This window comes from Bufo gargarizans, chromosome 2, assembly GCF_014858855.1.
Source record: "Bufo gargarizans isolate SCDJY-AF-19 chromosome 2, ASM1485885v1, whole genome shotgun sequence".
NCBI classification, from domain to species: domain Eukaryota; kingdom Metazoa; phylum Chordata; class Amphibia; order Anura; family Bufonidae; genus Bufo; species Bufo gargarizans.
Window position 1 is genome coordinate 689,681,021 of NC_058081.1, and position 72,089 is coordinate 689,753,109.

The window sequence follows — 72,089 nt, forward strand, 5'->3', positions numbered from 1 at the left end:
GGGTGCTGCGCCAGATGACCTGGCCTCCACAGTCACCGGACCTGAACCCAATCGAGATGGTTTGGGGTGAGCTGGACCGCAGAGTGAAGGCAAAAGGGCCAACAAGTGCTAAGCATCTCTAGGAACTCCTTCAAGACTGTTGGAAGAACATTTCAGGTGATTACCTCTTGAAGCTCATCAAGAGAATGCCAAGAGTGTGCAAAGCAGTAATCAAAGCAAAAGGTGGCTACTTTGAAGAACCTAGAATATGACATATTTTCAGTTGTTTCACACTTTTTTGTTATGTATATAATTCCACATGTGTTAATTCATAGTTTTGATGCCTTCAGTGTGAATCTACAATTTTCATAGTCATGAAAATTAAGAAAACTCTTTGAATGAGAAGGTGTGTCCAAACTTTTGGTCTGTACTGTATATATATATATATATTCATATATACATAAACTGCAATCATCATTCTGTATTCCAATAAAAGGCCTAGTTCATCATTACATCCCCCACTTAATTTGCATTTGTTAGGCGTTCTGAGTTGTTTGTCTAAATTCTGTACATTGTGTGATTACAGGTGTTCCCGTTCCCTCTGTCCGCCGCAGGTTGTCGACGGACGAAATGGAGGTAGTGGTCATGTCCGCCGAGGAGGAGGAGGAAGAGCAGGCCGGACCCTCCCAGCCGCAGCAGGATGCACCACCCCCACCTGATGTGAGCAAAGAAGTGGAGGTGGAGGAGGCCAGACCCTCCCTGCAGCCGGATTCCCCCCCCCCCCCGCCCGGCTCCAGATGAGGAAGAAGAGGAGGAGGAGGATGTCACTAGCCTCCACCAGGAGGGTAAAAATGTGCACACAGCAATATAATTCTGTATCCATAACATGTACATAAACATTAACCCCTTAAGGACCGGGCATTTTTCACCTTTCTGCCCAGGCAATTTTTAGCAAATCCAACATGTGTCCCTTTATGTGGTAATAACTTTAAAAATGTTTTTACTTCTCCAGGCCATTCTGATATAGTTTTCTCGTCACATATTGTACTTAATGTCAGTGGTCAAATTGAGTAAAAAAATATCATTTTTATTTATAATTTCCAAATTTTTCTACTTTTATACTAGATAGTGATACCTCCAAAAATAGTTACTACTTTACATTCCCCATATGTCTACTTCATGTTTGGATTTTGAAAATTACATTTTATTTTTTGGAATGTTAGAAGGCTTAGAAGTTTAGAAGCAAATCTTACAATTTTTAAGAACATTTCAGAAAACCCAATTTTTTCAGGACCTGTTCAGTTATAAAGTCACTTTCTGGGGCTTAAATATTAGAAACCACCCATAAATCACCCTGTTTTAGAAATGACACCCCTCAAGCTATTCAAAACTGATTTTTCAAACGTTATTAACCCTTTAGGTGCCCCACGAGAATTAAATGAAAATGGGAATGAAGTTTCAGAATTTCAATATTTTTTTGCAGATTTTAAATTTTTATAATTTTTTTCTGCAAAAGGGTTAACAGCCAAACAAAATTCAAAATCTATTACCTTGAATTTTGTAGTTTACAGAAACACCCCATGTGTGCTCAAAAACTGATATATGGGCGCACAGCATGCTTCAGAGTGGAAGGAGCACCATATGGCTTTTGGAGAGTGGATTTAGCTGTAATGGTAATCTGGATTTATGTCGCATATAAAGACACCATAGAGTGGAAACCCCCAAAAAGTGACTCCATTCCAGAAACTACACCCCTCAAGGAATATTTCAAGGTGTGTATAGAGCACTTTAACCCATCAAGTGTTTTACGGATTTAGGAAACGCTTGGCTGTATTAATGAAAGATTTAAAACTTTTTATAGACAAAGTTGCTTTACACCCACATTTTAAAATTTCACAAGGGGTAACAGGACAAAATGCACCCACATTTTGTTTCCCATTTCGCCTCCAATATGCCAACACCCCATATATGCTCAAAAAATTATGTATGGGCGCATGGCAGGGCTCTATAGTCAAACAGCTAAGTATAGATTTTGCTCACCTGAATTGTCAGACATGGATTTTAGATGCCATGTCACATTAAGAGCAGGCATAGTGCCACGATTCCCCCCAGATCCTTTCCAAGAGCCCCGCAGATATTGAGCCGTACATGTACAGCGCTGGGGGTTAAGTCACGTCCGGTTGCGCTGTACATGTATGGCGCTGGGTGTTAAGGGGTTAAAAGGGTCAACAAAGATGGAGAAAAACCGCACACTACGATAATAGAAAACGACAACATTGAACACTAACTCTGTAATCTATATAAAAACAATTAACTAACCAACTAAATAACATTATACTCTACTGAACTATCACAAACTAACCGACTAAATAACATTATACGCTACATAAATATCATTAACTGACGAATTGAGATGTAAATCAGCAATGCTTAAACAAATGCTCCACACAATGCACTAATTGTTTCTTAATCTGAATTGCAAGCAATTTTCTTTTTTTTAATCCTAATAGCACTCGTTAATTAAAAAATAATAATAATCAAGCTGAAGCAGGACACCAAAAAAGCTGTGCAGGAGATCAGGGAGCAGCAGCGGCATCTGGATAGGAAGGTGCAGCAATTGGAGGAGCTACACCGTAATGGAATGCAGGAGTTGCTGGACCTCCATAAGCAACTCGAACAGTTGCCTTAGAGCCATATTCTTTTAGCAAAATTGTAAATAAATAGTTTTTCCGTTCTAACGTTTGCTTTTGTTTTTTGATATTGTTATGTTTATTATTAATTTTAACCTATAAGGTTTCAGTAAGGCCCCTTTAGTCCAGGGGCAAACTCATCAGGACAGACCGCAGCAGCAGGTAAAGGCAACGGTGGAGTATAAAGCCTACACATAACTCAGCAATATCAGGACAGACAGCATCAGCAGCAGGACCATGGTAACAGTTGAGTCTAAGGCCTACACATAGCTCGGCCTAAAACATCAGGATCAGGAAAGACAGCAGCAGCAGGTACATGGTAACGGTTGAGTATAAGGCCTATACATAGCTCGGCCAATCTCAGCCAGAACAGACAGCAGCAGGTTCTTTGTTTGCAGCAGGAATGTGTTCCAAGGCATGGGCCCCCACCAGACTGGGGCAACACCAAAAATAAACATAGACACCTCTTACAGCAGCAGGTTCTTTGTTTGTAGCAGGAATGGGCCCCCACCATACTGGTGCAACACTGAAAATAAACTTAGACACCTCTGACAGCAGCAGTTTCTTTGTTTTTAGCAGGAATGTGTTCCCAGGAATGGGCCCCCACCAGACTCGGGCAACACCAAAAATAAACTTAGACACTTCGGACAGCAGCAGGTTCTTCATCTAGAGCAGGAATGTACTCCCATGCATACAAAATGCTATATTTTCTTTCAACAATTTTTTTTCAAAGGTATTTTAAGTTTGTAAAGCCCACAATAAATTAGTACAAGATTAGATCCACATGCTGCCCGCATCGGTCTGCTCTCAGTTTCCATATCTGGCACATTGAGTCTGGAGAAGAACACTGCGGTAACGTAGCCTGCCACGTCATGTGCTAATTCCTCCAAGCCAGAGGGCAGCAGGACTGGTGGGGTTTAGCATCGACTCTCTCATCCTCCTTTTGTCTGTGAGGAGGCATGGGTACCGCCGCTCGCCCCACCCACACATGATCAACGCCGAACACACACTGGGCTCCATCGGTAGCACCAGCCATCCTCTGCCCGTCTGAGAACAGAAGCAAGTGAGGAGCCAGCTTGCCTCTGCCCGGGTCTGGAAGTGTCCCCGGCTCTGAGGGGTGCTCGGCTTCTGCCTCCAGTGCATAGCCTGGATCATCGGTCGCAGGTCAGGCTGCTGAATAAGCCTTTAGCTGTGATGCTTGGCTACACATGGAGGGTAGTGTCACACAGCCCGGGCCAGATATTACCAGGAAGGGGCAGACAGGCACCAGGGAGCACATACACTGTCATCCAGCAGAGCAGAGTTTGTAGTCTGTTTTGAAGCCACCATGTGTTCTCAAGTTACATAGAACTGCAGGTAAACTTACCCCACAAAATGAATGCAGCTCCCCTTCATCTTTATGGACATGACATTGTGGGGGATTAGCTCTGGTAGGCAGGATAAGCGGACGCAGTACAGAGGCAAAAACAAGGTTGTAAATCAAAGTTCATTGTTTATTCACACAGAGCAAGAAAACAAGCCAAAAGTAAGTGTTCATTTTTGGTGCCTGTTCACACCACACAAGGTTCACAGTGCAAAAAGACTTCACCTGGTCAGCAGATGATTTTCACCCACAGTCCGCAGCAGGCTTTAGTGGCCTGTTTCCCCAGCCTATGGCTCTTACAAATAGATGCCTCAGTGTTTCAAACCACAGACTCCTCAGCTCCTCGGTCATGGAGGACAATCCACCCAGCTGAACGTGCTGGCTGGGTTTTTATATCCCAGCCAAAACCCGGCCTGGAACCGTGGGGAACAGCCACCCACCCTGCTCTTTGGCTGCTCCCAATAAGTACCGGCCCGGATTGGCTTTACAGCCATTCTGACAGCTGAAGTGTCAGACTGCACTACAGAACTGAAACTTCAGGAAAAAATCTGGTTCTTACCTCACCGAGGCCAGGAACCTCGGTGACACGTATCTTCTGTCAATGACAGCTCCTTGTTCCTTCTTACAACATAGAAAATCATATCCTTTAGGTTCATGAAAAACGTACAGTAATCCGGTCCTATGCAATGCAGATGTCTGGAGGGGAGAAGAATACAGCGCTTCCAGGGATAGATAGGGTATATATATATATATATATATATATATATATATATACAGGGAGTGCAGAATTATTAGGCAAGTTGTATTTTTGAGGATTAATTTTATTATTGAACAACAACCATGTTCTCAATGAACCCAAAAAACTCATTAATATCAAAGCTGAATATTTCTGGAAGTAGTTTTTAGTTTGTTTTTAGTTTTAGCTATTTTAGGGGGATATCTGTGTGTGCAGGTGACTATTACTGTACATAATTATTAGGCAACTTAACAAAAAACAAATATATACCCATTTCAATTATTTATTTTTACCAGTGAAACCAATATAACATCTCAACATTCACAAATATACATTTCTGACATTCAAAAACAAAACAAAAACAAATCAATGACCAATATAGCCACCTTTCTTTGCAAGGACACTCAAAAGCCTGCCATCCATGGATTCTGTGAGTGTTTTGATCTGTTCACCATCAACATTGCGTGCAGCAGCAACCACAGCCTCCCAGACACTGTTCAGAGAGGTGGACTGTTTTCCCTCCTTGTAAATCTCACATTTGATGATGGACCACAGGTTCTCAATGGGGTTCAGATCAGGTGAACAAGGAGGCCATGTCATTAGATTTTCTTCTTTTATACCCTTTCTTGCCAGCCACGTTGTGGAGTACTTGGACGCGTGTGATGGAGCATTGTCCTGCATGAAAATCATGTTTTTCTTACCTTTCAGACTTCTTCCTGTACCACTGCTTGAAGAAGGTGTCTTCCAGAAACTGGCAGTAGGACTGGGAGTTGAGCTTGACTCCATCCTCAACCCAAAAAGGCCCCACAAGCTCATCTTTGATGATATCAGCCTAAACCAGTACTCCACCTCCACCTTGCTGGCGTCTGAGTCGGACTGGAGCTCTCTGCCCTTTACCAATCCAGCCATCTGGCCCATCAAGACTCACTCTCATTTCATCAGTCCATAAAACCTTAGAAAAATCAGTCTTGAGATATTTCTTGGCCCAGTCTTGACATTTCAGCTTGTGTGTCTTGTTCAGTGGTGGTCGTCTTTCAGCCTTTCTTACCTTGGCCATGTCTCTGAGTATTGCACACCTTGTGCTTTTGGGCACTCCAGTGATGTTGCAGCTCTGAAATATGGCCAAACTGGTGGCAAGTGGCATCTTGGCAGCTGCACGCCTGACTTTTCTCAGTTCATGGGCAGTTATTTTGCGCCTTGGTTTTTCCACACGCTTCTTGCGACCCTGTTGACTATTTTGAATGAAACGCTTGATTGTTCGATGATCACGCTTCAGAAGCTTTGCAATTTTAAGAGTGCTGCATCCCTCTGCAAGATATCTCACTATTTTTGACTTTTCTGAGCCTGTCAAGTCCTTCTTTTGACCCATTTTGCCAAAGGAAAGGAAGTTGCGTAATAATTATGCACACCTGATATAGGGTGTTGATGTCATTAGACCGCACCCCTTCTCATTACAGAGATGCACATCACCTAATATGCTTAATTGGTAGTAGGCTTTCGAGCCTATACAGCTTGGAGTAAGACAACATGCATAAAGAGGATGATGTGGTCAAAATACTCATTTGCCTAATAATTCTGCACATAGTGTATATATACATGTGGTCCATCCTGCTAGAATCTATCTATCTACCCTATCTCTCCCTGGAAGCCCTTAAATCTTCTCCCCCTCCAGACATCTGCATTGTATAGGACCCCTTTACTGTATGTTTTTCTTGAACCTACAGGATATGATTTTCTATGTCAAGTCCACAAAGATAAAGCAGAGCTGCATTCGTTTTGTGGGTTAAGTTTACCGGCAGTTCTATGTAACTCAAGAACACATGTTTCCTTCAAAACAGACTACAAACTCCGCTCTGCTGGATGACAGTGTAGGTGCTCTCCGATGCCTATCAGACCCTTCCTGGTGAAGTCTGGCCCGACTGTGCGACACTACCCCCCGTGTGTTAATAGCCTCGCCGCTAAAGGCTTATTTAGCAGCCTGACCTGTGATAGATGATCCAGTCTGTGCACTGGAGGCAGCCGCCTATGACCCTGCCAGCAGCCGGCGACCGTGACTGTGTAATAACTGAGGGGAGGGGAACTTGCAAATTGAATTGTTCAGTCGCAATGATGTTTTCTTCATTTGGCATAAAAAAGGAGAAGCCTTCAACCCAAAGAACACCATCCCCACTGTCAAACATGGTGGTGGGAACCTAATGCTTTGAGGGTGTTTTTCAGCCAATGGACCAGGGAACCTAATCACAGTAAATGGCACCATGAAAAAAGAGCAATACATGAGGATTCTCAACGACAACATCAGGCAGTCCGCAGAGAAACTTGGCCTTGGGCACCAGTGGACATTTCAGCATGACAATGACCCAAAACACACAGCAAAAGTGGTGAAGAAATGGTAAGCAGACAACAACATTAACGTTTTGGAGTGGCCCAGACAGAGTCCAGACTTGAATCCAATTGAGAATCTGTGGAGGGAGCTAAAGATCAGGGTGATGGCAAGAAGACCCTCCATCCTGGAATATTTGGAGCTCATTGCTAAAGATGATTGGGGAAAAATACCTGTGGAGACATGCAAAAAGCTGGTCTGCAATTATAGGAGGCGTTTGGTTGCTGTAATAGCCAATAAAGGCTTTTCTATTAATTATTGAGAAGGGTATGAACAGGGTGGATTTGATTTAAATCAAACTAATTTAAATCACAATTTAAATCACTAGTCAGCAAGGCTTGATTTAAATCATAGTTTTCTACATAAAGACTAATTCTTGCTGTTATAACTAGAGTTGAGCGGACACCTGGATGTTCGGGTTCGAGAAGTTCGTCCCGAACCCGAACCCCATTGAAGTCAATGGAGACCCAAACTTTTCGGCACTAAAAAGGCTGTAAAACAGCCCAGGAAAGGGCTAGAGGGCTGCAAAAGGCAGCAACATGTAGGTAAATCCCCTGCAAACAAATGTGGATAGGGAAATGAATTAAAATAAAAATTAAATAAATAAAAATCAATTGGAGAGAGGTCCCATAGCAGAGAATCTGGCTTCACGTCACCCACCACTGGAACAGTCCATTCTCAGATATTTAGGCCCCGGCACCCAGGCAGAGGAGAGAGGTCCCGTAACAGAGAATCTGGCTTCATGTCAGCAGAGAATCAGTCTTCATATCATAGCAGAGAATCAGGCTTCACATCAGCCACCAATGCAACAGTCCATTGTCAGATATTTAGCACCCAGGTAGAGGAGAGAGGTCCCGTAACAGACAATCTGGCTTCATGTCAGCAGAGAATCAGTCTTCATATCATAGCAGAGAATCAGGCTTCACGTCAGCCACCAATGCAACAGTCCATTGTCAGATATTTAGGCCCAGCACCCAGGCAGAGGAGAGAGGTCCTATAACAGACAATCTGGCTTCATGTCAGCAGAGAATCAGTCTTCATATCATAGCAGAGAATCAAGCTTCACGTCAGCCACCAATGCAACAGTCCATTTTCATAAATTTAGGCCCAGCACCCAGGCAGAGGAGAGAGGTCCCGTAACAGACAATCTGGCTTCATGTCAGCAGAGAATCAGTCTTCATGTCATAGCAGAGAATCAGGCTTCACGTCACCCACCACTGTAACAGTCCATTTTCATAAATTTAGGCCCAGCACCCAGGCAGAGGAGAGAGGTCCCGTAACAGACAATCTGGCTTCATGTCAGCAGAGAATCAGTCTTCATATCATAGCAGAGAATCAGGTTTCACGTCAGCCACCAATGCAAAAGTCCATTTTCATAAATTTAGGTCCAGCACCCAGGCAGAGGAGAGAGGTCCCGTAACAGACAATCTGGCTTCATGTCAGCAGAGAATCAATCTTCATGTCATAGCAGAGAATCAGGCTTCACGTCACCCACCACTGTAACAGTCCATTTTCATAAATTTAGGCCCAGCACCCAGGCAGAGGAGAGAGGTCCCGTAACAGACAATCTGGCTTCATGTCAGCAGAGAATTAGTCTTCATGTCATAGCAGAGAATCAGGCTTCACGTCACCCACCACTGCAATAGTCCATTTTCATAAATTTAGGCCAAGCACCCAGGCAGAGGAGAGAAGTCCCGTAACAGACAATCTGGCTTCATGTCAGCAGAGAATCAGTCTTTATATCATAGCAGAGAATCAGGCTTCACGTCAGCCACCACTGTAACAGTCCATTTTCATAAATTTAGGCCCAGCACCCAGGCAGAGGAGAGAGGTCCCGTAACAGACAATCTGGCTTCATGTCAGCAGAGAATCAGTCTTCATGTCATAGCAGAGAATCAGGCTTCACGTCACCCACCACTGCAACAGTCCATTTTCATAAATTTAGGCCCAGCACCCAGGCAGAGGAGAGAGGTCCCGTAACAGACAATCTGGCTTCATGTCAGCAGAGAATCAATCTTCATGTCATAGCAGAGAATCAGGCTTCACGTCACCCACCACTGCAACAGTCCATTTTCATAAATTTAGGCCCAGCACCCAGGCAGAGGAGAGAGGTCCCGTAACAGACAATCTGGCTTCATGTCAGCAGAGAATCAGTCTTCATATCATAGCAGAGAATCAGGCTTCACGTCAGCCACCAATGCAACAGTCCATTGTCAGATATTTAGGCCCAGCACCCAGGCAGAGGAGAGAGGTCCCGTAACAGAGGATCTGGCTTCATGTCAGCAGAGAATTAGTCTGCATGTCATAGCAGAAAATCAGGCTTCATGTCAGCCACCACTGCAACAGTCCATTGTCAGATATTTAGGCCCAGCACCCAGGCAGAGGAGAGAGGTCCCGTAACAGAGGATCTGGCTTCATGTCAGCAGAGAATCAGTCTGCATGTCATAGCAGAGAATCAGGCTTCACGTCACCCAACATTGGAACAGTCCATTGGCATATATTTAGGCCCCGGCACCCAGACAGAGGAGAGGTTCATTCAACTTTGGGTAGCCTCGCAATATAATGGTAAAATTAAAATTAAAATAGGATTGAATGAGGAAGTGCCCTGGAGTACAATAATATATGGTTGAGGGGAGGTAGTTAATGTCTAATCTGGACAAGGGACGGACAGGTCCAGTGGGATCCATGCCAGGTTCATTTTTATGAACGTCAGCTTGTCCACATTGGCTGTAGACAGGCGGCTGCGTTTGTCTGTAATGACGCCCCCTGCCGTGCTGAATACACGTTCAGACAAAATGCTGGCCGCCGGGCAGGCCAGCACCTCCAAGGCATAAAAGGCTAGCTTTGGCAACGTGGACAATTTAGAGACCCAGAAGTTGAATGGGGCCGAACCATCAGTCAGTACGTGGAGGGGTGTGCACACGTACTGTTCCACCATGTTAGTGAAATGTTGCCTCCTGCTAACACGTTGCATATCAGGTGGTGGTGCAGTTAGCTGTGGCGTGTTGACAAAACTTTTCCACATCTCTGCCATGCTAACCCTGCCCTCAGAGGAGATGGCCGTGACACAGCTGCCTTGGCAACCTCTTGCTCCTCCTCTGCCTTGGCCTTGGGCTTCCACTTGTTCCCCTGTGACATTTGGGAATGCTCTAAGTAGCGCGTCTACCAACGTGCGCTTGTACTCGCGCATCTTCCTATCACGCTCCAGTGCAGGAAGTAAGGTGGGCACATTGTCTTTGTAGCGTGGATCCAGCAGGGTGGCAACCCAGTAGTCCGCACACGTTAAAATGTGGGCAACTCTGCTGTCGTTGCGCAGGCACTGCAGCATGTAGTCGCTCATGTGTGCCAGGCTGCCCAAGGGGTAAGGACAAGCTGTCCTCTGTGGGAGGCGTATCGTCATCGTCCTGCCTTTCCCCCCAGCCACGCACCAGTGATGGGCCCGAGCTGCGTTGGGTGCCACCCCGCTGTGACCATGCTTCATGCTCATCCTCCTCCACCTCCTCCTCATCCTCGTCCTCCTCGTCCTCCAGTAGTGGGCCCTGGCTGGCCACATTTGTACCTGGCCTCTGCTGTTGCCAAAAACCTCCCTCTGAGTCACTTCGAAGAGACTGGCCTGAAAGTGCTAAAAATGACCCCTCTTCCTCCTCCTCCTCCTCCTCCTGGGCCACCTCCTCTTCCATCATCACCCTAAGTGTTTTCTCAAGGAGACATAGAAGTGGTATTGTAACTCTGATAACGGCGTCATCGCCACTGGCCATGTTGGTGGAGTACTCGAAACAGCGCAACAGGGCACACAGGTCTCGCATGGAGGCCCAGTCATTGGTGGTGAAGTGGTGCTGTTCCGCAGTGCGACTGACCCGTGCGTGCTGCAGCTGAAACTCCACTATGGCCTGCTGCTGCTCGCACAGTCTGTCCAGCATGTGCAAGGTGGAGTTCCACCTGGTGGGCACGTCGCATATGAGGCGGTGAGCGGGAAGGCCGAAGTTACGCTGTAGCGCAGACAGGCGAGCAGCGGCAGAATGTGAACGCCGGAAGCGCGAACAGACGGCCCGCACTTTATGCAGCAGCTCTGACATGTCGGGGTAGTTGTGAATGAACTTCTGCACCACCAAATTCAGCACATGCGCCAGGCAAGGGATGTGTGTCAAACCGGCTACTCCCAGAGCTGCAACGAGATTTCGCCCATTATCGCACACCACCAGGCCGGGCTTGAGGCTCACCGGCAGCAACCACTCGTTGGTCTGTTGTTCTATACCCCGCCACAACTCCTGTGCGGTGTGGGGCCTGTCCCCCAAACATATGAGTTTCAGAATGGCCTGCTGACGTTTACCCCGGGCTGTGCTGAAGTTGGTGGTGAAGGTGTGTAGCTGACTGGATGAGCAGGTGGAAGAAGAGCAGGAGGAAGCCGAGAAGGAGGAGGTGGCAACAGGAGGCAAAGAATGTTGCCCTGCGATCCTTGGCGGCGGAAGGACGTGCGCCAAACAGCTCTCCGCCTGGGGCCCAGCTGCCAATACATTTACCCAGTGTGCAGTTAGGGAGATATAGCGTCCCTGGCCGTGCTTACTGGTCCACGTATCTGTGGTTAGGTGGACCTTGCTACAGATGGCGTTGCGCAGTGCACACTTGATTTTATCGGATACTTGGTTGTGCAGGGAAGGCACGGCTCTCTTGGAGAAGTAGTGGCGGCTGGGAACAACATACTGTGGGACAGCAAGCGACATGAGCTGTTTGAAGCTGTCTGTGTCCACCAGCCTAAATGACAGCATTTCATAGGCCAGTAGTTTAGAAATGCTGGCATTCAGGGCCAGGGATCGAGGGTGGCTAGGTGGGAATTTACGCTTTCTCTCAAATGTTTGTGAGATGGAGAGCTGAACGCTGCCGTGTGACATGGTTGAGACGCTTGGTGACGGAGGTGGTGGTGGTGTTGGTGGTACATCCCCTGTTTGCTGGGCGGCAGGTGCTAACGTTCCTCCAGAGGCGGAGGAAGAGGCCGAGGCGGCAGCAGCAGAAGAGGCCGAGGCGGCAGCAGCAGAAGAGGTAGCAGGGGAAGCCTGTGCGACTTCCTTGTTTTTAAGGTGTTTACTCCACTGCAGTTCATGCTTTGCATGCAGGTGCCTGGTCATGCAGGTTGTGCTAAGGTTCAGAACGTTAATGCCTCGCTTCAGGCTCTGATGGCACAGCGTGCAAACCACTCGGGTCTTGTCGTCAGCACATTGTTTGAAGAAGTGCCATGCCAGGGAACTCCTTGAAGCTGCCTTTGGGGTGCTCGGTCCAAGATGGCGGCGGTCAGTAGCAGGCGGAGTCTCTTGGCGGCGGGTGTTCTGCTTTTGCCCACTGCTCCCTCTTTTGCTACGCTGTTGGCTCGGTCTCACCACTGCCTCTTCCTCCGAACTGTGAAAGTCAGTGGCACGACCTTCATTCCATGTGGGGTCTAGGACCTCATCGTCCCCTGCATCGTCTTCCACCCAGTCTTGATCCCTGACCTCCTGTTCAGTCTGCACACTGCAGAAAGACGCAGCAGTTGGCACCTGTGTTTTTTCATCATCAGAGACATGCTGAGGTGGTATTCCCATGTCCTCATCATCAGGAAACATAAGTGGTTGTGCGTCAGTGCAGTCTATGTCTTCCACCGCTGGGGAAGTGCTAGGTGGATGCCCTTGGGAAACCCTGCCAGCAGAGTCTTCAAACAGCATAAGAGACTGCTGCATAACTTGAGGCTCAGACAGTTTCCCTGATATGCATGGGGGTGATGTGACAGACTGATGGGGTTGGTTTTCAGGCGCCATCTGTGCGCTTTCTGCAGAAGACTGGGTGGGAGATAATGTGAACGTGCTGGATCCACTGTCGGCCACCCAATTGACTAATGCCTGTACCTGCTCAGGCCTTACCATCCTTAGAACAGCATTGGGCACCACCATATATCGCTGTAAATTCTGGCGGCTACTGGGACCTGAGGTAGTTGGTACACTAGGACGTGTGGATGTGGCAGAACGGCCACGTCCTCTCCCAGCACCAGAGGATCCAGTAACACCACCACGACCATGTCCACGTCCGCGTCCCTTACTAGATGTTTTCCTCATTGTTATCGTTCACCAGAACAACAAAAATATTATTTGGCCCAATGTATTGTATTCAAATTCAGCTGAATATAAATTTGAGGCCTAGTATTTAGGCGCTGGGTGACAGGTATAGATTTACTGACAGAATTAGACTTGGAAATGCACAGTAGCGTGTGTGTGAAGATATTCTGAATGACCCTATGTGCACCTTGATTATTATATACCCTTTTAGGGATGTATTTAAAGTAGGCCTGATACAGCAGAAACCACTAAATTAAGAAATTGCTAAATTGGGAATTGTATTTCAACCCAGAACAAAAAATCTGCTTTGACGGACACTAAATAACTTGCCCAGCCAGAACAGTACACCAGTAACGACAGATTTAGCGGGATATAAATTTGAGGCCTAGTATTTAGGCGCTGGGTGACAGGTATAGATTTAATGACAGAATTACAATTGGAAATGCACAGTAGAGTGTGTGTGAAGTTATTCTGAATGACCCTATGTGCACCTTGAATATTACATACCCTTTTAGGGATAGATTTTAAATAGCTCTGATACAGCAGAAACCACTAAATTAGGAAATTGCTAAATTGGGAATTGTATTTCAACCCAGAACAAAAAACGTGCTTTGACGGACACTAAATAACTTGCCCAGCCAGAACAGTACAGCAGTAACGACAGATTTAGCGGGATATAAATTTGAGGCCTAGTATTTAGGCGCTGGGTGACAGGTATAGATTTACTGACGGAATTAGACTTGGAAATGCACAATAGCGTGTGTGTGAAGTTATTCTGAATAACCCTATGTGCACCTTGAATATTATATACCCTTTTAGGGATAGATTTCAAATAGCTCTGATAAAGCAGAAACCACTAAATTAGGAAATTGCTAAATTGGGAATTGTATTTCAACCCAGAACAAAAAATGTGCTTTGACGGACACTAAATAACTTGCCCAGCCAGAACAGTACAGCGGTAACGACAGATTTAGCGGGATATAAATTTGAGGCCTAGTATTTAGGCGCTGGGTGACAGGTATAGATTTACTGACGGAATTAGACTTGGAAATGCACAGTAGCGTGTGTGTGAAGTTATTCTGAATGACCCTATGTGCACCTTGAATATTATATACCCTTTTAGGGATAGATTTCAAATAGCTCTGATACAGCAGAAACCACTAAATTAGGAAATTGCTAAATTAGGAATTGTATTTCAACCAAGAACAAAAAATGTGCTTTGACGGACACTAAATAACTTGCCCAGCCAGAACAGTACAGCAGTAACGACAGATTTAGCGGGATATAAATTTGAGGCCTAGTATTTAGGCGCTGGGTGACAGGTATAGATTTACTGACGGAATTAGACTTGGAAATGCACAGTAGCGTGTGTGTGAAGTTATTCTGAATGACCCTATGTGCACCTTGAATATTATATACCTTTTAGGGATAGATTTCAAATAGCTCTGATACAGCAGAAACCACTAAATTAGGAAATTGCTAAATTGGGAATTGTATTTCAACCCAGAACAAAAAACGTGGTTTGACGGACACTAAATAACTTGCCCAGCCAGAACAGTACAGCAGTAACGACAGATTTAGCGGGAAATAAATTTGAGGCCTAGTATTTAGGCGCTGGGTGACAGGTATAGATTTTCTGACAGAATAAGACTTGGAAATGCACAGTAGCGTTGTGTGAAGTTATTCTGAATGACCCTATGTGCACCTTGAAAATTATATACCCTTTTAGGGATAGATTTCAAATAGCTCTGATACAGCAGAAACCACTAAATTAGGAAATTGCTAAATTGGGAATTGTATTTCAACCCAGAACAAAAAATTTGCTTTGACGGACACTAAATAACTTGCCCAGCCAGAACAGTACAGCAGTAATGACAGATTTAGCGGGATATAAATTTTAGGCCTAGTATTTAGGCGCTGGGTGACAGGTATAGATTTACTGACGGAATTAGACTTGGAAATGCACAGTAGCATGTGTGTGAAGTTATTCTGAATGACCCTATGTGCACCTTGAATATTATATACCCTTTTAGAGATAGATTTCAAATAGCTCTGATACAGCAGAAACCACTAAATTAGGAAATTGCTAAATTGGGAATTGTATTTCAACCCAGAACAAAAAATGTGCTTTGACGGACACTAAATGACTTGCCCAGCCAGAACAGTACAGCGGTAACGACAGATTTAGCGGGATATAAATTTGAGGCCTAGTATTTAGGCGCTGGGTGACAGGTATAGATTTACTGACAGAATTAGACTTGGAAATGCACAGTAGCGTGTGTGTGAAGTTATTCTGAATGACCCTATGTGCACCTTTAATATCATATACCCTTTTAGGGATAGATTTCAAATAGCTCTGGTACAGCAGAAACCACTAAATTAGGAAATTGCTAAATTGGGAATTGTATTTCAACCCAGAACAAAAAATGTGCTTTGACGGACACTAAATAACTTGCCCAGCCACAACAGTACAGCAGTAACGACAGATTTAGCGGGATATAAATTTGAGGCCTAGTATTTAGGCGCTGGGTGACAGGTATAGATTTACTGACAGAATTAGACTTGGAAATGCACAGTAGCGTGTGTGTGAAGTTATTCTGAATGACCCTATGTGCACCTTGAATATTATGTACCCTTTTAGGGATAGATTTCAAATAGCTCTGATACAGCAGTAACCACTAAATTAGGAAATTGCTAAATTGGGAATTGTATTTCAACCCAGAACAAAAAATGTGCTTTGACGGACACTAAATAACTTGCCCAGCCAGAACAGTACAGCAGTAACGACAGATTTAGCGGGATATAAATTTGAGGCCTAGTATTTTAGGCGCTGGGTGACAGGTATAGATTTACTGACAGAATTAGACTTGGAAATGCACAGTAGTGTGTGTGTGAAGTTATTCTGAATGACCCTATGTGCACCTTGAATATTATATACCATTTTAGGGATAGATTTCAAATAGCTCTGATACAGCAGAAACCACTAAATTAGGAAATTGCTAAATTCGGAATTGTATTTCAACCCAGAACAAAAAATGTGCTTTGACGGACACTAAATAACTTGCCCAGCCACAACAGTACAGCAGTAACGACAGATTTAGCGGGATATAAATTTGAGGCCTAGTATTTAGGCGCTGGGTGACAGGTATAGATTTACTGACAGAATTAGACTTAGAAATGCACAGTAGCGGGTGTGTGAAGTTATTCTGAATGACCCTATGTGGACCTTGAATATTATATACCCTTTTAGGGATAGATTTCAAATAGCTCTGATACATATCACGATCGGCGTAATTGTCACATACGTGACACGGAGGGAGGAAAAGAGGGAGGCCCTGCCCTAGTGAGAGGGAAGGTGGTGACCCCTGACTCACCTTGCGACTGGCGCCTGGCTGCCCTGTCGTCCCTAGACGGGTTCCTCACCCGTACGCCGATCACGTGCCTAAAACCCTGGCTTTCCCTAGGATGAGCCCTAGATAGTGAACAGGGCGGTGGGAACACTAGTCCGCACCACTAGCGCTAAAGGAAAACACCATGGGGAGGACAGACAATACAAACTAAACATATAATCCCAGGGGGGCAACAACAGGAGACAACAAAAGCCCAACAGGGATCCGGAGGGTAGCACTCTGGAACAACAACCAGATTCTCAGCTCCAGTGGGTCAGCATAGATGTCCAGGCAGGAAGCTCTATAACTGGCAACAAGAGAAGTGTGAGAGGAGAATATAAGGAGTTTGGGAGTGGCAGACAATAAACAGCTGAGGAGGAGAAGCTACGGATCCCTGAGTGAGACAAAAAGGATAGCAAGGCAAACACAGAAAACAAACACTAAGAAACACCGTGATCTTTAGACATAGAGCGCGCAGCCACCCGCTGCGACTTCCTGACCCCGGGTATAACGGAATCAGACGTGGCTTTTGACACCCTCGTGACAATACAGCAGTAACCACTAAATTAGGAAATTGCTAAATTGGGAATTGTAATTCAACCCAGAACAAAAAATGTGCTTTGACGGACACTAAATAACTTGCCCAGCCAGAACAATACAGCAGTAACGACAGATTTAGCGGGATATAAATTTGAGGCCTAGTATTTAGGCGCTGGGTGACAGGTATAGATTTACTGACAGAATTAGACTTGGAAATGCACAGTAGCGTGTGTGTGAAGTTATTCTGAATGACCCTATGTGCACCTTGAATATTATATACCCTTTTAGGGATAGATTTCAAATAGCTCTGATACAGCAGAAACCACTAAATTAGGAAATTGCTAAATTGGGAATTGTATTTCAACCCAGAACAAAAAATGTGCTTTGACGGACACTAAATAACTTGCCCAGCCAGAACAGTACAGCGGTAACGACAGATTTAGCGGGATATAAATTTGAGGCCTAGTATTTAGGCGCTGGGTGACAGGTATAGATTTACTGACAGAATTAGACTGGGATATGGCCAAAAAATAACCACACTATTGCTGGTTAAATGCACTTGGTGTGACAGCTTGACCAACCACACTACTGAGGGTTAAATGCACTTGGTGACAGGCGCAGCTTGCCCCTGATGTAGTATATGGCCAAAAAATGAACAGACTATTGCTGGTTAAATGCACTTTGTGTGACAGCTTGACCAACCACACTACTGAGGGTTAAATGCACTTGGTGACGGGCGCAGCTTGCCCCTGATGTAGTATATGGCCAAAAAATAAACAGACTATTGCTGGTTAAATGCACTTGGTGTGACAGCTTCACCCTGATGTAGGCTTTAGCCAAAAAACAACCACACCATTGAGGGTTAAATGCACTTGGTGACAGGCGCAGCTTGCCCCTGATGTAGTATATGGCCAAAAAATAAACAGACTATTGCTGGTTAAATGCACTTGGTGTGACAGCTTCACCCTGATGTAGACTTTAGCCAAAAAACAACCACACCATTGAGGGTTAAATGCACTTGTTGACAGGCGCAGCTTGCCCCTGATGTAGTATATGGCCAAAAAATAAACAGACTATTGCTGGTTAAATGCACTTGGTGTGATAGCTTCACCCTGATGTAGACTTTAGCCAAAAAACAACCACACCATTGAGGGTTAAATGCACTTGGTCGCAGCTTGTGCTAGCGCACCACAAGACACAAAATGGCCGCCGATCACCCCAGAAAAAAGTGACTGACAAACGGTCTGGGCAGCCTAAAAACAGTGAGCAATTGAGTATCAGCAGCTCAATGATGCACAGCTGCAGATCGATCAATAATCAAGTCCTTTGGAGGAGTTAATCTGCCTAATCTCGCCCTACTGTCGCAGCCGCAACCTCTCCCTACGCTAATCAGAGCAGAGTGACGGGCGGCGCTATGTGACTCCAGCTTAAAGAGAGGCTGGGTCACATGGTGCTCTGGCCAATCACAGCCATGCCAATAGTAGGCATGGCTGTGATGGCCTCTTGGGGCAAATAGTATGACGCTTGTTGATTGGCTTTCAAAAAGCGCCAAGAAAGCGTCAAAAAGCGCCAAGAAAGCGACGAACACCGAACCCGAACCCGGAATTTTACGAAAATGTCCGGGTTCGGGTCCGTGTCACGGACACCCCAAAATTCGGTACGAACCCAAACTATACTTTTCGAGTTCGCTCATCCCTAGTTATAACTTATAATATGCAAGTAGATGAAGAATTTTAGAATAACAACTTTTCATATTAGTTTGATTAGGTTGATTCTGTATTCATAGGTTTGTAGAATTTAGAATTAAGGTATTTTTCTCAACTCTGTTCATGTTATAAATTTTTTGCTGTGAAGAAGAGGCATGTGAATTCTGCTGAGTCAAATACAGTTTTGAGAACTGCAAAAGTAAACCAAGCATCTGTTATAATATCTTGTAGGCAGAGAAACTGCCCAATAATCTTACAAAAACCTCTGGAAGAGCATGACATTGTGAATGGAATTTATTTACCCAAAAAACATATACAGCCTTATTCTATATAATTAAAAAACTAATTTTTATTTAATGATGTAATAACCTTTGGATGGTGAAATATTTTCCTCAAAAAGCATTTTATATAAAAAAAATCCAATTTAAATTTTAAAAAAGTCTGATTTAAAAAAAAATCTGATTCTTAAACATTTTTTTAAAAAATCATTGATTTTATCCACCCTGGATATGAATGATTTTGGACTGGACACTTTTTGCTAAAAATGTAAATAAAAGCTGATAAATGTTTTGTTTTTTCCCCACAATAATGCCTCTTGTGCATCGTCTTATTATCTTTTGGGAGACACCTATGTCATTTCCCGTCAAAAAATTACTTGCTGGTTGAATAAAAGTAACTTTAAGTCAAAATTTGCTAGGGGTATGAATAATTATGGGCAGCACTGTATATATATACAGTACAGACCAAAAGTTTGGACACACCTTCTCATTCAAAGAGTTTTCTTTATTTTCATGACTATGAAAATTGTAGATTCACACTGAAGGCATCAAAACTATGAATTAACACATGTGGAATTATATACATAACAAAAAAGTGTGAAACAACTGAAAATATGTCATATTCTAGGTTCTTCAAAGTAGCCACCTTTTGCTTTGATTACTGCTTTGCACACTCTTGGCATTCTCTTGATAAGCTTCAAGAGGAAGTCACCTGAAATGGTCTTCCAACAGTCTTGAAGGAGTTCCTAGAGATGTTTAGCACTTTTTGCCTTTTGCCTTCACTCTGCGGTCCAGCTCACCCCAAACCATCTCTATAGGGTTCAGGTCGGTGACTGTGGAGGCCAGGTCATCTGGCGCAGCACCCCATCACTCTCCTTCATGGTCAAATAGCCCTTACACAGCCTGGAGGTGTGTTTGGGGTCATTGTCCTGTTGAAAAATAAATGATGGTCCAACTAAACGCAAACCGGATGGAATAGCATGCCGCTGCAAGATGCTGTGGTAGCCATGCTGGTTCAGTATGCCTTCAATTTTGAATAAATCCCCAACAGTGTCACTAGCAAAGCACCCCCACACCATCACACCTCCTCCTCCATGCTTCACGGTGGGAACCAGGCATGTAGAGTCCATCCGTTCACCTTTTCTGCGTTGCACAAAGACACGGTGGTTGGAACCAAAGATCTCAAATTTGGACTCATCAGACCAAAGCACAGATTTCCACTGGTCTAATGTCCATTCCTTGTGTTCTTTAGCCCAAACAAGTCTCTTCTGCTTGTTGCCTGTCCTTAGCAGTGGTTTACTAGCAGATATTCTACCATGAAGGCCTGATTCACACAGTCTCCTCTTAACAGTTGTTCTAGAGATGTGTCTGCTGCTAGAACTCTGTGTGGCATTGACCTGGTCTCTAATCTGAGCTGCTGTTAACCTGCGATTTCTGAGGCTGGTGACTCGGATGAACTTATCAGTAGAGGTGACTCTTGGTCTTCCTTTCCTGGGAGGGTCCGCATGTGAGACAGTTTCTTTGTAGAGCTTGATGGTTTTTGTGACTGCACTTGGGGACACTTTTCCCAATTTTTCGGACTGACTGACCTTCATTTCTTAAAGTAATGATGGCCACTCGTTTTTCTTTACTTAGCTGCTTTTTTCTTGCCATAATACAAATGTCTATTCAGTAAGACTATCAGCTGTGTATTCACCTGACTTCTCCACAACGCAACTGATGGTCCCAACCCCATTTATAAGGCAAGAAATCCCACTTATTAAACCTGACAGGGCACACCTGTGAAATGAAAACCATTTCAGGTGACTACCTCTTGAAGCTCATCAAGAGAATGCCAAGAGTGTGCAAAGAAGTAATCAAAGCAAAAGGTGGCTACTTTGAAGAACCTAGAATATGACATATTTTCAGTTGTTTTACACTTTTTTGTCATGTATATAATTCCACATGTGTTAATTTATAGTTTTGATGCCTTCGGTGTGAATCTACAATTTTCATAGTCATAGTCATGAAAATAAAGTAAACTCTTTGAATGAGAAGGTGTGTCCAAACTTTTGGTCTGTACTATATATATATCAATAATAAGAGAATTAAATGAATGAATAAATAAATAAGAGGTTTAATAAATTAATAAATACATAAAGGAATTATTCCATATATAAATATATAAATAAAGTCATCAATAAATAAATACATAAATAAATTAATCTATACAGAAAATATAAATAAAGTTATCAATAAATAAATATATAAAAAAAAAATAAAATCATCCAGAAATATAAGCAGAAGTTAAAAAACAATGATGATTTGGAGGGAGAGTCAAGGAGAGGGATTGACAAGGGACCCTTCAGCGCCCTGAACCGACGGCGCGAACCAAGAAGTCACCGCAGATCCAGGACATTTATCAAATTCATTTTGATAAATGTCAGTCTATTCATGGAGTCTGTGGACAGACAGGTCCGCTTGTTGGTGACCACTAGGGTTTAGCGAGCCCGAACTGTAAAGTTCGGGTTCGTACCGAACCATAGGATTTTTGGACCCCGGACCCGAACCCAAACTTATCAGCGAGTTAATGGCGCTTTTTGAAAGGCTGCATAGCAGCCAATCAACAAGCGTTTAAATCGTGCACCCTTAGAAGCCATCACAGCCATGCCTACTAATGGCATGGCTGTGATTGGCCATAAGCTGGAGTCACGTAGCGCTGCACGTCACTTTGCTCTGATTAGTGTAGGGATAGGATGCTGCTGCTGTGAGAGAGAGAATAGGACAGAATCTTTAACCACTTGCCGTCACTGTAATGCCGATAGGGGTCCGGACGGCAGCTCTCTCAGGTCTCAGTGACACCTATTGGCATCATCTTGTGAGACCTGAGATTTCCTGCTCACAGGATTGCGCAGTATTCAAGTTCAACTACAGCCTGCCAGCGCTGATCATTGGCTGGCAGGCTGCAGATTTTTAAAATAACCAATCAAATAGGTATATCATACGCTATTTTGTAAATAGCATCTGATATACCTGCTACCTGGTCCCTTTTGCTTGGACGACCACCAGAGGACACAGGCAGCTCTGTAAGTAGCACCAAGCACCACACACACATTACATCCCACCCCCTGTCACTTATTAACCCCTTATTAACCCCTGATCACCCCATATAGACTCCCTGATCACCCCCCTGTCATTGCTCATCCCCCTGTAAGGGTCCCTTATCACCGCCAGTTAGTTAGCTACTTGTTAGGTAGTTAGCACCCAGCCACCCGCACCGCAGTCACTGATTAGTCGCTGATTAGCATCATCGCTGTCGCTAATCAGCACTAGTACTATATAGTATCTGTAAGTGATCAAGACTGATTGCAATCAGATCTATATTAGTACATTAGGGTCACCTTAGGCTCTACAGAAAAAGCAGTGTTCGCCCGATCAGGCCTGATCTTGTGCCCACACTTGCGTTCAGTCCGCCCCGCCGCAGTAACAGAATAATTTTTTTCTTCTGATCACTACAAAAACACTGTAAAATCGCTGCGGCGCTATAAAGATCACTTTTGAGGGGCATGGCGAGTTCATAGAACAGGCATGTCCAAACTGCGGCCCTCCAGCTGTTGCAAAACTACAACTCCCAGCATGCCTGGATAGCTTACAGCTATTAGGGCATGCTGGGAGTTGTAGTTTTGCACCAGCTGGAGGGCCGCAGTTTGGACATGCCTGTCATAGAAGATTATATTAGTGGAAATAGATTTTTTTTTGTTTTTTTCTTACAAAGTCTCATATTCCACTAACTTGTGACAAAAAAGAAAATCTTACATGAACTCACCATACCCCTCACGGAATCCAAATGCGTAAAAATGCCCTGTGAAATCCTATAGGTACTCATTGGAATTTGGGCCCCTTTGTGCACCTAGGCTGCAAAAAAGTGTCACACATGTGGTATCGCCGTACTCAGAAGAAGTAGGGAAATGTGTTTTGGGGTGTATTTTTACATATACCCATACTGTAAGAAATATCTCTGTAAATGACAACTTTTTTTAATTTTTTTATACACCCAGCATGGGTATATGTAAAAATACACCCCAAAACACATTGCCCTACTTCTTCTGAGTACGACAATAACACATGTGTGACCCTTATTTGCAGCCTAGGTGCGTAAAGGGTCCGAAAGTCCAACGAGTACCTTTAGGCTTTACAGGGTTGCTCACAATTTAGCCCCGCCCAAAATGCCAGAACAGTAAACACACCCCACAAATGACCCCATTTCGGAAAGTAAACACCCCAAGGTATTCACTGAGGGGCATAGTGAGTCCGTGGGAGATTTTTTATTTTTTTTGCCAGAAGTGTCATTTTCCGCTAACTTGTGAAGAAAAATTAATTCATACATGAACTCACCATGCCCCTCCGCGAATACTTTTGGTGTCTTCTTTCTAAAATGGGGTCATTTGGGCGGTATTTATACTATCCTGGCATTCTAGCACCTTAAGAAACATGACAGGTGCTCAGAAAGTCAGAGCTGCTTCAAAATGCGGAAATTCAAATTTTTGTACCATAGTTTGTAAATGCTATAACTTTTGCGCAAACCAATAAATATACACATATTGGATTTTTTTTTTATCAAAGACACGTCGCACAATAAATTCTGACACAAACTTGTATAGAAATGTAATTATATTTGAACAATTTTACCAGAAAAAGTTAAAAATACACTTTTTTTGAGAAAATTGCGTTCTTTTTTGATTAATATCTGAAAAACGAAAAATCTCAGCAGAAATCAAATGCCACTAAAAGAAAGCTGTATTTGTGAGAAGAAAAGGAGGTAAAATTCATTTGGGTGCCAAGTTGCATGATCGAGCAATAAACCGTTAAAGTTGTGAAGTGCCGATTTGTAAAAAAAGGGCCTGGTCACTAGGGGGGTATAAACCTGTGGTCCTTAAGTTGTTAATCTGAAATAGTTGTTAACTCAGCGATCTACCTAGATTTTGTTTTGTGGGTGCAGTGCACAATCTTTTTACCCTGCCCTGAGCCCAGTGACCCAGAAAAATTACTTTTATCCGTCAGTTAGTTAGGTGGGCAGGGGCGGCCATTTTATGAACATATGTGCATTTGTTATAGTCAAATAGAAGTTTGAAATACTGCAATTATATTCTAGGTTTAAAAAAAAATCACCCATTTTTGGCAAGAGCCTACATCTGTGGCCTTTGCAGCATTTGTCTGTGTGCAATTTAAGCTTGAAATACTGCAATAATTTTCTGGGTTTTAAATAACACCCTTTTTGGGCAAAATACTAAATTTTATAGCCCTTGTTGCATTTAACAGTATGAAATACAAGCGTTAGATACTGCAGTCATATTCTGTTTAAAAAACCCCACCTATTTAGCGCAAAATCCTAATTTTTGCAGCGTTTGCTGCATCGGTCATTGTTAAATACAGGCTTGAAATACAGCAATAATGTTCTGGTTTTAAAAAAGCACCCATTTTTGGCAATACCCTCCATCTGGAGCCTATGCCGCATTAGTCAGTGTGCAATTTAAGCTTGAAATACAGCAATAATTTTCTGGGTTTTAAAAAACACCCTTTTTGTGCAAAAAAGACATTTTACAGCCCTTGTTACATCTGTCAGTGTGAAATACAAGCATTAGATACTATTGTCATATTCTGTTATTAAAAAAAACACCCATTTAGGGCAAAATATTAAGTAGCGGCCTTGCCTGCATCTGTCATTGTTAAATACAAGCTTGAAATACAGCAATAATTTTTTGGGTTTAAAAAAGCACCCCTTTTTGGCAATACCCTCCATCTGGGGCCTATACAGCAATATTCAGTGTGAAGTTTAAGCTGGAAATACTGCAATGATTTTCTGGGTTTTAAAAAACACCCTTTTTGGGCAAAATATAAAATTTTGCCACCCTTGTTGCATCTGTCAGTGTGAAATACAAGCGTTAGATACTGCTGTCATATTCTGTTATTAAAAAAATACACATTTTGGGCAAAATACAAAATTTGCAGCCTTTGCTGCATCTGTCAGTGTGAGATACATGCGTTAGATACTGTTGTTCTATTCTGTTATAAAAAAGACACCCATTTTGGGCAAAATACTAAATTTTCAGCCTTTGCTGCATCTGTCAGTGTGAGATACAAGCTTGAAATACTGCAATAATATTCTGGGTTTTAAAAAACACCCTTTTTGGGCAAAATAATACATTTTACAGCCCTTGTTGCATCTTTCAGTGTGAATTACAAGCGTTAGATACTGCTGTCATATTCTGTTATTTAAAAAAAACATCCTTTTTGGGCAAAATACTAAATTTTACAGCCCGTGTTGCATAATTCAGTGGGAAATACAAGCGTTAGATACTGCTGTCATATTTTGTTATTTTTTAAAAAAAAAACACCCTTTTTGGGCAAAATACAACATTTTTCAGCCCTTGTTGCATCTTTCAGTGTGAAATACAAGCGTTAGATACTGCTGTCATATTCTGTGATTTAAAAAAAATAAAAAAATTGGGGCAAAATACAAAATTTGCGGCCTTGGCTGCATGTCTGTGTGAAATACACGAGTTAGATACTGTTGTTCTATTCTGTTATTAAAAAAACACCCACTTCGGGCAAAATACTAAATTTGCAGCCGATATTCGCGATAAAAATTCGCTATGCGAATATTAGCACTTAACACTATTTAAGAGGTGCATCCCAATACTTTTCTCCATATAGTGCAGTTATAGACATTTAGATAGAATATGATATATAGCACATAATAAAGTGTACGCACAATCAGTCACAACATTAAAACCACCAGCCTAATATTGTATCCACTACATGCTGCTCATGCCATCAAAATAGGTCTGACATGTTGAGGCATAAACTCCACAAGACTTTTGAAGGTATCCTGTTGTATTTAGTATCAACATTAGTAGCAAATCCTTTAATTCTTGCAAATTGCAAGGTAAAGCCTCCATGTATCAAGCCAAGTCATCATCTTGAACTCTTGGTAATGTTCTTTTTAAAAAAATCCTGAAAACAATTGATGCTGCGTGGCCAGGGTATTATCCAGCTGAAAGAAAGCTATACCATTCAAGAATACTGCTGCCTTGAAGAGTGTACTTGGTCTGTACAATGTTTAGGTAGATGGTACATATTAGACCCACATGAATGCCAGGCCCCAAAGATTCCAAGTGAAACATTGTCCAGAGCATCACACTACCTCATTTGGCTTGTCTTCTACTTTCCGTAGTGCATCCTGGTAACATTTGTTTCCCTGGAACGTATATAGAAATCATTGTGCCCCATAGCAAGCATCTAAATGGGGACCCTATGCACTGTTTGTAGCTAATCCAACTAACCACCATCGTCCTTCCCACTACCTGCCCTGGCTTCTCCCCTGCCCCACCCTTTTTCACTAGCAAAAAAAGAGAAAATGTACCTTAAGTAACCTTCAAACCATCAAACTGCTGTGGATAAAAAAACAAAAAAACATTGTTTTCCAGTACAAGATTAAATAAAACGGAGTAATTAAAAATACAACTTGTATTGTACTTTTGTTGTAAAAGTCTTGATATGGCTGTGTGAATAGAAAAGTAAAAATGTTATGCGTCTTGGAAGGTGGGGTGGATGGAAAAAAACAAAAACGCAAAAGCAAGAATTGGCAGGGGTTCTTCACCTCTCTAGACGTTTTCTACAAACCACACAGCATGGCCAGATCCATGGTGATCAAAACTACCTCATCGGTGCCACATTGGCTCTGCAGAACCCGGCTTTCCCCGCGCAAACATCCGTTTTGATGCATGGCACGTGACCGCTGCAGTCAGTGACTGGCCATTTACATTATATTAATGTCTACAAAACCCACAACCACCTAATGTTTATTAGGGTGACCCATAACTGCCCCAACTGCAGAGTTCAATTGAAAGAAGGATCAAGCATACAGGATTTATACATGGAGGCCCATTTGTTCTCAAGGAAGATGAAATGTCTGCTAGCAGTTTAGTTTCCTTTACCAAACTAGGCCAAGCAAGCATGTATCTGTGGAGAAATGAGGAATAGCTGTCCACTGAGTGAGTGTTGTCTGATAGCTATCTGAAGTGTATGGCTAGCTAAACAGTTTTACAGATCTTATTATGGTCAGTGAATATGAATGTAAGTAGAAACCAAGGAGTGCACATATAATGTGCAGTCATAAAGTCAGATAATGAGGATGCAGGAGAACATTTTCTAGCACAATTCCATATTTTTTTTGTAGGACCCACACCTTCCATGTCTCTGTTCTTCACCTGGGAGCACTCTTTCAACATCTGACCCACTTTAGTGGCATGCCCATGGTGCCATGCTTCTTACACGCCAGCTAAACAGTCTTTAGTTCACATAAAACCAAAGTTTGTATGCAGTGTCCATACCTCTCAATGAGGGGGTGTCCAAATTTGTGTTCCAGCTATATAGCTCAGTGGATCACACACACAGTTCATTTGGACACAGCTCTACCTCTTACTGTAAGAACATACTTTGCTACATCTCCCCTTCCTGAGCACACATCTCATAACACGTGGCTTTTTCTTGCTGTGTGTCACTGTGGTGGTGGAAGATTAAATGGGAGGGCTGAGCACAGACACAGGGAGCAGGAAACTAGAAGACAGGGCCCAGGGCAGGGACTTAGGACAGGAGCCTATATAGTGTTATAATGGGGAGGAGCCTTTAGTCCTTAGCCAAGCATGGTCTTGTATGTTCTGCCTCCATTGTAGGCATGCCCCTGCTGTTATCCAAGTAATAAGTACTTGGCTGTCCAGATAATGTAACAGATAATATGAATCAGCAGAGCAGGCCATCTTCTTCTTTCAATTTTGATGCTCACATGCACTGTAGGTGCTTTTAACAGTAGACAGGTGTCAGCATGGGTATTTTGCCCAACTATGCAGCCCCATAAGCAGCAAAAGTTGCAATGACCTGTGTGTTCGGCATTCAGGCTATTGCCTACCAGAACGCACGCCACACAGGGCCATAGAGCCCCCGCTGACACGCAGCTTCCTGACACCCACTGAGGGGACACTACCAACACTACCTACATGCTTTTGTTCCCTTCCTATGCGGCTCGATCTGGTTGTACTGAAGAAGGCTGTTAGCCGAAAAACGTTTTTGACTGGAACCGCACATTAATAAAAGCATTATTTTGAAACCCAAGTGGAGTACAGGAGTCTAACTATTATATATATCTGGTTTGGGAACCATCTCCTAATACCCACGCAATCTAATTGGAGTACCATCCAACCATATATTACTTATCTTTCCATCACAGACAGCGGTAACTTTATCAGCAATCTGTAGTACAGTAGCTCTCCTGGGGCATCAGACTAAAGGGGCTACCCTTCTCTACCCATTCATATGAATGAACCATGTCCTCCTAAGACCCTATCACAGGTTCGCCAATTGTGCTTACTTGGTGTAATGACCAACGTCACGCACAGGGAGGAACACAGGGAAAGCCCTGCCCAAGGGAGAGGGAAAGGTGGTGACCCCTAACTCACCTTGCGGCTGGCACCTGACTGCCCTGACGTCCCTAGACGGGTTCCTCACCCGTGCGGCGATCACGTGCCTAAACCCTGGCTTTCCCTGAAATGAGCCCTAGATAGTGAGTGGGCCGGTGGGATCGCTAGTCCGCACCACTGCACTAAGAGGGAAACACCAGGGAGAGGACAGACAAATACAGACAAACACATACACCCAGGTGGGCGACCACAGCAGTCCACAAAGGTCCAACAGGGATCCGGAGGGTAGCGTTCTGAAACAACAATCAGAGGACGCAGCAACACAGCTCCAGTGGGTCAGAATAGATGTCCAGGCAGGAAGCTCTATCTCTGGCAACCAGAGAAGTGTGAGAGAGGAATATAAGGAGGTTTGGGAGTGCTGGACAAGGAACAGCTGAGGAGAAGGAGCTACGGATCCCTGAGTGAGCCAAAAGGGTTTGCAAAGCAAACCCAGAAAGCTACCATAAGGAAAACAGCCCTATCTTAAATAGAGCGTGCAGCCAACCGCTGCGACTTCCTGACCCCGGGTATAACGGAGTCAGGCGTGGTTCTCGATACCCTCGTGACAGTACCCCCCTCTCTACGAGGGGCCTCCGGACACTCAGGACCAGGCCTCTCAGGATGAGAGGCATGAAAAACCCGAACTAACCTGTCGGCGTTTACCTCAGACGCAGGAACCCACATTCTTTCCTCGGGACCGTAACCTCTCCAATGCACCAGATATTGAAGAGAGCAGCGGACCCGACGAGAATTAACAATTTTGGATATCTGAAATTCTAGATTACCATCCACGACAACAGGAGGGGGTGGCAGCGGTGATGGTTCTAGAGGTGGAACATATTTTTTGAGTAACGACTTATGAAAAACATTATGAATTTTAAAAGTCTGAGGTAACTCCAGGCGAAAAGCCACGGGGTTGATGATGGCTACAATTTTGTAAGGGCCAATAAACCTAGGACCCAGTTTCCAAGAGGGAACCTTCAATTTAATATTCCTAGTAGACAACCACACATAGTCATTCACTCCTAGGTCCGGACCTGGCGACCGTCTCTTATCAGCCATGCATTTGTATTTACCTCCCATATTTTTCAAGTTAGCTTGCACCTTCTGCCATACCGATGAAAGAGATGACGAAAAATGTTCCTCTTCGGGAACCCCAGAAGACCCCCCCTCTTTGAAAGTACAGAATTGGGGATGAAAACCATATGCACCAAGAAATGGTGACTTGCCAGTGGATTCCTGACGACGATTATTTATGGCAAACTCAGCTAACGGTAAATATGATGACCACAACTCTTGGTTTTCAGACACAAAACATCTTAGATATGTCTCAAGGTTTTGGTTGGTACGCTCAGTCTGTCCATTCGATTGAGGATGGAAAGCTGAGGAAAAGGACAAGTGTACCCCCAAACGGGAACAAAAAGCTTTCCAAAATTTAGAAATAAACTGGGTACCCCGATCCGAAACAACATCGGAGGGAACCCCGTGAAGCTTCACGATTTCACTGACGAATACCTGAGCAAGAGTCTTAGCATTAGGTAGTGCGGGTAACGCAATGAAGTGTACCATTTTGTTAAACCTGTCCACTACTACCAAAATAACTGTTTTACCCGCAGACAAAGGTAAGTCAGTGATAAAATCCATTGACAGATGTGTCCACGGTCTATTGGGAATGACGAGTGGTAATAGAGACCCTGCAGGACGTGTATGTGAAACTTTTGCGCGCGCACAGGTAGAACAAGAAGACACAAAATCCAATACATCCTGACGCAACCTTGGCCACCAAAAACGACGAGACAATAGCTCCAAGGTTGCTTTACTACCCGGGTGCCCAGCAAGCGCCGAATTATGATGTTCCTTTAATAATTCGAAACGTAGGTTCAACGGTACAAACAATTTCTCTGAGGGGCAAGAGACCGGGGCGTCCCCCTGGGCCTCTAACACCTTCCCCTCCAAAACAGAGTGTACCGCAGAGACAACCACTCCTCTTTGTAGAATGGGCACCGGATCACTCACATTACCCCCTCCAGGGAAACAACGAGATAGTGCATCAGAGTTGGTGTTCTTTGCCCCAGGACGATAGGTAATCACAAAGTTAAACCTGGTAAAAAATAGCGACCACCTAGCCTGTCTAGGGGTGAGACGCTTAGCTGATTCGGGGTAAAGGAGATTTTTGTGGTCCGTAATCACAGTGACGGGGTGGACTGCCCCCTCTAAGAAGTGACGCCACTCCTCAAACGCAAGTTTAATAGCTAATAGTTCACTATTGCCAATATCGTAGTTCTTTTCTGCTGCAGATTTTTGAGAAAAGAAAGCACAAGGACGCCATTTGCCAAGAGGAGGGACCCTGAGACAGCACCGCCCCCACTCCCACCTCTGACGCATCGACTTCAACAATAAAAGGCTGAGAGACATCAGGTTGGACTAGTACAGGTGCTGAGGTAAACCTCTCTTTTAGAGAGGAAAAAGCAACTTTAGCGGCGTCAGACCATTTAGAAAAATCAGTCCCCTTCCTAGTCATGTCAGTGAGCGGTTTTACAATAAGTGAATAATTTTTAATGAATTTCCTATAGAAATTCGCGAAGCCCAAGAACCGTTGCAGAGCTTTGAGGTTCTCAGGAAGATCCCAATCTAAAATTGCCTGGACCTTCCTAGGATCCATACGGAAACCTGAAGCAGATAAAAAATAACCTAGGAATTGTATCTCCTGAACGGCGAAGACACATTTTTCAATCTTAGCATATAATTCATTCGTCCGTAGGACCTGCAGTACTTGTCTGACATGCACCTCATGTGTTTTCAGATCAGACAAATAAATTAAAATATCATCTAGGTATATTACCACAAACCTGCCGATTAGATGACTAAAAATGTCATTAACGAAATGTTGAAAGACGGCAGGAGCATTGGTCAGACCGAAAGGCATAACTAGATTTTCATAATGCCCCTCAGGGGTGTTAAACGCTGTCTTCCACTCATCCCCCTCCTTAATACGAATCAGATTGTAGGCCCCCCTAAGATCAAGTTTGGAGAACCACCTAGCACCCGCAATCTGATTAAACAGGTCAGGAATGAGAGGAAGAGGGTATGGGTCTCGGATGGTTATCCGATTTAATTCGCGAAAATCTAAGCAAGGACGCAGGCCCCCATCTTTCTTTTTAACGAAGAAAAACCCTGCAGCCACGGGTGAAGAAGAGGGTCTGATGTGTCCCTTAGCCAAGCTCTCGGAGATATAATCTTTCATGGCTTGTCTCTCTGGACCCGAAAGATTATATAACCTGGTCTTGGGTAATTTTGCGCCGGGAATAAGGTTAACCGGGCAATCATAAGGACGGTGAGGTGGTAACTTTTGACAACCCTTTTCAGAAAAAACATCCTCAAAATCCGAAATAAATGTAGGTAGGGTAGTTATGGAGGCGACTAAGCAATTGCTATTTAAGCAATTTTCTCTGCACTGCTCACTCCACTCCGATATCTCCCTAGCCTGCCAATCCACCACTGGATTGTGCGCTACCAACCAGGGAAGGCCCAGCACTACCGGAGTGGGAAGCCCCTCCAGAACATAACCTGAAAGCATCTCGTTATGGTGGTCCCCTACCCGAAGGTGTAAATTATGAACAATGTGGGTGAGGTTTCTCTGAGACAGGGGAGCAGAATCAATAGCGAATATGGGAATGGGTCTCTGTAACGTACAGAGAGACAAACCCAAAGGGCGGGCAAAATGGGCATCTATCAAATTTACCCCTGCTCCACTGTCTAGAAAGAAAGAAATAGTCTCCGTCTTTTCACCAAAAATAATAACCGCTGGCAACACAAATTGCGATGTACGTATGGAGGAGACGTATACCCCCCGGCTGACATCCTCCACACAGCCTGGGGTTAGTAGTTTTTCCGACGGTCTTTTGTTTCTGAGGAAAGAAGGACAGACATTAATGTGACCCCTCTCCCCACAAAAAAAACAAACCCCACGCCTACGGCGAACCTCAGGAGGACGGACCTGACGAGTAGTTCCTCCTAGCTGCATAGGCTCGTCTAAGTCCGTACAGACTAACTGCTGCTTGGGAGGGGTTACCAATTTCTCTGGTTCTTTCAACCTGTCCCTAAGGCGTCTCTCTATACGGATAGAAAGGGACATAACCGCATCAAGGGAAAAGGGGGTCTCATATAATGCAAGCGCATCCTTAACCCTTTCGGATAACCCAGAGCAGAACTGACTCCTGAGAGCCGGGTCGTTCCACTGGGTATCCGTAGCCCACCTACGGAATTCAGAGCAATACTCCTCTACCGGCCGCTCTCCTTGTAAGAGTCTCCGTAGTCTTGATTCAGCCAGTGCTACTCGGTCAGGGTCGTCATATATGAGACCCAAGGCCCCGAAAAACTCATCCACTGACCGAAGAGCCTGGGAATCAGTAGGTAAAGAGAACGCCCAGGACTGCGGGTCCCCCTGCAGCAGGGAAATAACAACCCCCACCCGCTGATCTTCATTACCAGAGGAGTAAGGGCGCAGTTTAAAATATAACTTACAGGCCTCACGGAATGTCAAAAACTTGTCCCTTCCCCCAGAAAATCTGTCAGGGAGAGGGACCTTGGGTTCCGCAACAACCTGGTTACCAGTAGCAACCGCAGGGCTTGCGGTCAGTTGTAATTGCTGCTGTTGCTGGAGGACCGACGCTTTCAATCCTACCACCTCCAAAGACAGGCCATTAAATTGTTTGGACAGAGCAGCAATTTGATCCATACTGGATTCTAAGCAGGTAAAAAAAAAAATATTTTTTTTTACCTACACAAAATAATGGCCAGAGATAATGTAATGACCGACGTCACGCACAGGGAGGAACACAGGGAAAGCCCTGCCCAAGGGAGAGGGAAAGGTGGTGACCCCTAACTCACCTTGCGGCTGGCACCTGACTGCCCTGACGTCCCTCGACGGGTTCCTCACCCGTGCGGCGATCACGTGCCTAAACCCTGGCTTTCCCTGAAATGAGCCCTAGATAGTGAAAGGGCCGGTGGGATCGCTAGTCCGCACCACTGCACTAAGAGGGAAACACCAGGGAGAGGACAGACAAATACAGACAAACACATACACCCAGGTGGGCGACCACAGCAGTCCACAAAGGTCCAAAAGGGATCCGGAGGGTAGCGTTCTGAAACAACAATCAGAGGACGCAGCAACACAGCTCCAGTGGGTCAGAATAGATGTCCAGGCAGGAAGCTCTATCTCTGGCAACCAGAGAAGTGTGAGAGAGGAATATAAGGAGGTTTGGGAGTGCTGGACAAGGAACAGCTGAGGAGAAGGAGCTACGGATCCCTGAGTGAGCCAAAAGGGTTTGCAAAGCAAACCCAGAAAGCTACCATAAGGAAAACAGCCCTATCTTAAATAGAGCGTGCAGCCAACCGCTGCGACTTCCTGACCCCGGGTATAACGGAGTCAGACGTGGTTCTCGATACCCTCGTGACACTTGGAACATTGCAACCACTTCACATTGGGAACATCCCTTTAACTGTTAGTATTTTTTTTATGTTATGATCATGTGGATGATCATTGTACCTGTACACAGTTATTTAAATAATGTTTTTTGTAGATTACTTGAAAAATCGTATGATTTTTTTTAACCTTTCGACAAAGAAAGGCAAGATTTCAGAAGGAATAGGAAGGGGCAATTGGAGGGGTGTCATATTTTTTTTTTTCATAAAGAAGCACAAAAGTGAGCAATCTTCTATATTCTCTTAGTTTATTAAAGTCTTTAGCATTGTCAGCATCGAGATCGCAATCAACTGCCAATACCTCACTGAGACTAGTGACACATGAGTTATAAAGATTAGATCAGAATAGACAAAAGAATTGTTTAAAATGCCAGAAGGAAATAATGTAAGTTCATTTCATTAATTGCTTTCTATTCAAATTAGCAAATCTCACGTGGATAGAAGAATGTTAACAAAGTTTAAAGAGCAGCTAAGTATATTCAAAGTATGATAAAGAAAATATAGAATAAAACAAACTTTAGAAATTTATTTGTATTATGCACCATGTTTATTTCTCTGAATGTAGTCATCAAAGTAAACTATATATATATATATATATATATATATATATATATATATATATATATATATATATATATGATTGTATTTTACTAGGGATGAGCGAACTCGAACTGTATAGTTCGGGTTCGTACCGAATTTTGGGGTGTCCGTGACACGGACCCGAACCCGGACATTTTCGTAAAAGTCCGGGTTCGGGTTCGGTGTTCGTCGCTTTCTTGGCGCTTTTGTGACGCTTTCTTGGCGCTTTTTGAAAGGCTGCAAAGCAGCCAATCAACAAGCGTCATACTACTTGCCCCAAGAGGCCATCACAGCCATGCCTACTATTGGCATGGCTGTGATTGGCCAGAGCACCATGTGACCCAGCCTCTATTTAAGCTGGAGTCACATAGCGCCGCCCGTCACTCTGCTCTGATTAGCGTAGGGAGAGGTTGCGGCTGCGACAGTAGGGCGAGATTAGGCAGATTAACTCCTCCAAAGGACTTGATTAACTGATCGATCTGCAGCTGTGGATCATTGAGCTGCTGATCCTCAATTGCTCACTGTTTTTAGGCTGCACAGACCGTTTGTCAGTCTCATTTTTCTGGGGTGATCGGCGGCCATTTTGTGTCTTGTGGTGCGCCAGCACAAGCTGCGACCAAGTGCATTTAACCCTCAATGGTGTGGTTGTTTTTTGGCTAAAGCCTACATCAGGGTGAAGCTGTCACACCAAGTGCATTTAACCAGCAATAGTCTGTTCATTTTTTGGCCATATACAAAATCAGGGGCAAGCTGCGCCTGTCACCAAGTGCATTTAACCCTCAATGGTGTGGTTGTTTTTTGGCTAAAGCCTACATCAGGGTGAAGCTGTCACACCAAGTGCATTTAACCAGCAATAGTCTGTTCATTTTTTGGCCATATACAAAATCAGGGGCAAGCTGCGCCTGTCACCAAGTGCATTTAACCCTCAATGGTGTGGTTGTTTTTTGGCTAAAGCCTACATCAGGGTGAAGCTGTCACACCAAGTGCATTTAACCAGCAATAGTCTGTTCATTTTTTGGCCATATACAAAATCAGGGGCAAGCTGCGCCTGTCACCAAGTGCATTTAACCCTCAATGGTGTGGTTGTTTTTTGGCTAAAGCCTACATCAGGGTGAAGCTGTCACACCAAGTGCATTTAACCAGCAATAGTCTGTTCATTTTTTGGCCATATCCCAGTCTAATTCTGTCACTAAATCCATACCGGTCACCCAGCGCCTAAATACTAGGCCTCAAATTTATATCCAGCTAAATCTGTCCCTAGTGCTGTAGCTGGGCGAGTTATTTAGTGTCCGTTCAAGCACATTTCTTGTTCTGGGTTGAAATACAATTCCCAATTTAGCAATTTCATAATTTAGTGGTTCCTGCTATATCAGAGCTATTTGAAATCTATCCCAAAAAGGGTATATAATATTGAAGGTGCACATTGGGTCATTCAGAATAACTTCACACACACCCGCTACTGTGTATTTCCAAGTCTAATTCTGTCACTAAACCCATACCTGTCACCCAGCGCCTAAATACTAGGCCTCAAATTTAAATCCCTCTAAATCTCTCGTTACCCACCGCTGTACTGTTGTTGCTGGGCAAGATATTTAGTGTCCGTCAAAGCACATTTTTTGTTCTGGGTTGAAGTACAATTCCCAATTTAGCAATTTCATAATTTAGTGGTTTCTGCTATATCAGAGCTATTTGAAATCTATCCCTAAAAGGGTATATAATATTGAAGGTGCACATTGGGTCATTCAGAATAACTTCACACACACCGCTACTGTGCATTTCCAAGTCTAATTCTGTCACTAAATCCATACCGGTGACCCAGCGCCTAAATACTAGGCCTCAAATTTAAATCCCTCTAAATCTCTCGTTACCCACCACTGTACTGTTGTTGCTGGGCAAGATATTTAGTGTCCGTCAAAGCACATTTTTTGTTCTGGGTTGAAGTACAATTCCCAATTTAGCAATTTCATAATTTAGTGGTTTCTGCTATATCAGAGCTATTTGAAATCTATCCCTAAAAGGGTATATAATATTGAAGGTGCACATTGGGTCATTCAGAATAACTTCACACACACCCGCTACTGTGTATTTCCAAGTCTAATTCTGTCACTAAACCCATACCTGTCACCCAGCGCCTAAATACTAGGCCTCAAATTTAAATCCCTCTAAATCTCTCGTTACCCACCGCTGTACTGTTGTTGCTGGGCAAGATATTTAGTGTCCGTCAAAGCACATTTTTTGTTCTGGGTTGAAGTACAATTCCCAATTTAGCAATTTCATAATTTAGTGGTTCCTGCTATATCAGAGCTATTTGAAATCTATCCCAAAAAGGGTATATAATATTCAAGGTGCACATTGGGTCATTCAGAATAACTTCACACACACGCTTCTGTGCATTTCCAAGTCTAATTCTGTCACTAAATCCATACCGGTCACCCAGCGCCTAAATACTAGGCCTCAAATTTATATCCCGCTGAATTTGAATACAATACATTGGGCCAAATAATATATTTGTTGTTGTGGTGAACCATAACAATGAGAAAAACATCTAGTAAGGGACGCGGACGTGGACATGGTCGTGGACATGGTCGGACATGGTGGGTGACGTGAAGCCTCATTCTCTGCTATGACATGCAGACTGATTCTCTGCTGACATGAAGCCAGATTGTCTGTTACGGGACCTCTCTGCTCTGCCTGTGTGCTAGGCCTAAATATATGCCAATGGACTGTTGCAGTGGTGGGTGACGTGAAGCCTCATTCTCTGCTATGACATGCAGACTGATTCTCTGCTGTCATGAAGCCAGATTGTCTGTTACGGGACCTCTCTGCTCTGCCTGTGTGCTAGGCCTAAATATATGCCAATGGACTGTTGCAGTGGTGGGTGACGTGAAGCCTCATTCTCTGCTATGACATGCAGACTAATTCTCTGCTGACATGAAGACAGATTCTCTGTTACGGGACCTCTCTCCTCTGCCTGTGTGTGTGCTGGGCCTAAATATATGCCAATGGACTGTTGCAGTGGTGGCTGACGTGAAGCCTCATTCTCTGCTATGACATGCAGACTGATTCTCTGCTGACATGAAGCCAGATTCTCTGTTACGGGACCTCTCTCCTCTGCCTGTGTGCTAGGCCTAAATATATGCCAATGGACTGTTGCAGTGGTGGCTGACGTGAAGCCTCATTCTCTGCTATGACATGCAGACTAATTCTCTGCTGACATGAAGACAGATTCTCTGTTACGGGACCTCTCTCCTCTGCCTGGGTGCCGGGGCCTAAATATCTGAGAATGGACTGTTCCAGTGGTGGGTGACGGGAAGCCAGATTCTCTGCTATGGAACCTCTCTCCAATTGATTTTGGTTAATTTTTATTTATTTAATTTTTATTTTAATTAATTTCCCTATCCACATTTGTTTGCAGGGGATTTACCTACATGTTGCTGCCTTTTGCAGCCCTCTAGCCCTTTCCTGGGCTGTTTTACAGCCGTTTTAGTGCCGAAAAGTTCGGGTCCCCATTGACTTCAATGGGGTTCGGGTTCGGGACGAAGTTCGGATCGGGTTCGGATCCCGAACCCGAACATTTCCGGGATGTTCGGCCGAACTTCTCGAACCCGAACATCCAGGTGTTCGCTCAACTCTATATTTTACTCATTTTGGACTAAAATACATTTTTTGGTGTTTGTTAAAATTTGTCAACAGTTTGTGTTCTACAGGGTTATGTTTTAGTATATCTGCAGAGTATATTGCTTTCCGTTTCACACTGACCCTGTCAAGTTGTTTCTCTGATGGCTGGATGTATAACCCTTATCTCTGAACTCCAGACAGCTCATAAATACTAATTATACCTAAATTCTTATCAAACTGATAACATGGTTTAAATGCTGCTGTTTTCATTACTAACAAATCTGGTGGCCTCTTTCAAGGGCATGAGTACGTGAAACACATCCCTAATAAGCTACCACTGTTTGAGCTCACTCAAGGACTAAAAAAGGGAGCAAGGCCTGGGCGTTAAAGGGGTCGGACTGCCATGACGGTCTCCTTTATCATTTTCTATGCCCGTTTGAGGCATGGAAAATGGTCTAAATTTAAGCAAGGAAGCTGGAGTAGATTATGGCTACTTTCACACTTGCGTTCGGGGCTCCGCTTGTGAGTTCCGTTTGAAGGCTCTCACAAGCGGCCCCGAACGGATCCGTAGAGCCCCAATGCATTCTGAGTGGATGCGGATCCACTCAGAATGCATCAGTATGGCTTCGTTTGGCCTCCGTTCCGCTCAGCAGGCGGACACCCGAACGCAGCTTTGGTCGTGCGGAGCCAAACGGATCCGTCCAGACTTACAATGTAAGTCAATGGGGACGGATCCGTTTGACATTGACACAATATGGTGCAATTTCAAACAAATCCGTCCCCCATTGACTTTCAATGTAAAGTCTGGACGGATCCGTCTGACTAACTTTTAGACTTAGATTTTTTAATGAAATATAATGCAGACGGATCTGTTCTGAACGGATACCATCGTTTGCATTATAGGAGCGGATCCGTCTGGTGGATTCACCAAAGACTGGTGGTGGATTCACCAAAGTTATGTAGTGGCCAGCTACACATAACTTTGGCGGCTCCACTGCCAGCTCTAGCGGATATTAAGACCAGTGCCTAACATGCCAGTCTTAATAAATGACCCTCTATATGTTTATGTAAGGCCAGGTAATGGCACTGATAAATGGAATTTTTTTAAGACATGACCATTTTTAACAATTGAAAAAAATATATTCATTTGAAAAGATAGTGCTTGCATACAGCAATAGTTTAGTATGTAATGTCTTTTAGAAGACAAGGCAATTTTGAACAATTTTGTTGAAGACAAGGAACTTAAAGATAATGAATATAAAAAAATTAATAAGTGAAATAAAGAACATAAACAAATAAAAAGTTAGAGCTATAGTTACTAGTTTTAGCAATAGTATAGCAGACTATGTACATATAGAAACACACAATTTTACTCCACTTTTATTCATAAAAAACTAAAATAAAACAATGTATTAGTTTTATCAACTGCATAGACAACTTTTTGTGTGTAAACTTTGCTTTCATAAAAAATATAGGTATTTCTTTTAAACATATTTAGTATGGCAGTTTTTTTGTGTAAAATATACAAAAGCACACTTTTTTTTTAATTTATAAAAAAAAAATGCAGAAGTAAAAACCTGAAAGCTTAAAATGTCCAAATTTCATCATATCTTAGGGGGTCAACATAAAAAGTCAGTTTGAAGTAGTTTCTAAAGTTTTGTTGCTATACAACATTTGTACTGGCAGTATGGTGCCATAGAACCAGCAATAGAAAAATAGGCCACCCAAATCCAAAATGCAGTCTAGTCTATTGAAGTCTTGCAGTGGTCCCAGCCAGTAGATAAATTATACAAATAGCATCCATTTTCATAGTACAAACATATGGTAACAGTTTTAGAAATGTCTCGTTTTTAATTCTTTTGTAACAGAAAAATTATTATAATTAAGGGAAAATATACATTTTGTTTCATAATTTTCACAGTTTACCATAAATATGTTTTTTTAAATATATCTGTCATCTAATGGCACAAACAAGAGATGTAATGTATCCCAGGAAAAATAATATCAAATACATATAGTTTGGCTCAGAAATTAAATAGCTATTTGCAATTAAATAGGCCCATTGCTAAAACTTAAAAATTGGCTTGGTAAGGAACAGGGGTTAACACTCTGGTAATGAAGACGTTTTAAAATATGTATTCTGCATTTACTTTCTGGTATTTTAGATACATTTTTTTTACAGTATTTCGATTGATACTTGTTTCTTACTTTTGCATAAGGAGCTGGTCTCATTTTTAATAAACTGAGAATAAACCTTGATTTTAGGCACGACTGAAGAAGACAGAACGCTGTAATTACTTCCTCCTTTTAGAAAAGCCATTGAAGAATATTTTTCAAATTTAAGTATGCTTTTTCAAAACCACAGACACTGAACATCAGCCCAGAGGAAGCTCTTAGGTTTTCAGACCTGCTGTATTTTATCTTCCAAGAAGTGCTGGCATATGAGTCTATTAAAATGTAAACTACGAGAAACAATTTTCTACAGACGCAATATCAACCCCTCACTTCTTAAGAGGAAAGTAAACTTACGTTATTATTTTTCATATCTAAAGTGCTCATTTATTTTCTGCTGCTTTCTTTTTTTCAGCTAAGTATGTTTAATACGCTGTGCTCAAGTAGCCCAATGTGACTTGTTTTCCAGTAGAGGTCAGCAAGTTTGGAGTTTGATCCAATTTGTCAAATCAAAAAACTGTTAGGTTAATATTTCCTGTTACAAAACCATATTTCTATTATACTTAAAGGATTTTTTTGGTGCTTAAATTAATATTTTATTTGACTGAACAGAGTATCCCTAATATGTCACATTCTCCCCAAAGTACCTTTTTCTAAGCACTTCCCCAAAGTTTTGGTCACCCCGAAACAGGAGAATGTGTACCTCCAGATATCCACAAGGGCCAACTCCCGGCAAATGCCCATCAGCGCGGAGCGGGACCCAGGACAACCAGCCAGGATTCTATCAAGCAGGGGATTCAATACATTGTTGAAATCCCCCATCACCAACACCTGGCAGATGTCCCTAACCAGCAATGTAGGAGGCTAGGATAGCCAGGACAGAGGCCAAAAAGGGAGGCGGAATATATACTGCTGCCAAGATAACACACCTTTCATTCCATCATCCATATATGAAGACATATCTGCCCTCTCTATCAATAAGGTGATCAACAGGTTCAAAATCTATTCCCTTGTGGATATATACACTAAAACCTCTCGAATGGGAGCACCAGCTGGAATGATACTCATATTTCGCCCAGTTCTTTTTTAAATGGACGTGGTTGCCTGGGGAAGAGTGAGTTTCAAATAAAGCAACTATGACCGGTAAGTATTTACAGACCCGATCAAATATCATGGATCTTTTCACTCTCTCACCCAGACCACGAACGTTCCATGTTAATATGTTATAGAACATTGCAACCTATGACCTGACAAGGGGGAGCCCTGTAACTGAATGACAGGAACTATAACCCAAAGATCCTGTCACGAGGGTGTCAAGAGCCACGTCTGACTCCGTTATACCCGGGGTCAGGAAGTCGCAGCGGGTGGCTGCGCGCTCTATGTCTAAAGATCACGTTGTTTCTTAGTGATTGTTTTCTGTGTTTGCCTTGCAATCCTTTTTGTCTCACTCAGGGATCCGTAGCTTCTCCTCCTCAGCTGTTTCTTGTCTGCCACTCCCAACCTCCTTATATTCTCCTCTCACACTTCTCTAGTTGCCAGTTATAGAGCTTCCTGCCTGGACTTCTATACTGACCCACTGGAGCTGTGAATCCTGGTTGTTGTTCCAGAGTGCTACCCTCCGGATCCCTGTTGGGCTTTTTGTTGTCTCCTGTTGTCGCCCACCTGGGATTATATGTTGAGTCTGTATTGTCTGTCCTCCCCTTGGTGTTTTCCTTTAGAGCTAGTGGTGCGGACTAGTGTTCCCACCGCCCTGTTCACTATCTAGGGCTCATCTTAGGGAAAGCCAGGGTTTTAGGCACGTGATCGGCGTACGGGTGAGGAACCCGTCTAGGGACGTCAGGGCAGACAGGTGCCAGCCGCAAGGTGAGTCAGGGGTCACCACCTTCCCTCTCACTTGGGCAGGGCCTTCCTCTTTCCCTCCCTCTGTGTCACGTATGTGATAGTCACGCCGATCGTGATATTATAACTGGCCCTTATTTTTTGGGAAAAAAAATAAATAAATAAAAATATATATATTTTTTTTCCTCTCTACTTAGAATCCAATATGGATCCTATTGCTGCTTTGGTTGCTATGGGTAACCAGGTTGTTACAGAACCCAAGGTTGTTCTTCCTGACAGATTTTCTGGGGGAAGGGACAAATTTGTGACGTTCCGTGAGGCCTGCAAATTATATTTTAAGCTGCGCCCTTACTCCTCAGGTAATGAAGAACAGCGGGTGGGGATTGTTATTTCCCTGCTTCAGGGGGACCCGCAATCCTGGGCGTACTCGTTACCCCCTGGTTCCCAGGCTCTCCGGTCAGTGGAGGGATTTTTTGGGGCTTTGGGTCTCATATATGATGACCCTGACCGAGTCGCCCTGGCTGAGTCGAAGTTACGGAGACTCCTACAGGGAGATCGGCCAGCAGAGGAATATTGCTCAGAGTTCCGTAGGTGGGCTACGGATACTCAGTGGAACGACCCGGCTCTCAGGAGTCAGTTCTGCTCTGGGTTATCTGAAAGGGTTAAGGATGCGCTGGCGCTGTATGAGACCCCCCTTTCCCTTGATGCTGTTATGTCCCTCTCTATCAGAATAGATAGACGTCTTAGGGAGAGATCGAAAATTCCTGAGCAATTGGTAACCTCTCCCAAGCAGCAGTTAGTCTGTACTGACTTAGATGAGCCTATGCAGCTAGGAGGAACTTCTCGTCAGGTCCGTCCTCCTGAGGTTCGCTGTAGGTGGGGGGCTTGTTTTTTCTGTGGGGGGAGGGGTCATTTCATTAATGTCTGTCCCTCCTTTCTCAAAAACAAAAGACCGTCGGAAAACTACTAACCCCAGGCTGTGCGGAGGATGTCAGCCGGGGGGTATACGTTTCCTCCATACGAACATCTCAATTTGTGTTGCCAGCGGTTATTGTTTTTGGTGTTAAGACGGAGTCTATTTCTTTTTTTCTAGTCGGGGGAGCAGGGGTAAATTTGATAGATGCCCATTTTGCCCGCACTATGGGTTTGTCTCTCTGTACACTGCAGAGACCTATTCCCATATTCGCTATTGATTCTGCTCCTCTGTCTCAGAGAAACCTCACTCACATTGTCCATAACTTACACCTTCGGGTAGGGGACCACCATAATGAGTGTCTTTCATGTTACGTTCTGGAGGGCCTTCCCTCTCCTGTGGTATTGGGTCTTCCCTGGTTGGTAGCGCACAATCCAGTGGTGGATTGGCAGGCCAGGGAGATATTGGAGTGGAGTGAGCATTGCAGAGAGAATTGCTTAAATAACAATTGCTTAATCGCCTCCATAGCTTCCCTACCTACATTTATTTTGGACTTTGAGGACGTTTTTTCTGAAAAGGGTTGTCAGAAGCTACCACCTCACCGTCCTTATGATTGCCCGGTTAACCTGATTCCCGGTGCAAAATTACCCAAGTCCAGGTTGTATAATCTTTCGGGTCCCGAGAGACAAACCATGAAAGATTATATCTCCGAGAGTCTGGCTAAGGGACACATCAGACCCTCTTCTTCACCCGTGGCTGCAGGGTTTTTCTTTGTTAAAAAGAAAGATGGGGGCCTGCGTCCTTGCCTAGATTTCCGTGAGTTAAACCGGATAACCATCCGGGACCCATACCCTCTTCCTCTCAATCCTGACCTTTTTAATCAGATTGCGGGTGCTAGGTGGTTCTCCAAACTTGATCTTAGGGGGGCCTACAATCTGATTCGTATCAAGAAAGGGGATGAGTGGAAGACAGCTTTTAACACCCCTGAGGGGCATTATGAAAATTTAGTCATGCCTTTCGGTCTGACCAATGCCCCTGCTGTCTTCCAACATTTCGTTAATGATATTTTTAGTCATCTCATCGGCAGGTTTGTAGTCATATACCTAGATGATATCTTAATTTATTCGGCGGATCTGAAAACTCATGAAGTACATGTCAGGCAAGTACTGCAGGTCCTACGGACGAATAAATTATATGCGAAAATTGAAAAATGTGTCTTCGCCGTTCAGGAAATACAGTTCCTGGGATATCTATTATCTGCTTCAGGTTTCCGTATGGATCCTAGGAAGGTCCAGGCAATTTTAGATTGGGATCTTCCTGAGAACCTTAAAGCTCTACAACGGTTTTTGGGTTTCGCAAATTTCTATAGAAAATTCATTAAAAATTATTCAGTGATCGTTTAACCCCTTACTGACATGACTAGGAAGGGGACTGATTTTTCTAAATGGTCTGACGCCGCTAAAATTGCATTTTCCTCTCTAAAAGAGAGATTTACCTCGGCACCTGTTCTAATTCAACCTGATGTCTCCCAGCCTTTTATTGTTGAAGTAGATGCGTCAGAGGTGGGAGTGGGGGCTGTATTGTCTCAGGGTCCGTCTCCTGGCAAATGGCGTCCTTGCGCTTTCTTTTCCAAAAAGTTATCTACTGCAGAAAAGAACTATGATATTGGAAATAGGGAACTGTTGGCGATTAAACTGGCGTTTGAAGAGTGGCGTCACTTCTTAGAGGGAGCAATCCACCCCGTCACGGTGATTACGGATCACAAAAACCTTCTGTACCTAGAATCGGCTAAGCATCTCACCCCTAGACAAGCTAGGTGGTCGCTATTCTTTACCAGATTTAACTTTGTAATCACCTATCGTCCTGGGGCAAAAAATACCAAGGCAGACGCATTATCTTGTAGTTTCCCTGGAGGGGGTAATGTTAGTGATCCGGTACCTATTTTACAAAGAGGAGTGGTTGTCTCTGCTGTACACTCTGTTCTAGAGGGAAAGGTGTTAGAGGCCCAGGGGGACGCCCCGGCCTCTTGCCCCTCAGAGAAATTGTTTGTACCGTTAAACCTGCGTCTTGAATTATTAAAGGAACATAATAATTCGGCACTTGCTGGGCACCCGGGTAGTAAAGCAACCTTGGAGCTATTGTCTCGTCGTTTTTGGTGGCCAAGGTTGCGTCAGGATGTAATGGATTTCGTGTCTACTTGTTCTACTTGTGCACGCGCAAAAGTCTCTCACACATGTCCAGCAGGGTCTTTATTGCCACTTTTCATCCCCAATAGGCCATGGACACATCTGTCAATGGATTTCATCACTGACTTACCGTTGTCTGCGGGTAAAACAGTTATCTTGGTAGTAGTAGACAGGTTTAGCAAAATGGTACACTTTATTGCGCTACCCGCACTTCCTAATGCTAAGACTCTTGCTCAGGTGTTTATCAGTGAAATCGTGAAGCTTCACGGGGTCCCTTCCGATGTGGTTTCGGATCGGGGAACCCAGTTTATTTCTAAGTTTTGGAAAGCTTTTTGTTCCCGTTTGGGGGTACACTTGTCCTTTTCCTCAGCTTTCCATTCTCAGTCAAATGGACAGACTGAGCGTACCAACAAAAATCTAGAAACATATTTAAGGTGTTTTGTGTCTGAAAACCAAGAGGTGTCGTCATCATATTTACCGTTAGCCGAGTTTGCCATAAATAATCGCTGTCAGGAATCCACTGGCAAGTCACCATTTCTTGGTGCATACGGTTTTCATCCCCAATTTTGTACTTTCAAAGAGGGGGGGTCTTCTGGGGTTCCCGAAGAGGAACGGTTTTCTTCATCTCTTTCATCGGTATGGCAGAAGGTGCAAGCTAACTTGAAAAATATGAGTGGTAAATATAAATGCATGGCCGATAAGAAACGGTCGCCAGGTCCGGACCTAGGAGTGAATGACTATGTGTGGTTGTCTACTAGGAATATTAAGTTGAAGGTTCCCTCTTGGAAACTGGGCCCTAGGTTCATTGGTCCTTATAAAATAGTAGCCGTCATTAACCCTGTGGCTTTTCGCCTGGAGCTACCTCAGACTTTTAAGATCCATAACGTCTTCCATAAGTCGTTACTCAAGAAGTATGTTCCACCTCTAGAACCATCACCGCTGCCACCTCCTCCTGTTATTGTGGATGGTAATCTGGAGTTTCAAATATCCAGAATTGTTGATTCTCGTCGGGTCCGCCGCTCTCTTCAGTATCTGGTGCATTGGAGGGGTTATGGTCCCGAGGAAAGAATGTGGGATCCAGCGTCAGAGGTAAATGCCAACAGGTTAATTCAGGCTTTCCATGCCTCTCATCCTGAGAGACCTGGTCCTGCGTGTCCGGAGGCCCCTCGTGAAAGGGAGGGTACTGTCACGAGGGTGTCAAGAGCCACGTCTGACTCCGTTATACCCGGGGTCAGGAAGTCGCAGCGGGTGGCTGCGCGCTCTATGTCTAAAGATCACGTTGTTTCTTAGTGATTGTTTTCTGTGTTTGCCTTGCAATCCTTTTTGTCTCACTCAGGGATCCGTAGCTTCTCCTCCTCAGCTGTTTCTTGTCTGCCACTCCCAACCTCCTTATATTCTCCTCTCACACTTCTCTAGTTGCCAGTTATAGAGCTTCCTGCCTGGACTTCTATACTGACCCACTGGAGCTGTGAATCCTGGTTGTTGTTCCAGAGTGCTACCCTCCGGATCCCTGTTGGGCTTTTTGTTGTCTCCTGTTGTCGCCCACCTGGGATTATATGTTGAGTCTGTATTGTCTGTCCTCCCCTTGGTGTTTTCCTTTAATGCTAGTGGTGCGGACTAGTGTTCCCACCGCCCTGTTCACTATCTAGGGCTTATCTTAGGGAAAGCCAGGGTCTTAGGCACGTGATCGGCGTACGGGTGAGGAACCCGTCTAGGGACGTCAGGGCAGCCAGGTGTCAGGGGTCACCACCTTCCCTCTCACTTGGGCAGGGCCTTCCTCTTTCCCTCCCTCTGTGTCACGTATGTGATAGTCACGCCGATTGTGATAGATCCCATCGCAGACAGTCATACCAACCCCCCTATCCCCCCCCCAAAAAAAAAACTCCCCAAGCCCCCCCGAGCCCTCCTAACCTCCTGATGATTCATGAGGACACTAGACCTCATAAACCTCTTACCTAAATCGCCCCCTTCCGATCCATCCCCCACAGTCGTCCAAGCCTGCCTTCATACGATTCACTTAGAAATTATAATATAGAACACTTTTAGAGGATACTCATATACCCACAGAGTCTAACCACTCCGTTGCCTCATCGGGGTTATGGAGAAAGTGTACCCTCTCTTTATATACAATTCTAAGAGTGGCTGGGTAAAGCATTGCATATTTAATGTTAGATGCTCGTAGCCTTTTTTTTTATCTCATTATATTCTCTTCTTTTGTTCTAGGTATCCCTGGAGAAATCAGGGAAAATCTGAATCAAATTATTATTATACTCTATCTCTCGTAATTCTCTTTTCTGTCTCAGCACCCAGTCTCTATCCCTCGAACTAAGCATTCTGACCAAGATAGCTCTAGGAGAGCTACCTTCAGGTAACTTTTTTTCAAGGTATTCTATGCGCACGTTCCACACTGAAGGTAGTGGGATCGTGATCCGACCCCAAGGCCTGATCAAACAAATTTTTAATAAATCCCTCCGGGTCCTGCTGCTCTATTCCCTCAAGGAACCCAATGATCTATCTTCAAGATCAGTCAACTTGCTCCTAAACCTAATCTGATCCTGCTCTATCTTCCAAGAAGTGCTGGCATATGAGTCTATTAAAATGTAAACTACGAGAAACAATTTTCTACAGACGCAATATCAACCCCTCACTTCTTAAGAGGAAAGTAAACTTATGTTATTATTTTTCATTTCTAAAGTGCTCATTTATTTTCTGCTGCTTTCTTTTTTTCAGCTAAGTATGTTTAATACGCTGTGCTCAAGTAGCCCAATGTGACTTGTTTTCCAGCAGAGGTCAGCAAGTTTGGGGTTTGATCCAATTTGTCAAATCAAAAAACTGTTAGGTTAATATTTCCTGTTACAAAACCATATTTCTATTATACGTAAAGGATTTTTTTGGTGCTTAAATTAATATTTTATTTGACTGAACAGAGTATCCCTAATATGTTACATTTCTCCCCAAAGTACCTTTTTCTAAGCACTTCCCCCAAAGTTTTGGTCACAACTGTTTTGCACCCTGTTGGCACTTGTGCATAGAGATGTCCCGAACTATTCACCGGCGAACAGTTCCCGGCGAATATCGCATGTTCGCATTCGCCGCGGCGGGCGAACATATGCAATGTTTGGTCCGCCTCCTATACGTCATCATTGAGCAAACTTTGACCCTGTACCTCACAGTCAGCAGACACATTCCAGCCAATCAGCAGCAGACCCTCCCTCCCAGACCCTCCCTATATAACGAATACAGCACTATATTCTCAATCTTCGTTATATTCTAGCAATACAACCATTAGGAGCCCAGCAGCTCTAAGTTAAATTCGCAATGCGATTAATGTAACCTGCATTAATCGCATTGCGATTACAACTTTCTCAAATCCGACAGTACATTCTAGCATGGAGTCGTTCCCATGGTGATGGGGACGCTCCATGAGCACGGAAGTCGGCAGAAGTTCTAAGTTGAAATCGCAATGCGATTTATAGAACTTGAATTAATGGCATTGCGATTTCAACTTTACATACACGAAAAGGGACACTCCACCCCCCTCCTCCTCTATATAGAACCTCCTCCCTCACACAGACGTCATACACCGGCTCCATCTGACAGCCGCTGCTCTCTTTAGTGATTGGAACCCAGCGCTCCGGCAATGAAATAAGAACAGCCACTCAGCGGGCCCCTCCATACTCTGAGGGTCTGATCACCACCAGATATTTAGGTCATAGCCAAGCTATAATGTTCCAGTGTCAGCCTACAGAACTGAAAAAGCAGCTTTGGCAGTGACTGGAGCATAATAGCAGATTTACTGTTTTTTTTTTTTTTCCAGCATAGTGTCAGCCTACAGAGCTGAAAATGGAGATCTGGATGTGACTGGAGTATAAACGCAGGTTTAATGTTTTCATGGTATTTTTCTTTACCCAAGGGTGGTCAAAGTCACTTTTAAAACGGCGGTCACCGTTAAAGCGGCAGCCATAGTGAAAGTCACTGTTATTTTAAAATAAAATTACAATAAATAAATACCCAAGCAACGTCGGGTCATCGGCTAGGAGATGGACAAAAAGCACCGTAAAGGGATGCAGAAAATGGAGGAGCTACTTTCCCAACTCACAATGTTGCCATAGAGGCCTTTTTTTATTTTGTTAATAAATCTTTTTTTCTGAGTTATAACGCGTGATTTCATTTTTTTTTTTTTTTATGTTATGTCATGGTGTAATTCTTACTGATAACTTTTTTGTAAGGCCCCTTTAGTCCAGTGAGGCAAAGCTATGCATAGGCCTTGAACTACAATGGAAACGTACTATCTGCCTGCTGCTGCTGATTTTTGAGAATTCTGTGTAGGCCTTATACTCCACCGTTAACAAAGACTGCTGCTATTATCCTCACCACTATGAGTTCTGTGTAGGCCTTAGGGCTGTTTCACACGAGCGAGTCCATTGCGGGAATCGCGCTCCGTGTGTGAGTGTGATCCTCCGCTCTGGACTTGCAGGAGCGCACAGGCATTATCATGATTTATAATGCTATGTGCCTCTATTTCTACAGAATCACACTGACAGCTTTATGTCACTATGAATCTGTGGAAAAAAGGCCATGCAGAGACACATAGCATTATAAAGCATGATAATGCCGTGCGCTCCTGCAAGTCCAGAGCAGAGGATCACATTCACACACGGAGCGTGATTACCACAATGGACTCGCTCGTGTGAAACAGCCCTAATACTACCCAATTTCCAGGTACCTGCGGCTGCTGTATGTCATGATACTAATGAGTTTCGGCTGGAAAAAATTTGCCTTAATGTAACCAGAGTTGTTCAAATAAAACAGAAAACCAAAAACGATTTAAAACAAAACCACACTTTATAAATAAAATATAATTATTTTTTTTAACAAACAGAAAATAAAAAATAAATAAAACTAAGGCAAGGCTTTCAGGACATCATGCTGGTTGAGCAGCTCCGCTATGGCCTTCTGATGGCACTCCTCCAATGCCTTCATTTCTTGCATAAACTTAACCTTCACAGCCCTCATCCGCCTGGAGTGCTCCCGCTGCAGCCTAATAATTTTTTTTTTCATTTCTTTTAGTACTGTCCAAAAAATAATAATTTATTGACAATCTGATTAAATAACTTTTATTGATTAGTGTATAAAGTAGCTGGCCATTAAAATCACAATCAGTTATATAGTTCTTTACTTAGGGATATTTCAATAGAGTATTTTATAAAAAAAAAATTGTGGGATGAGTTGACTGTTTGATTGGTACTATTTTTGGGAGCAGACGTCTTTTCTATTGCTTGGTGTTGCTATTTTTGATATGTAAGCTGACAAAAAAATGGCTCATTTTTTGGGGGAGCTGTTTTATTTTTTATTTTTTTTCAGTGTTCAACATTAAGTCATGTGATAATTTTTAATGAGCACGTTAATAGGGACGCGGCAATTCCATAATATGTCTACTTTTTTAAAATATTTAATTTTGCACAATAACAACAATTTAGAGGCCCTGAAAAACAGATTTTACTGTCTCCATTGTCTGAGAGTCATATTTTCTTTTCATATTGTCTCAAGTAGTGTATCATTTATTGCGGGATGAGGTGACGGTTTGATTGGTACTATTTTGGGGTGCATACGCCTTTTTGATCGCTTGGGGTTGGAATTTATGTCATGGAACGTATATACAAAATATGGAACAAAATATGTCTATAAAATATGTCTGTTTTTGACACTTTTTTAAATAATTTTTGTATGGGATTTGCCAAAGGGGTAAGGTCACGCTATATTATTATAGAGCTAGTTTGTACGGATTTCCATTTCATTCCACATGTCCTCTACCATGAGTGTGCATTTGGGGGAAGGGGGCAGAAAACAATAGGCTTTTTAATTTGCTCATTAACAAGCCTATTGTTTCTGCTTCCCTTCCTCCACATACACACTGAAACAGAAATGGCAGGAGTTCACATGAATGCTATGGAATCGCAATTGTGACATTTGATGTACTGTAGTCATATATGAACTGGCTAACTGTCTATCCATCAGTGATATCAATATGGCACAATAGTGATTGCTATTCCTTCTCTGGACATAGATAGAGGAAATCTAGCACTCCTACTGTATGTGCAGGCATTATTTTTCCTTTATACTAGAGAGGCAACAACCTCTCTATATATACTGTACATTCCCACTATAGCTAATTTTATCACCCAAAGCTGGAAGAGAAGAGGGGACATCCTCTGCGTCTGGGTTTTTGGACTGAGTGCCCAGACAGATATAGTGGCACAGGTCACTCCCGTACTCCATCAAGCCTTTTTAATAAAGTTAGGATTAAAAATGCTGTTCTTTTCAAGTGTGAACAGAAGATGTGAAAACTGAACCTGCAGCGAAATGAGCATGGTCTCTGACAGACCCTAAAGAGTGGTGATATACTAATATTTTTGTTACACTGCTTGGAGTGAACGCAAAGTGTGGGACTTTGGGTTATGCAATATCTGAAGTCTGAATAACAATTAGAGGTTGAACTTGAACTTGTTTTAATTTCTTTCTTGATTAAAATCTGCCTGTGGTAAAGACTAAACTGACACCTGTATGTGTGTGGGGACATTTTTTAAATTAAAGCATCAACAGAATATATTTACCCTCCTGGCGGGGGGTGGTCACCACCTCGTCTTCTTCCTCCTCCTCATCCTCCTGGACCTCATCTGCCTCAGGTGGGCTATGGGCCTGATGCCCTGATGGTCCTGCCTGTTCCTCATCCTCCACTTCCTCACTCATCTCCTCTTCCACCACCACCTTCTTTTTCGAGAGCTTAGCGCGCACTTTTGGAAGAGGCGCCCCTGTAATGAACAAATTTTAAAAAAATACCAAGAGAAACAAGGAAATCCCCCCCAAAAAAAGGTAACGGTACACAAATTAATCTATGGTGGAGTGCCGCCTCTAGCACCCGTTCCATGGGTTCAACACCACTGAACTAAGTTATCAGTTGTAAAGGGATAGAAATACTTATTTGCATAACTGAACACATAAATAACAATAGGTGGGTGATAGAAAATTAATGTAAGCATCGTACCTGGACAATTTTTGTATCTGACCTCTTTGATGAGATCCATCAGGTGGCGCTTTAGGGTCGACCATTTTTTAGAAAGGCCTCCTTAGAATGGCTCTTGCCATTCTTCTGCCACAGACTGTAGGCTGTTCTCCATACAATGGCCTGTTTCTGTGCACGAGAACCTAGGTCGCCATAACCCTTTTCCAACATAGTCTGCAAGATAACAATTAAAGGATGTAATCCCAAAGTTCTAAAATACAATTATTAGTAATTATAGTCATCTCAACTATAAAAAATTAAATTTAATATGAAAATAGAAGAGTAGATATTTATATAGTTCCCTATGGAACTATATGAAAGTAAAGTAAAAATAAAAACATTTTTATTCAAAGCAAATATAAGAATTAAACTCCACAGTGGATGCCACTTTAACAGTGACTTTCAACAATGGCCTCCCATTTAACAGTGACCTTGACAGAGTCCGCCCTTTCAACAGTGACTTTGTCAAAGACCTCCCCTTTAAGAGTGACTAGAACAGTGGCCGCCCCTTTAAGAGTGAATTGAACAGTGCCCTTCCCTTTAAAAGTGACTTTGACAAAGACCTCCCCTTTAACAGTGACTAGAACAGTGGCCGCCCCTTTAAGAGTGACTTGGAACAGTGCTCTCCCCTTTAAGAGTGAGTTGAACAGTGCCCTCCCCTTTAAAAGTGACTTTGACAAAGACTTCCCCTTTAACAGTGACTAGAACAGTGGCTGCCCCTTTAAGAGTGACTTGGAACAGTGCCCTCCCCTTTAAGAGTGAGTTGAACAGTGCCCTCCCCTTTCACAGTGACTTTGACAAAGACCTCTCCTTTAACAGTGACTAGAACAGTCGCCGCCCCTTTAAGAGTGACTTGGAACAGTGCCCTCCCCTTTAAAATATAGTTTAACAGTGCCCTCCCCTTTAAAAGTGACTTTGACAAAGACCTCCCCTTTAACAGTGACTTGGAACAGTGCCCTCCCCTTTAAGAGTGAGTTGAACAGTGCCCTCCCCTTTAACAGTGACTTTGACAAAGACCTCCCCTTTAACAGTGACTTGGAACAGTGGCCGCCCCTTTAACATACTTGTTAGGTAGAATTACTTACAGTGATCAAATATTCCAGCTCTTCTGGATCGAAATTTCTTTTTGCCATTTTCGTCTGTAGAATGTCTTTCTCCACTCTCCTCGCGATTCAAAGACAGGCACGCACGTACAGCATACAGACGCACAAACGCGATTATTTAAATCACGTATTATCGCGATAACGAACCAAACAGTAGACTGTATAGGCATTAGGCAAGCAAATTTCATATTGGTACCTTGCTCTAAGTTGTATTCGCGTACGAATGAAACTTAAAGTTGTATTAACGTAGTTAACGAATATGGAATATAGCAGTGCTAAGTTGAAATCGCAATGCGATTAATTCAAGTTCTATAAATTGCAGTGCGATTTCAACTTAGAACTTCTGCCGACTTCCGTGCTCATGGAGCGTCCCCATCACCATGGGAACGGCTCCATGCTAGAATGTACTGTCGGATTTGAGAAAGTTGAAATTGCAATGCAATTAATTCAAGTTCTATAAATCGCATTGCGATTTCAACTTAGAACTTCTGCCGACTTCCGTGCTCATGGAGCGTCCCCATCACCATGGGAACGACTCCATGCTAGAATGTACTGTCGGATTTGAGAAAGTTGAAATCGCAATGCGATTAATTCAAGTTCTATAAATCGCATTGCGATTTCAACTTACCACACTCTGCGTCAACTACGTAATTTTCCATGGGAGCTTTGCCATGGATCCCCCTCCGGCATGCCACAGTCCAGGTGTTAGTCCCCTTGAAACAACTTTTCCATCACTATTGTGGCCACAAAGAGTCCCTGTGGGTTTTCAAATTCGCCTTCCTATTGAAGTCTATTGTGGTTCGCCTGTTTCGCAAGTTTGCGAACATCTGCGGAAATTCGCGTTCGCCGTTCGCGAACTGAAAATTTTATGTTCGCGACATCTCTACTTGTGCACAGTAATGTAATGTTTCTGCACAATCTTCGGGGAAGTGTTGCTTATCTGAGAAGCCTTCCTGCCTGCAATGTTCGTGCAAAGACCTTTTCCACCGCAAGGCACAACCCTTTGTCCTGCGGGCGTGAACTTGTATAAAATGTCTGGCTACATTGCAAATGTTTATAGCAGTGGGATTTGTAATGTAATTAATGTTATCCAATATCCAATTTTTTTTATTTACGTATGGTACTTCCAACATACATAAGGTCACATTCTGTACAGCGGATGACATACACCACACCGGTAGTATATTACAGTTTATATAACTTTTAATCGAAAAAATAAAAGAATTATTAAAAGTTATATAAACTGTAATACTACACTCTGCTTTTAACCCCGTCCGGTGCCATTACAGCTTTCATCGGATCCAGGGATGCAAGTACCAACATGCATGCTGAGCTTCTCCTGGAGCCAAGATGGCTACTGGTAGGTGCTATATAAACAGACTCAGTTTTATACTGACTTTAAAACCAGCCTCCAGGGCATACTATACTATGCTGTACCTGCGCTCCCTGGACTTTGTGTGTCTGTCATGGCCCATAACAGGTAGGAACTAGTGTTAGGGACCACTCATGAAGGCGAAGACGTGGTGAGTGGCTTATTACGCTTTGGCCAAAATGTACACTAATGCCTCATTCAACATCCAGCATAGAGGCAGGGCAGAGTGCTGGTTTTCAGAGTGCGATTGCATTTGTGTTTTTGCGTTTGTATCTGTATTTCGCCATAGCAATGTGCACCTGCATAGGGTTGTGCGGACTGAACCCCCCACATTTTTTTCTTTATAGTATATATTGGAGGCGTGGCGATCTCCATGCAGCCATGCACACCTGACCAGTTAGTCTGCCCTGGAGGCTGGTTTTAAAGTCAGTATAAAACTGAGTCTATTTATATAGCACCTACCAGTAGCCATTTGGCTCCAGGAGAAGTATATAGTGGGCTCAGCATGCATGTTGGTACTTGCATCCCTGGATCCGATGAAAGCTGTAATGGCACCGGACGGGGTTAAAAGCAGAGTGTGCTTGGCATGCATGCTGTACCTGCGCTCCCTGGACTTTGTGTGGCCGTCATGGCCTATAATAGGTAGAAACTAGTGTTAGGGACCACTCATGAAGGCGACCTTGACGTGGTGAGTGGCTTATTACGCTTTGGCCAAAATGTACACTAATGCCTCATTCAACATCCAGCATAGAGGCAGGGCAGAGTGCTGGTTTGCAGAGTGCGATTGCATTTGTGTTTTTTCAGTGTGAAAGGCACCTGCAATTTGATGATGTGTGTATAGGTAACAGGTGATATCATGATGGAGTGACCAATGGAGTAGTTTTTCCCTCCTCTCGGTTTTGGAGAGGAAGGATTAGTGCACATTTAAATTTAGCTCTCCATTGTGATACTTTGTTACGATTAAGGACGTATTGTCTGAAACGCGTTAACGATCACTGTATACGATGTGGATATGTCTGCTGTTAAATACAGTATACTACAATAAAGGAGAAGTTTTAGAGGACCTTTATTCTACTCTGAAGCCATTTCTTCATTTTTTTCACTGCCGTATCTGGGACTTACCCAAGGCATCAGAAGTCGGGAGTATTTAAGACCGGACAGGTAAGCTGGAAAGTATGTATGAAATCCAAGTATTTGTCTGGCAGAATCTGGCATTCTGCCAAATACTCTGCAGAAACCTTCCAGATCCCCATTGATCCTGTTGAATCGGGTCATTTATGCTCGAGATCCACCTGATCCTTGTCTGACCTACTTAATAGTGAATGTGGATCTGATGGTTCCTGACGGTGTGTCAGATAGAGTGACTTCAGTAATCTGCTGCTCTTGCAGAACAGACTACTGGAGTTACATGATGCAGATGTGAGCTTGTCTTAAGCACTTTGACTTCTATTTTTCCAATACGCCAAAAAAATGTTGGCTGCAGGTTCAGCGTGTTCTAAAAAATAAAAGAATTAGGGGGTCATTTACTAATCTGAAATACTCTTAAATTAGGTGTATTTCAGGTGCAGATGGTGGTGAAATTGTTAGTTGAGCCGCTATCTGCGACTTTTCCCCACTCACTCCAGGTCTAAAATTGTGGGTGTGGCATGGTCGTGGAAGGGTACGGGCTGGCCTGTTTTAGGCGTAGAAAATGGTCTAAATGTCAGACAGCTAGGAAGCCATCTTACATTTACAACTGGTGCTGGATGCGCTGAAGCTATGGAGAGGCCTGCACCTCCTCTGCCAGTTCTTGGACTTTATTAAGACTGGCATCTAAAACGCTGGTCTTCAAAAATGTGCACCCTAATTCTCAATTCACAGATCCTCTTCCACTGCCGTTTCAACACTGACCAGGTCCCATCTCGTTTCTACTTCCCGGTGCCATCAGAACACACAGAACAACAGTGACCTGATTCAGCCAGTGATTGGCTGAACTGTCATTACCTGCCTAGATAAGACACGCAAGTGGAGACCAGCATATCTAAAGTGAGGATATCTAAAGTGACTATCGGTTCTTTTATTTTATTAACTGTTTTGGAGCCTGATGCCACCATTTTTTCTCACTGGTAAACCCCTTTTAACTAGAAAAAAAATGCTTTAAATTTCAGACTGAGATATTCGAGCAATCACAAATTCATTTGTTTTACTGATCTATACATATTTGTTAACAACACCGGTCATACGATACATTGCACTCTGGGAAAGTACAGAAAAGAACCCACTAACCTTCTTTTTGTAATTAGTCCTGTATGTAGCTTATGTCCAAACGTTTTTAACCTTTGGACATCGGCTTGGACATGGTAAAATGTGCAATAAAAGACTATGTTTAAGCATCTTTGGCATTTAACCCTTACTAATAGTCTGCTTTTTAGAAGAAGTTTTATGAATTTTCCGTTATGCCACTTTTTGGTGCTGCACTGGAATGCAATTTGATGTGTTTTTTTATTCATTTTATATCTTGTGAGTATGAATAAACACTTTTAGGAGCACAATGCTGTGTAGCTATGTTTGATCATCTTAAAGGAGTTGATGGCAAATGTTTGGGATAATTGTCAGATAAATGTAAGTACCACCTCTGGGACCAGCTCCTATCTCCAGAATCGGGCCCCTAAAGTGAACAGAAAGCAGCAGTGCATGCATGGCCACCCTCTGTTGACTTCTATGAGAATTCTCATAAATAGCTGGGCACCAGCTCAGATATTTCTGGTAGTTCCACAGTGGTCAATAGAGTGGTGGCTGCACTAGTGCGGTGCACTCTCCATTTGCCACTATGGGATTCCAGAAAAAGCATTTTTAGAACTCCCATAGTGATGAATGAAGAACACACTACACATTCATGGGGACCCCTCTTTTTGGGGCCCCCATTTTTAGGATGGGAACTGCACCTACTAACACCATATCCTAGTCAAAAGACGTATCCCAGTGTCTAAGATGGACTAACCCCTTTAAGGTTGCTAAAGACTAGTGGTGGATTGGATCTAATGGAATGACATAATTTGGTTGGGTAGGACTATAAGACCCACCCTATGAGCAGGATAGCCATGTGAATACAGTGGTACACTTTTATTAATTAGTATTTGGCACTGAGTCCCAAACATTTGGTCTTTGACCAAAATCAAACTGGATGGGCAACTCTGATCATTTCTACATCTAACCCTTGCCATTCAAATCAGATATATCAAATGCTTATGATACCTACTGTACAGTATAATACATTACCTACAGTTTGATACCTAAAAGAGCTTATTTTCTCTCATCTTTTCCTGCTTCAGGACACTGTGGGAGAGATTTATTAATGTCACTGTGCCTGGAGTCTTGACTTGCTGTTCCAAATATACGAGGTGTATGTACCACCAAGTTTGCTTAATTTATGACGTGCTAGATACAGTATATGTTTAGTCACAGTCTTCGACAGTCTTTGGTGCATGTTTTGGAAAAATACTATATCAGCTGCAGGATGATATAAACAGTGATGTAACATTCTGATAGTATAAAGCTCTTTTGTGCATTTTTTTAAAATAGGGATTTTTTTTAGCCCATTGTGTTGCATCTTTTTAAAACAACCAGTCGCTTCTCTCAAAACTTTGGTTTAATGCTGTACGGAGATTCGTCTCAGTATATCATTAAAATGTATGGCCTCTGACAAGACGAAGTGAGTTATTCCTGAAGTCTCACGAGTATTTTATTTTTAAACTGAAAATCCATTTTAAAACTTGGATCTGAACTCGTTTCCGAGGTACCAACTTACCTCACTTTGCCTCATCAGAGCGCATACATTTTAATGCTGTACAGAGGCAAATCCCCTTAAGCATTAAAGTGATTTTGGAGCTTGGATCAGAAGCTACCTTCGCTTATCCCTAATTACAATCCCCGATCCCTATGACGAACAACGTTGAGCAGTTAACCTGCACCTGTCAGCAAAGGGTAAACACACGGAGATCCCTTCAGTGCAGCGATTGCAGCTCCGCACATGTAAGAGCATCACAGAACAGTTAGTGTTGAACACCATTTGTCCACCAGGAAGTTGGATGCAGTATGGCTGGGTTCAAATAACTCCTTGTATTTGGGTTGAAACCAGATGGGCCAAACTTGCTGGATGGATCAAACAGCAGCTGGGCTATTGCCATACAGGAGAAGTGTTGTTGGTAATCCGCATGAACCACAGAAATCGCTCCACCAACTGGACCCAAATTTATCATAGCTAATACGTTCTTTTAATGAAAAAATGAGTCTGCATCGTAATTAACCATTGACCAACCAAACAATCATTCAGCCAACAGCTATTGAATGTACATGGACAGCTTAAGACCTAAACCAGTCCACAGATCACAGATCTTTCACAGTGTGAACATCATTATGAAATTAAGATTTCTGAAATTTTGAAAATGGTTGCTAGGTTTAGAAAACCTAATTTTAATTATCCAGTTGAAGTACCGTATTTAAAAATAGTAGAGCGGAATTCATGGCCCTTAAATATTATCCAAATTTTTCAGGTGCTCTGGAGATCTCACAGCCTCTACCAGGTTTTCCTCCAGGACGGCCCTGTATTTATCGCCTTCCATCATCCCAACAACTCTGACCTGCTTACCTTTATCTGCTGAAGAAGAGCATCCCCACATCATGGTGCTGTTACCACCATGTTTCACAGTAGGGGTGGTGTGTTCAGGGTAATGGTAAGTGTTGGTTTTCCACCACACATTGCGTTTTGCACTTAGCCAAAAAAGTTCAACTTTGTTTGCTGGGTCCCCTACATGGCTTGTGGCAAACTGCAAATGGGAATTCTTATGGTTTCCTTTCAAAATGTATTTCTTCTTGCCGCTCTTTCATAAAGGCTAGATGTGTGGAGTACATGACTAATAGTTGTCCTGTGGACAGATTCTCCTACCTGAGCTGTGGATCTCTGAAGCTCCTCCAGAGTGACCATGAGCCTCTTGGCTCCTTCTCTAATTAGTTCTCTCCTTGCTCTCACTCAGTACGGCCACTGGTAGGGAGCACCAATGTACAAGGAAAATATCATGGATGCTTTCAATGATTATGCTTAAAGGGTAACTGTCATAGTAACTAACATGATATGTATTTTTCAGTAGTGGGGGGTTCCAGTTGCTGAGACCCCCATTATCATAAAATGAAGTGGAAGGACACTAGTGCTAATTTGCTTATTGTCTGTAATGATCTACTGTGTCTTTTGCTCCTTTATTTTAGTGATTAATGGGTGTCTCAGCACCCAGACCCCAATGATTAAACCTTATGTCATGTCACCACAATGTCAAAAGCTTCACAATATGACAGATGCACTTTAAAAGACAAACAACTGTTTTCTGTGAGCGCCACCAAAACTCTCCATCAATTACCACACTATTGAGCAAAGTGGGCTTTATTGCGTCAAAGTAATATTATGTATTGGAAGACTCTGTATAGGTTGAGGTTTGACAGATAAATATGTATGCAATATATTTTTGTTCTGAAAGAAAACTTGAAGTCTGTCTTATGGTTTACTATACACTTAAGTCATTTTAGCAATTGAGAAATAACCATCACCTGCAGAGCACACCAGCATCCACATGACTCAAAAAACGAGACTGCAACCATCTACCCAACATGAACGAGGAAAAAGACTACTCCAAACTTTTCATTGGCAAGGAAAGGATTAATATGAATAGTTACAGCTTCGCAGACTAAATCTAGAGAATTCATTGGAAGTACTTGCTACATATGATAAAGATGAGAGAATTTTTGTGAAGGTGACATTCAGAGTAGAGATCCCTAAACCAATTAAGGGTAGCTGCTTTGCCTTCACACAACCATCAGTGAGTTCCTCTCTCACCTCAGAGTCTGAAACATTTTAATGAGATTTCTAGGTAGCAGTGGACAATTCCTAATTAGTATTTTTCTCTCTCGCGATCATGGCTAACAGTAATTTAAAGAGACAAATATGTTTGTACAGAATGACATTTGCCCCTCTGCAGATTAATGTGACCCTGTGGAAAATCACTGATTCGTGATAGCATCAGAAAGATATTTATTCAGTGGCTTGCTCTAGTTCTTTGTAAAGCAAATATCAGCTTGGATTCTTAAAGATGGAATTCGCAAATGACATTTATTTGCAAGCAGAAAAGTTCTTGAGCTGAATAAATGAAAAAACTTTAGTTATCTTTAGTCATGATAAAAGTGAATGAGACAAGACACAGAATATTACTAGTCCAAAATGGATGAAATGGTGATCAAGAGGAGACATCTATACAGTTGTATCTTTCCTTACCTTTGCTCTTGGATGGACAGGTCCTGTCAAATTTTATGATGGCCAGCTTTTATTGAAAACATTATGATTTTGTGATACTGAGTCCTTAACCGTATTAGAACTAAGAGAAGGGAAAATATAGCTTTATACGACAAGTAAAAATGGTATGTCCTTTACCTAAATTTGCTCGACACCAGTTCCCTATTATTTCTTTTCACGCTTTTGCTTCCTATCGAGAAAAAAAAGACTTATAAAATCTAGAGGTTTCCTCTTTGTCATTTGGGGTATATCATAACCAATGGCTTTGTATACAACTGAAATGACCAGCAAGAATAAATAACATCAACAGTAGGAAGGTGCTGTGTTCCATTAGTGACCTGTAGGCACGGTGTGATTTTTCTGGATATTGGTATCGTCAGCCACTTACAAAAATGGGTCAACTATGAAGCATATGAAGAGCTAAGCAAATGTGTCAGCAGTTGAAGTTGCACAGTTCTTTCCAAGCATGCTAGACCCTTAATTTTCAAGGGGACCATATTGTTGGCATGCAGAGGTGTAGCTAACAGGGATTCATGGGGTTGGGGGTCGCTGCTGGCAGCAGCCTCGGGCACACTCACATGGTGGGGCCCACCAGGGGATGATTGGTGATCCCCTGGTGAGCATCCCTGTCAAGTGTAATGGCATCTACATTAAGTCAATATACTGTAGTTAACCTCTGTGGAAGAGAGCCAGAAGATCCCTGCGTCTTGCAAGTCACAGGCTGTTTTAGGAATGTGATCTACAGTATGCTGCAACAAACTATAGGATGTAATGTCCCTGCACAGGAGGCACAATGATGGCACTGTATTGCAGCACCTATGCCCAGACGCTAACTGTGCAGGGTTTCGGTAGCAGTTCTCGTTGAAGGATCGTGGTTAGGTGAGTACAACATTTATTACCTTTGGACATCTGTGTCTGGCATATCATTTTGTGGGCATCTATGGCAGGGATATCATTTTGGAGGTATTTTTGGCTTACATATTAATGTGGAAGCAATTGTGGCTGGTATATGGTGTAAGGGGGGCAGAGTTTGAGCACCAATTTTTAGTGCAGTCAGTGGACTCCTGAGGAAGGAGTCCTTGTTAACTCCGAAACGCGTCTGGTGTACACAAGTCTCAAAAAAAGGAAGATACCGCAGCATACAACCTGCGCACCGCCTCGGCATCGTATACGAAGAAACGAAAGTCCTGCCAGTGTCTAGAGCAAATAGACACAAAGTAACACCGGATATCAAAGAGAGTCAAATTATCCATTGACTCCTGGCGTCAAAGCGGACTGTTTCCCAATCTTAAAGCCTTTTTCTACTCACCATAAAAGACAGACGGGAGGTAAGACCATCTGTGCTGCAAACACGTGGGACACCACGCTAAGCACGAATATCTGGGCACTCCACGGCTTCAAAAAAGTAAGTAACTTGTTGAAATAAACTATGGTGTAGTAGCAATGCTATAATTGTGAAGAGACACATTCAGCAAATTGAAAGTACATTATATTTATCCATAAAGAACCAGTTATATTGCAACCTTTCATACCAAGTAACCGCAAACTTAACGCTGACAAACATCGTGACTCCATTTGCTAATTTGCAGCTGCGATTCAGGAACCTTGATCATCCACAGAACTGTTGTTCACTACTACTGTGTGCAATATTAACCCTTCAGTTTGGCCATCATTAGTTTTAATATATGTATTTTATGTTATTTTTAATGAATATTTTAGTGTGATTAATTGAGGTACCTTTTATCTGATATATATATGACATATTAATAAACTGCTTATAACAATATATTGGCTAGTGTTCTATGTGATTTCTGGATGTAGGTGTGCCCCTCTCATTCACATATATATATATATATATATATATATATATATATATATATAATTTGTATATATAAAAGAGGAAATCTGAAATAGACCAGATTTGGATTTAATCAGACATTTGTCGGCTGAGAGAAATCGGGTATCAAACTGATTTACAATATAATTGAAGGGTATTGTCATAATAAGGAAAAGTAGTGGATATATATATATATATATATACCTTATAGTATTTTGACTTTCTTAAAATTTTCCATATTATAGATTGAATTTCAATTGTCACCAATTTTCTTATATATTAGTTTGCACCGTTTTATTGTTATTTAACCCCTTAGTGACCACCCATACGTGTTTTTACGGCGGTCAATAAGGGGCCTTAGGCTGGGCCGCCGCGTTTTTACGGCGGCCCGGTCTAAGCGCTGCACGGATCCCCCGTGCAGCGGGGAGCACGGACCCGGCTCTCACATGAGAGCCGGGACCCTGCTCTATCAGCCCGGACCGGCAGAAGTGCCGATCCGGGCTGTTTAACCCTTTACATGCCGGGCACAATGGCGCCCGCTGCATGTAAAGTGGTGACAGAGGGAGCGGACTCCCTCTGTCTTCCATCAGCACCCCGAAAATAAGATCGCGGGGTGCTGATGTGTTCGGAAGCTTACCTTGCTTCCGATCAGGGCCCCGAGACTGTCTTCCGTTATCTCCAGCAGGCTGTGCCTCTCTGGCGCCACCTGCTGGTAAAGGTTTGAAATGCATTGCTATTGAAATGTAATGCCTTATAGAGATAATGCATTACATTTTAAAAGCAATCAAAATACTGTATATTATAGTCCCCTTGTGGGACTTTTAAGTAGTACATTTTTTTAAAAAAAAATACACATTTATTAAATAAAAAAAATTCCATAAAATAAAAAAATATGCTTTTTTTTCCATTGAAAATACGCTTTTCAATGAAAAAAATTGCAAAAAGAAAATATCCCCCATATGTTTGGTATTGCCGCGTCCGTAACGACCCGGACTACATAAATATTACATAAATTATCCCCTATGGTGAACGCCGTAAAAAATAAAAATAAAAAAAGACAGAATTTCTAATTTATTCTTAGTTTCCACCGAAAAAAGCTTAATAACAAGCGATCAAAAAGCGCCATTTACTCCAAAATGATACCAATAAAAAATACAAGTTGTCCCTCAAAAATCAAGCCCTCACACAACTCCATAGAAAAAGAAAAAAAAAGTGAAGTGGCAATGCAAAATCATTTTTTTGGTTAATAAAAGGGGTTTTATTGGAAAAAAAGTAGTAAAACGTAAAAAAAAAATATAAGTATTTAGTATCACTGTAATCGTACTGACCCAGAGAATAAAGATATTATGTTATTTGTACCGAAAAATGAACGCCGTAAAATTGATAATGTAAAAACGCAGTGGCAGTATTGCTATTTTCCCCCATCTCCCTCCCAGAAAGAGTTAATAAAAGTTAATCAGAAAGTTATGTGTACCCCAAAATGGTGCCATTAAAAACTACAACTTGTCCCGTAAAAAACAAGCCCTCATAAAGCTATATAGACAAAAAAATAAAAAAGTTATAGCTCTTGGAACGAGACCATGAAAAAAGGAAGAAAAACGCTTGGTCATAAAGGCCCAAACAGGCTTGGTCACTAAGGGGTTAATAAATATATATTTTGATTTACCACCGCCTTCTTTTTGTCATCTAACTTAGCACAGATCACAAACTTGTTTTAGCTTGGTATTTGTCATAATAGATTAGAATCTCCTTCATTACAGATTCTAATTTATTTACATAAATAATATAGACTGTTATTTGGAGACAGCATAAATATTCTGACAATACCAACTTGATCCACTACATGAACTTTGTCATAACATCTCCGCATCCACTCAGCTGCACTACAACTTCAACTGCACGGTGCTTGGATGTCATGTGGTGGATCATATTGGTGGTGAGGTTGCTAGTGTTCCTGCCCCGGCTCATTTTGGTAGGGCACAGGTTACAAACTTATTTGTTTGTCATGTGCTCTTTCTTCAAAAAAGCGCCATACTGTGGAACACCTACCTCTTGGCAAGGGGGTGCTCCGAGGAACAGTTGCGGGCCTGTTTGGTGTGGCCCACCATCTTCCTTTTGCCAACCCACTGTCTCTTCCAGCCTGTTGTGGTGCTGCAGATCCCTCCCCCACTGTACTGCTGTCCTCGCTCGGCTTTCCACCTTCCCAGGTTGGGTCAGTGAATTCATCATCCCCCACCTCCTCTTCCACTTCCTCACTCTGCTCATCCTCCTGACTTGTTGACCTAACCACAACCTCAGTGATTGACAACTGTGTCTCATCATCTTCATCAAATTCTTGAGAGTAATTGCCGTTGACCCATTGGCAACTGTGTCTCATCATCATCCACCTCATTAAACAATAATTGCCGTTCGCCACCGTCATCTTCTCGTGACTGTGGCTGCTCAAACGTTTGGTAATGAGGCACAAGATCTGTCCCTCTTCAAGGGTGCTTGGCAAGAGGGCAAAATCAAGTAATGGTGCTGAAAGGAGCTATTCGAAATATCCGAGTGTGGGATCACTTGTTTGCCCAGATTCTCCATGGTGGGAGGAAGGAGGATCAGAGTGAGGATTGTGTTGAGCAGACTCTTGGCTCTGGAGACTAGACCTGGTGGAAGACAGGGTGGTGCTTGACCGACTGGAACCATTATCTGCTGCAATCCAACTGACCACCTGGTCGCACTGGTCTGACTTCAAGAGTGGTGTCCAGTGCCACCCTGCAAACTGGGACATAAAGCTAGGTATCGTGGATGATTGTTTTTTTTTTTGCTCTGGCAGCAGGCACAGTTTCACCGTGCCCAGGGCCACGGCCTCTGCGTGCACAATCAGCATCACTGCCACTTCCTGGTCCCTTACTGCTCGCCTTCTTCATTAAATGTTATACATGCTTGAAAGTATGTCACACGTACAGTAGCGTAGGATTTGGAAGTGCATGCTCAAACAAATTTAAAAAGGTATTTAAGATGTGGAAACATCACACAGGAGATATCCCGCAGATAATGTCAATGCTGTCACCAGCGGCTAATAAAAAATTACAGGGAATGTCACAGGTATTTGGGATGAGGAAATGTTAGATGTCTATTATGATGGAATGCAAAATGGAATGCCTCTAAAGTGAAGTTTGGGTCCCCATTGACTTCAATGAGGTTCGAATTCAGGTTCGAGTTTGGGTAAAGTTCAGGTCCCGAACTTTGACTGGAAGTTCGGCCAAACCTAGTAAACCCAAACTTCCATGGGTTGGCTCATCCCTATTGATTGATAATTGGATACAAAATTACCATAGAGGAGTAAAATGTTTCTGTACTAGCCCATTACCAAAATGATCATATTAAAATCAGAAGGGGACATTTACTAAGACCGTGATTTAGATGCCAGTCTTAGTCCATGTCTTCTGCTCCGGTCTCTACATGACTTAGGAGCTTTTCCGGCGGCCGTGCGTTTTTCTTAAATCCATGCCAGCTCATTTGCTGCCGTAGATTTAAGTCATTTTCTACGCCAAAAACCGGCATAGAAAATGAATCAGATGGGGCTGCTGGTCTGTCCTCTTTCACGTGTCCCCTTTTTTCAGAACAGGAGAAAAAAGGAGTAACTGGTGTACACGGAGAAAGAGGCATAAATTTTGCCGCAAAACAACTCTGTGCCTTATATAAGTCAATAAGTGGCTCATATTTTTAAATAAATGGCTCCCAGAGACTTATGGCTCTATACTACCATAGGTAAGGTACCATTGGATGTTACACCATACTAAAATACCGTACTTCCCTCTTAAATCAATGTTTCTAGGGAAATATGCCTTTGTTATACACACTTCAATGAAAACATAATTAGAATACAAGGTAGGCAGTTTCACAATTAACCAGGCGTTCTCAGATGGCCTCTCTTAAGTCTCTATATAACTCAGCCATTGCATATAGTGACATTTTCTTCCCTCCTCATCATGCTTGCTCCAATCATGTTTTGCTCTCTTGCATGCAGTGTGTGTAATAAGCAATCTTTTCCAATCTTCATCTAGGAATCCCAGTTGCTGTCTTTTTTACATATAATTTGCTTTATTCTTTAAAGTTTACTTATAAGCATACGCTTTTGCCGCTCTTGTCCCCTTCTTAGTAAATGAAAATTATGTAAATCCCAAAGCCATCTGTTATTTTATTGCAGTTCGGTTGCTTTGATTGTAAGCTTTAAATCAATTTGGTTTTCCTTTTATTTAATACACCTGTGATTCCTACGTTGGTTCCAAAATGGAATTTATTTTATCTAACCCCATTTAAGAAGGTTCTGTATATGGTTTAAAAACATAAAGTCTATTTATTTATTATTTATTTGACAGAGCAATTAAAGTGCTTTCATGTCCAACTTTCAGTCGCCGAGCCAACATTGGGGGAATCTGCAGCTGCAGGATATTGTTATGTTGGTCTTCACACAAGGCCATACAGCAGAATCTATGGCTGTTAGCCACACATACATGCTGACTGATAGTCCTGCAGCTGCTGTTCTCAAAATCTCAGCTCAGCAATTTTGGAAGCATAGTGAGAGCAGAAACAAGAACCATACATTTTTAGGGCTGAAAAGGTTGAAATTGTCCCATGAATGATCTAAAACAAGATTGGGATCATCTTCTTTCAGATCTATCAAACACATTTTTTCACGAAATTAGCTTTTCTAAAAAGTTTTAAGTAGAAAAAAAAACTTTAGTTAAAACGTATCAACATCACATAGAAAAGCAGTTCAATACAATAATAAATAGCACTCAACCTGTGCTTACTAGTAGGCAGGCACCTATCACTTCTTGTGTGGTATTGGTGCTATCAGTTGGATGCTAGTTTTAATATTAATATTCCAAACCCACCAATACCTTTTGCGCCAACTTCAATATAAATAGAAATAAGACTACCACAAAGAAACTTTGGTGCCTTATTCCGATACATACAATTTAGTACAATGCTACAAAGTGCTCAAAAACTGTCTACTACATTCACTTGCCTTGTTTGTATTTATATTTGTAGCGAGCCTGTAGTTTAGTCCTGCCAAGGAGCTCCGATGCTTAATCCTGCTTGCTTGCGTCTTCAGCTTCTGCACATGGCGACGCCCTGGCGGCGTTCGCTCATGTCTTAGAAGTCAGAACAGGCTTCCTGAAGTGTTGGTGTGACGTCACATGTACGGCAGCCTCTGGGAAACACAAAAAATCCAACGTGTTTCAGAGAACTTCGTCCGGGATACTGGTCCTTCAATACAATGTATCTACAAATCGCATTCACCTGAGGGTTTAGGTCATGTGATATTTTTATAGAGCAGGTTCTTTCGGACACGACGATACCTAATATGTATACTTTTTTTTATTTAGTTAAGTTTTACACAATACCAGCATTTTTTAAACAAAAAAAAATATGTTTTAGTGTCTCCATATTCTGAACCATAGTTTATTTTTTAGGCGATTGGTTTAGGTAGGGGCTCATTTTTTGTGGGATGAAGTGACGGTTAGATTGGTACTATTTTGGGGGGCATACACCTTTTTGATCACTTGGTGTTGCACTTTTTGTGATGTAAGGTGACAAATTGCTTTTCTTTACACCGTTTTCATTTAAAAAAAATTATGGTATTTATCGGACAGGGTGTGATATATTTATAGAGGCGGTCAATACGGATGCAGAGATACCTAATATGTGTGGTTTTTTTTCTTCTGTTTTTCATTATAAAATAGGGGCATTTCTTTTTCTTTTTTTACTTTATTAATTTTATTATTACTTTATTAATTTATTAAAAACATTTTTTTTAAACTTTTTTTCTTTAGTTTATTTCTGATGTTCACTTTTGGGTCTGATCCCCTGTGCAATGCATTACAATACATTTGTATTGTAATGCATTGTCTGTTCGTGTACTACAGTGAGTAGTACACAAGCAGGTTGCCTAGGAGACCCAGCCTGAGACTGGATCTCCACGGCTCCCATAGAAGGCAGTTCCTGATGCTGTGCAAGGCATTGGGCAGACTCTGCATGGCATCGGGCTGTCTTCTGAGACATCGAGTCCCCGCCACAGCAGCGCATTGAATCGATGGGCTCCCTCAAACATAAACCCCTTCTATGCCCCGGTAGCAGCATAGAAGGGGTTTATCCGCAGCGATCGCTGATGCGGGGGTCACAGGACCCCCCTCTGCATTGACCCAGGGTGCCTGCTGATTGATTTCAGCAGGCACCCAGTTCCGAGGGCGTACAGGTATGCCCTGTGTCCTTAAGCCCGTAAGAGATTAAAATAACATAAAATACGCAAAATTAAAAAAATTAATTTTGATCTAGGAGGATGAGGTCCTTATGGAGTAGGAGGTTGAGGACGCGGTGGATGTGGCGGTGTAGGTGGAAGCGGTGGTGGTTTTTGGTTTTAATTTATTTTATAATTATTTTTTTTTTATTAGGGTACACTCCAAAACTTCGGAAACCCCCTCCAGCCGTGCTAAACACTCGTTCAGACAATACACTGACTGCAGGGCAGGCCAGCACCTCCAAGGCGTAAAGGGCAAGCTCAGGCCATGTGCCTAATTTGGAGACCTAGAAGTTGAAGGGGGCAGACCCACCAGTCAGTACATGTAGGCATGTGCACACGTACTGCTCCACCATGTCGCCGTGATGTCCACAATCCAATTGGATATCTGATCTATCCACTTGTAATGTTATTTTCTGAACCTACCATGTTGATCACGGTTAGCGACGAATTAAGGGTTCCACGCCGGAGAAGGAGCGTAAGAAAGGGATACCACATGCAAGGGAGGTCAATGGCTGAAATGTGATCGAGCGGAAATGTGGGACAAGTTGTTAAAGCGGAAGGATCGAATAAAAGGAGGTGGCGCGCGTCAATTAGAGACAAATTTTCGAAATTTAAGTTCCTGTCACCTATGCAGAGCAGGGGTTTTTAATCGGCAAAAAAGGGTTAATGTCAACAACCAATGGAACAGAAGATTTGTTAAAATTTTGGGCCCTGTCAACTACGTAGAGCAGGGGTTTATTCACGGCAAAACTGTGTTCATTTCACCCACCAATTGAACAGACGATTTAAAAAAATTAGGTACCTGTCAATTATGCAGAGCAGGGGTTTCTATGCTTCAAAATTGGTAAAATGTCACCTGACAATGTAACTGAAAATTAAAAAAAAATTTGGTCCTTGTCACCTATGCAGAGCAGGGGTAAAAATGGTAAAATATCAACCAAGAATGTAACAGACGAATTAGTGAAATGCATTTCCTTGTCCACTAGGTAGAGCAGGGGTATATCACAGTCAAAAATTGATGAATGTCACCCAACTATGTAACAGACAAATTAGTGAAATTTATTAACCTTTCTACTAGGTTGAGCAGGGGTATATCACAGCCAAATATTGGTGAATTTCACCTGACAATGTAACAGACAAATTAGTGAAATGTATTAACCTGTCCACTAGGCAGAGCAGGGGTATATCCCACCCAAAAATTGGTGAATGTCACCCAACTATATAACAGAAAAAAATTGTGAAATGTATTAACCTGTCTACTAGGTAGAGCAGGGGTATATCACAGCCAATAATTGGTGAATTTCACTCGTCAATGTAGCAGACAAATTAGTGAAATTTATTAACCTGTCCAATAGGTAGAGCAAGGGTATATCACAGCCATAAATTGTTGAATTTCACCCGACAATGTAACAGACAAATTAGTGAAATTTTTTAACATGTATACTAGGTAGAGAAGAGGTATATCACAGCCAAAAATTGGTGAATTTCACTCGTCAATGTAGCAGAGAAATTAGTGAAATGTATTAACCTGTACTCTAGGTAGAGCAGGGGTATATCACAGCCATAAATTGGTGAATGCCACCCAACTATGAACAAGAAAAATTAGTGAAATTTATTAACCTGTCCACTAGGTAGAGCAGGGGTATATCATAGCCAAAAATTGGTGAACTTCATCCAACAATGTAACAGACAAATTAGTGAAATTTATTAACCTGTCCACTAGGTTGAGGAGGGGTATATCATAGCCAAATATTGGTGAACTTCACCCGACAATGTAACAGACATATTACTGAAATTTATTAACCTGTCCACTAGGTAGAGCAGGGGTATATCCCAGCCAAAAATTGGTGAATTTCACCTGACAATGTAACAGACAAATTAGTGAAATGTATTAACCTGTCCACTAGGCAGAGCAGGGGTATATCCCAGCCAAAAATTGGTGAATGTCACCCAACTATATAACAGAAAAATTAGTGAAATGTATTAACCTGTCCACTTGGTAGAGCAGGGGTATATCATAGGCAAAAATTTGTGAATTTCACTCGTCAATGTAACAGATAAATTAGTGAAATTTATTAACCTGTCCACTAGGTAGAGCAGGGGTATATCCCAGCCAAAAATTGGTGAATTTCACCTGACAATGTAACAGACAAATTAGTGAAATTTATTAACCTGTCCACTAGGTAGAGCAGGGGTATATCATAGCCAAAAATTGGTGAACTTCATCCGACAATGTAACAGACAAATTTGTGAAATTTATTAACCTGTCCATTAGGTTGAGCAGGGGGATATCATAGCCAAATATTGGTGAACTTCACCCGACAATGTAACAGACAAATTATTGAAATTTATTAACCTGTCCACTAGGTAGAGCAGGCGTATATCACAGCCAAAAATTGATGAATATCACCCAACTATGCAACAGTAAAATGTGTTAAATTTATTAACCTGTCCACTAGGCAGAGCAAGGGTATATCATAGCCAAAAATAAGTACAGTAATTTCACCCGACAATGTAACAGACAAATTAGTGAAATTTTTTAACCTGTCCACTAGGTAGAGCAGGGGTATATCACAGCCAGAAAATGGTGAATGTCACCTAACTATGTAACTGAAAAATTTGTTAAATTTATTAACCTGTCTACTAGGCAGAGCAAGGGTATATCACAGCCAAAAATAGG